Source organism: Chiloscyllium plagiosum, unplaced genomic scaffold, assembly GCF_037043375.1.
Source record: "Chiloscyllium plagiosum isolate Xiang-an unplaced genomic scaffold, Cpla_swu_hap1 HiC_scaffold_30, whole genome shotgun sequence".
Lineage (NCBI taxonomy): Eukaryota > Metazoa > Chordata > Chondrichthyes > Orectolobiformes > Hemiscylliidae > Chiloscyllium > Chiloscyllium plagiosum.
Genome location: NW_028270168.1, coordinates 32,709,019 through 32,769,966, shown reverse-complemented (window position 1 = coordinate 32,769,966; position 60,948 = coordinate 32,709,019). Strand labels below are relative to the sequence as shown.

General features: G+C 39.4%; 1 protein-coding gene across 1 annotated transcript; it reads right to left on the bottom strand.

Annotated features, from left to right (window-relative positions):
* Positions 1-1,025: 1,025 nt before the first annotated feature.
* On the bottom strand, positions 1,026-36,896 carry akirin1 (akirin 1). Its single transcript, XM_043717812.2, has 5 exons — positions 36,422-36,896; positions 15,147-15,290; positions 11,087-11,218; positions 6,319-6,390; positions 1,026-4,557 (listed from the first exon to the last, which is right to left on the bottom strand). The coding sequence occupies exons 1-5, from the start codon at positions 36,615-36,617 to the stop codon at positions 4,547-4,549; spliced, it is 555 nt and encodes a 184-aa protein (XP_043573747.1). The 5' UTR covers positions 36,618-36,896; the 3' UTR covers positions 1,026-4,546.
* Positions 36,897-60,948: the final 24,052 nt, after the last annotated feature.

Here is a 60,948-nt window from a genome sequence, read left to right as displayed (position 1 = left end):
ATCCTTGGAACTTTTCCCTTTATACATATACACAAGCTAAAAAAGGTGCAGAAAGAGCAATTCCAGAGGAAAAAAAACCAAAATCTTCACAACATGCACGATACAGGTTTGAATTTTCACAAACAAGCAAATAATCTTATTCAACCAAAGGAATTGACAAGAATTCATCAATTATATAGTGAGTTAGGGGAGGGAAAGTTACAGTCTTTACAGCAATAATCTGAAGAAAGTAAGTTAGTTTATAAAAGACAAATAGCATGATAGCAAATAGACAGTGGAGGATTAAAGAAAGGAGGTAAAAAGTACAAATGCACATGTGGAAACTGACAAAGTCCTTGGATAACGTCATTAAAAACAACAAAAAGGGAACCAAGTTTGGATCTTCAGGAACTTGAGATAATTGGGCAGAAATAGGAACACTAGCAGTCGCTAGACATTACCCAACTACAAATCATAGGCAAGAATGGAACCAAGCAAGTCCAATTCCACAAGAAACAGTGTGCAGAAAAGGATATGGGGCAATTTCAGGTAATCTGCAAAAGCCATTCTGTACAGGTGTCAATTGTTGACTTGGAGACAAAAGTGGTCAAAGCTTCTGTAAATTTTGGAGGGTGACATTAAATAGATTTTCAAAATGGATTCCACCGAAGGCAGACCCCTTTAAATCAAATATACAAGCAAACATCCTCAGACTCGTTTCAGAATCACTGCCATACACATATTAATGTACACTTGTGGACTATATTAAATTCATGAAAATAAAAAGGTAAAATGCTTAAATCTCATCTGTAAAATAAACACTTGTTTATGGTTCAAGTTTTTTGTAAGGGCCAATAACTTTTGCAAGCTTATCTTGGTTCACTGCAACAAATCTTAGACTGCTTGCAATGTCTCAGCATTTCATCCAAATTTACTTTTGATCAGTTTTGGAAGTCAGGCAGGAAAAAAAAACTTTAAAAAGTAAAATGTTGCACAGTATGAAAGACTAACTTACTGAACTCTTCTAAAATGTACAAAATTAGGAATCAAGTTGATATTTGTATTTATTTAATGAGTTCAATAAAACAAAATGGCATTTAATGAAGTAAAACAAAGGAGATGCAGTATCCACAAACAATACATCTAATACACAGAACACTTCAGCAATTAGCAAATATTACCTCAATGGGCAAGAACATTTGCTTTGCAGAGAGTCAATAGCCTTGTCACTAACTGTCCTGTAATTGTTAGAGAAGCACATGAATATAAAAGGATGATTTCAGAATCTCTCATGAGTGCGTGCAATTAGAACAAGTTGTGTCCTCTGCTCATTTAAAACCTAAATTTCAGGGATTTTCAATTTATGTTGCAATAGACATCATGGCCAAACTAACCTGTTCTAAGCACAGACTAATTTTAAACCTTCTAAAAAATTGAGATTCACACAGGTTTTAATTTTGACCTCTATTCTGTCATTTATATTCAGCAAATTTTCTGGATATTCTAATGTAACAAGAATGAGCTAGTACTATATACTGCCAAAAACCAGCTAGATATTTAATAACTCAACTTCAATTTATAATACTCAGGGAAGATAAGGCAAACAAAAGAATCAGACAGGGAAGACTTTTAAAACAGGATTGACAAGATTGTAGGAAAGCTTTCCTCCCAAAATACACATACACACACGCACAGAGAGAGAAACAAACATGCTTTACTATCACTCAAGATTTGTTCAAACTTAGCCAACTTATGCTTTTCCTCTGCTTTTCTCCTGCCTTCTCCACCCACACCAAGATTAGCTGATATACCACTTTTGGAAAACAGATCACGTTTTGAGTGATCTTTGCTTACAACAAATGTTAGTTAGTACATCACACTCCATTCAATAAATTAATATCTTCCATTTTTGCCTTTTCTATAGTAAAAATTTGAAATCAGTGTCCTTTAGTGCAGTGCGAAGAAATGGGAGATTCCAGAGAAAAGATTTCTCTCGTCTTTGACCAAGTAGTTCAGGCAGAGGACTTTCTTTTACTTTCCATGAAAAGTTGACAAAATATATATAATGTAGAGTTACTGTTGAATGGAAGGCACTGGTAGTGGGAGTTTATTTAAAGCTAGGACTTGAAATCAACCTGATTAAACACTAATGAGTCATGAAAACGAAAGCCACTTTACTCCAATTAAAAAAAGGTGACTTCAGAATCAGTTCTATTTAACGTGATGGGATATTTAAAAAAAAAAGTACTCGAGCTTTAGATGAGAGTTGGAAACATCAAAATGTTGGCAAGTTTTGAAAGGACAAGCATCTCAAACAATTCAGCCTGTCAATGTACAAAATCATTTGAAAATGCACTTTCCTCAATCATCACCCCATCTAAGATGAAACTGAACAGCTCAATTGTGGTCACTAAATTAATTGTCCAGGCCTTGAGCCATTTATTTCTAATGAGCAGAGCCAAAGTTCAATTAGTTACCTTTAGCTGAACCAAGTTATAATCGTTCTATGTACAGATGTAATTATTAAATTTCCAATTTTTAATTAAAGTCTGCAATTCTGTCCAAATTAAATTTATATTGTGAAGTGTAACCAACTAGTGCAACTGTATGCTTTTAAAACTACCTACAACTGGAGGAAAGAACTGACAAAACATTGTCTCTAGACTACAAACTCACTTCCAAGAATTTAACTATACTGATTCCTTGAATAACGATTATCACGTTAGGTGTAGGATCTTAACTAGGAGAGTGCATAACTGTTATAGCAACCTCCATATTCTATGTAGTAGCCAAGTTTTATAAAAGCATCAGTGTGCATCCTTAGTTCTGACAATGCTATAATCTCAAAACATCATTTATGTTAATAAGGCCACTCTAGATTTATTAAATACAAGTCATCTGAAATCATAACTAGGAAACAAAACTCAGGCAAACAAGCAAATGCAAGACTAATATAGGTTACAAAATCAATTTTCAAAGAGAATAAATAGGGAATGTGGAATCCTCAAATGTTCAAATCAAAAGCTGGGTATAAACAGATGCCCAGTTCAGATATTTTTCAAAATTTTCTTTAAAACTAAGCTTGTTAACACCACACAGGGTAAGAAACATACAAAGACAACAGTGAAGTTGCACTTTTTGGTTAGGATGCTTTAAAAACAAACATTCATTGCAATTTGTTCTAACAGCGTAGGTTTAAAAAAAATGCCACTGCTTGTCCTTACAGATTTGCAACTTGTTAAATGAGAGGGAAGATCTATAAAGTTGATGTTGTAGCCAGCAGACAGAATATCAAAAGCATCTAGATTTAAGTTCATTTGATTGAATATGCAAATTAAGAGTCCAGCACAAGCCAATTTATTTCCCAAATAGACCAGTTTCTGAATCTCAGCCCATGATCTAATCCATTTTGTGATCATATGTGCACTTCAAAACAGAATTGTACAAATGTTATATTCGCTGAGCTAAAGGCCAATGCTCTCAATTAGTGAGATTTAGAATCATTTTAAAATTAAAAATTCAATTTATGCAACTCTTTAAAGAGCCAGCTCAAGTAATCTTAGTCCTATTTAATTGCCAAAATGATGAAACAAGATTGAAAGCCAATCTAAACTCTTGGTACAACAGGTAAAAATACTATTGTTCAAACAGACAAATTCTACAAAACTGAGTTTAAACCAAGAACAGGACTATTTAAGAAAAGATGGTTTCACCCATTTTAAACCTTTGTACCATTCATAAATGATTACTGGCTTTTCTACTTTCAGAAGAAAATTTGAAATAAACAGATCCCTGACATATCATGCATTCCTAATATGAGACCATAAAAGGTTTTAGCATTGTTCTCGTGACTTTCACAAGTATACGTTTCATGTGTCTGGACAGTGAGCCATGGATGTTTATATTTCTGCCTCAGTCAATTTTTGCTTCAGACCAGGTTGTGTGCGCGATTTGGAGGTTTCCAGTTGAAACTTTGAATTCAAAGACTAGATTGGATATACACATCCCACTTACTGTGTAGTAACAGTGTTACAGGTATCTGTTGCTGACAGGTAACAATGCTCCACTGAATTAAAAATTCTACAAAAAAAATGGAGATTTCTGCAATATTACTGTAGTGCACTGCATTTTTCAGATCAATACAGAGAAACTGAAATTTATACTTTAATGATGTTCAAAATTCAGATTAATCACTTGTGACAGAACTTTAATCCTTTCAAAAGGTTTGCACGGTAACAATCCCATATTCAGTGCCACTTCTTAAAAGCAGATTAACTGTTGCTTGGTATTCAGCTTCTTGAACTGGAAATAAATGGCAGGTTATTCTCACAGTAGCAGAGTTAGCAGTGGAAAGTAGACAAATCTCTGTACTGATAGCACAATGCCTGGTAAAGTCAGATTTTTTTTGTCTTTTTGTTTCATTTTACAAGAGGTAGGGTGGGCCAGCAGTGAAAAGTTAAAATCCCTCAAGTAGAAGGTGGGTAAAACATGGCACCAAAATTAGTTCTCATTAAGTACAGCAGCTGACTTGAGGTGAAAGCCAACACCCGTTCAATCACAAAATGCTTCAGGACACATCTGTAGGGAAAAAAGAAGTATTGTAAGACAGTATATTAGAAATGAAAAGAACAAGAACACTGCAATTAAAACTAGCCAGTCATCCAGTTAAATTCTTGCAATTCACTATTTACACATTAATAAAAGACTAACAGTTAGGGAAGTGCACTATCTAAAGTTTGCAAAGATAAACTTCATTAGACAAGATTACAACAGTTTATACAGTTGCACACAAACAGGATCATTACAGAAATCAAGCAGTTTTTAAAAAAATATAGTTTAGAGCTTTCAATCTTTACTACGTTAATAATGATTAAAACCAAAATTGTGCCAAATCTATTCATAAATGTATATTGTTTCACTGAAATGTGGAAATTCTGCTGCGTCCACTTCTATTGATAGTAATCTACAATGGGCTAGCTGCCCTCTAGTGTCTCAGAATAGTTATTCACATTGTAGCTGTGGATAGAATGCTACCAGGTTTTCCAAAACAAAAATGGGCCTAGTCAACTCACTGCACCTTCAAAGTACTTTATTCAACAAGAGTCACGGCATATTGGGCAAACAAAATTCAATTTTAAGGATCAAGCCAATGACAATAACCAGGTTGTCAAGCACAGGAAATATCCGTTTATTATTCAGTCTCAGTTTTCCTAAATTGACACAACTCAATTCATTTCACATAAGCTTGTGGGAGCTACCATTTGCTTTTTACATCCACTTCATTTAAAAAGTAACACTAAAGTACTGGATATCAATCATTCACTTAATGTTCTCAAGGTAATCTATTTTCTCTAAACTGCTTACCTGCAGATTTCTGTTCAAATGCTTTTTTGGATAACACTGCCTGTGTGAATGAACATCTCTATCAAGAAACAAAACTGACTAGCTCTCTATAATGTTCAATGAATGACACTTATCTAAACTCAAAAGGGCCACTATTCATCGCAACCCTAATTACAGCTGCTTTTAAAATGCTGTGACAATAGGAGCAGAACAGAGGCTGAACATTTTGTAGTAAAGTGTCTCCAACATTTCAAGGCAAAGTTAACAGCTTGATGAAATATTCCCCATTTGCCTGGTTATGCACAGCTGCAAAACAACCACATCATGCAGGAGAAATTAGTCTGATTGACCAGGGCTTGATTCATCTAAACATTCATTATCAGCAGGTTGTAGCAACAATATACACCATGCAACAGCATGCCAAACCTTCCTCGACTGCTCCCATCATATCACTTATCAACTCAGGTGTAACAGGGATGGATGATAATGAAAGCAGTGACAATGTGACACCCACTTGTTCAGCAAATATTTAAAAAATTCACAAGTTTTCCAATCAACGACTAAGCTGAACAGATTTAAGATTTCAGTTCTAGCTCAATTTAAACCACAACATTAGAGTGAAACACAATGCCCAACCTGAAACACACTAGGATTTTCATAAATTGTACATATTTGATCGAATCAGAAACTTGCTGGTGCATAAATCACTGGCAATATAAAGAAAAGTGTCAATGCTGTACAAGTTTTTTCTAAGAGCTGGTAAACAGTTTATATTTCTAGAATGAATATTAAAAAAAAGTGTTAGATTGCTTTAGTCTCTCAAACAATTACCAAAAGTAAACCGGAATCTAATAGCCAGTGTTACAGAATGCAAACTCTTTATATTCATATTTTAACTGAGTGGTAAGAGGGGTTAGGTACAAGTCCAATGGCTTTCCTGGTCATTAAACTTGTAGAAAAATTAAATTGCAAAGCCTACAAGAAATCTATACTTACAACTAGCAGGTCGTTCTCCATATCGTCTCATAATCTGATCGTGTGTGAATTTCACAAAAGCATCATATTGTTCTGAAAAGTAGAATATTCTATTTAATACAGAATGCAACAGAACTTAGTCTGAAACAGTTGAGTTCAATTTGTTTGACATAATAATTTTGTAATAATAAAATATTTTAATTAAGTTTGAAAGGATCTGTTTTGTCATTTTTAGGACAAGTGTGACACAATGGGTTCAGTATATATCATTTTTGGAATTTTGGATTTCAAATTGGTGGCACAGATAGAGGTCACTTGGTTAAAGTTCTTTTTAAAAAACAAGAAAAAAAAAGTCAGCATTTCCTTCCAGAACAGAACCCCTAATCCAGCATTTCTCAGAAAGCATGTGGGTGGAAATCCCTGTGGTGTCAATGGAAAATTGTTTAAACTGGGGTGGTTTTCAAAAGGTCATTAACTTGTTTTCAGTTCAGAATAACCAAGGGATTAATTTTAGTTTAGAAAATAAAGACTGCAAGTTCAGAGGAGACCTAATTTGGCGCTCTCTTTTTACAGGAGTAGAGAGGATGGCTCAGGGAAAAATGTGGTCACCTCAGCAGAAGGGTAGTTTATGAAGCCTCCAAACTAAGAAAGAAATAGAGCTTAATTAGAAATATACAGGTTATTAAAAACAGAATATTTTAAACTTGTGTCTAATGATGTAAGGATTTACCGCCACAGTTCACAGGAAACAAATGGAGTGAATTAGTAAATTGTACTCAAAAGAGTTGATATACAGGTGCTGGTTCCAAGGATTTGATTTTCTACAAATGGATCGTGGCAGGAAACAAGTGGAGATTTTGATTTGATGGGTGTTTTAAGATCTGTGTTCTATATTTAAAATGTTGGCTTTTACTTATTTCTTGTTAATAAGTCCTGTTAAAATCCACAGCCTTGCAGGATTCTGTCCCAGTGACTAAAAAGCATGTTAATTAAGAAAACAAAAAATCCATCAAGCCAGGTTTCAATCTGGGGTCTGACTTGAACAGCAATACAATTAGCTGGTATCACAAAGCTTATGAAATACACTACTGGAACAATTACGTTTCATACCCACAATCTAAAGACTTGAGATCTTTTAGCACCGTATCAGTGCCATGGTTAACTGTCTCAATCCAGGCTGGATGACCAAGGAATATGCTTTCATAACATTTGCCAAAAAGGCAAAGTATCAACCTGTACATCTTTCCAATGTACCCCAACAGTAGATGTTAATAGCAAGAGATTCCTCGTCAGCCACACAAAGAAAACTGGAGTCTCTGCCATCACTATTCATTGCTTCAGGATTAAAGTAGTATATCTAGTCACATCAGCCAGACTCTTGGGCTCGGGACTGGGTTCCAGCCGGGATCGATTCCAGACATCTTTTTGCCCTACCCCTAGTGGGGCAACTTCCAGAATCAATCGGGATAAGATTAGTCAGCATGTAGTAAAGTATGGGTTAATTCAGAAGAGCCAATATGGACTTGAGAGTAAAAAATGTCTAACTAAGTACTTGGAATTTTTTTTGAAGCAGTAATAGAGAGGGTTGATAAGAGCAATGTTTTTTATGTGCCCTACATAGACTTGCAAAAGAAATTCTACACAAGAGCCACACCACAGAACTAAGAGAAAAACTATAGCTCAAAAGGGACAGTACTAAAGGTATTATAAAATGGGGAGGTGATGGCCTAGTGGTATTATCGCTTGGCTGTTAACCCAGAGACCCAGATAATGTTCAGGGGACCCAGGTTTGAATCCCGCCACGGCTGACTGTGTAATTTGAACTCAGTAAAAAAAATTTGGAAGCAAGAATAATGATAAGTGTGAATCCATTGTCAATTGTCAAGAAACCCATCTAGTTCACTAATACCCTTCAGGGAAAGAAACTGCCATCCTTACCTGATCTGTCCTCCATGCGACTCCAGACCCACAGCAACATGGTTGACTCTCATCTGCTCTCTGGACAATTAGGGATTGGCAAAACATGCTGGCTTGGCCAGTGATTCCCCCATCCCATTAATTAATGTTTTAAAAAGTACAGGAAGTAGCTTAAGTATAGGAATCAAAGCAATAATTAATGTGCATATTTTTCAGGTAGGACAAAAAGGATTATAGTAGAGCTCCTCAGTCGTCAGTATTGAGTCCCTCACCTTTCGTGTGTTAACAACGAAATCTAGATCTTAGTGTGCAGGTGACAATGTCAAAGGATATAAAATTTGGGAGCACAGTACAGAGGACATTAGTATAAAAAGGTCTCCAAAGGAATACTGACAGTTTGGAGTAGACAGATAGCTGATAGTTGGAGTTCAATATGGAGAAGCGTAAAAAGATTTTTTTTGTGTTAAAATGCAAGTATAAACTGAAAGAGTACTATCCATGTTGAAATATTGCAGGAACACAGACTTGGCTCCATATACTCAGGTGGACTGACAGAAGGTTTCAAAATCATGAGGGGGCCTGGACAAGATAGAATAGAAGAAACTGTTCCCATTGGTAAGAGCATCAAACAAAACAGAGGGCACAAATGTAAAGCTTTTTTTAAATAAAAGCAGCAAATGAAAGTGAAAGCAGACTTTAAAGGTGACACAATTTAACTAAAAACACAAACGTATAGGGCTACAAGGGGAAAAAAAAGCAAGTGGCATAAAAAAGCAAGTGGCATTAAGTCAAATGCTCAAAGAGCTGGAGAAGATAATGGGCTGAATTCACCAAAGATCCTTATGCAGCACCTTCCGAAACCAACAACCACTTTCATCTTTTAAAAAAAAACAAGGGTAGCAGCTGCATTTGAATACCACCACATGCAAAAAGTGTGACCTTCTACATCATAACAATTCTGGGATTCTTGATGTTGCAGTTCAGATCTGCCTTCAAGCAAAGTAGTAAAGCTAAATTTAGAGATGAATTCTTCACCACATTGCTTTGACATTTATAATATCCATGTATGTCTGGGTAAAATTATTCACAGAATCATTATAAAGTCTTCAATGTACCAGTGGTCAGTTCACACTTTGCACTTCTTAAAAGAAAAGACACAAGACCTGTTCAAGTGTTGTTGGGAGGATCAGAATTTGCTTGTGCACAAATAATGCTGCAGTACTTCAACCCAATTGTCTAGTATTTCTTAATTCTCCAACTCTCAAAGTTAACAAGTGGGACAGGCAACTGCAAAAATTGCTCTCCAAGTTAAAGAGCAAGTGTAGCTTTACAGTTACTCCTACCTTGTTGCATATTGTATATTTATCATCGTAAGACAATTTCTTCCTTTCAGGCTGCAAGAATCTTGAAACCCACTCTTGACTACCCACAAGACAATATGACAGGTGCCCAGATTGACCATTGCTAACACAAACAGGAAGCAGCAAAAACATAAAATAAAGAAAGACAGAAGGATAAAGGGTAAAGTGAAGTTGGTAGTTTTGTTGTGCCCAGAACCAAAACAGGATGCAGCAATTACTTAAAAAGATAACTTAGGTCAACTTGTAAACAATACCATGTAGATTTGCAAGACTAAGATTTTGTCCAAACTTTAAATATTTCCAAACTTATTGAAAAGAATCACATTGAATATATGGTATTCCAATCATTTTATGCAAAGATCAGAAGAGATTTTCAAGTGTTCAAAGTATTTTCAAAAATCTAAGTGTCAGTGGGAGAAAATAAACAATAGCAGAGACTGTCTCTATCCAGCTGCAATTCACATATTACAACCTTGTTTTTCTAAAGACCACTTTAGCACAGACATCTATATAATATCTAAACCATGTGTACATAGACTGAAGCAAGTCCTCAATAGCTTTTGGCTGCATTCCTGAACAAAGTTCCACCAAATCTTTCATCAGAAAATCACAAACGCTTTATCCTCAATGCTGACATTACATGGGTAAATTTGTACATTGTTTAATTGACCAAATTTAAAAATGCAGGAACGTCACTTCTTACAGCACCTCCTGTGGACTACTAATTGATCTTCACTGCCCGGTCAACTTATGACTTTCCACACACACCCCTCCCAGATATGCCAAAAGGTGGAGCCACAGTCTACACCAGGAAGTGGTTCATCATCAAGATCTAGAACAGTTTGAGTCATTGCTCATTCCTGACCACATCACCACTAACCACTTCCAGGATTCACTCAACATTGTGGACTTGCTCCTCTTAGTTAGCTGTGGAGCCCTGGCCTTTCTCCTCCTCCTGGTCAGTAGGGCCAGTCATGGCTCCGTTCAGTAGATTTTCGAACTCCACTCTGTCGGAGCAGACACTGGAAGGAGGGAGTAGACACCAAAAAGCAGCACAGTCTCAAAGAGATGCCATCAGATAGTCACCATGAATGGCTTGGATCAATCATGGCTCAAATAGACAGACAGTCTGAAGTCTAATGACAAAGGCTCTCTGATACAGGCCTCAGGATCCACTGAGTTCAGACATTTGGAGATACTACATGTCAGAAAGGGAGACCCCCGAAAATACAGTACTGGTAAAACTATACCAGAATGGTGCCAATCGGATCAGGGAAATGATATTAAAATTAACCTTCAAAACACAGATTACAGGTCCAATTAGCTTTCTGATTTAAACACAAAAACAGGGCCATATTACAGGAGGACTTACTGTACTGTTAAAGATGGTTGCTAGAATTCACAACTTGAAATTTTATTCACCATTATAATACTGTCTATTACTCTCACACAATGCTGCTCAATGTTTCCCAGTTCTCCACTGAACTGAACAACTTTTCAAGTTATCTTACCTGCAAGTTTTGTGTTCAGAACTTGTTCATATTCCTCCCGGATCTTGCTTTCATGATCTTTAAGCAGGCGCTCACAGATTATTCCAACCTGTCGTAACGTGAACAAAGGTTGGTCTTTCTTAGATAACGTCCCTACATCAAAACAAAAAGAATTTCAGTTATAGGGACAAATGCAGTTCCGATTGAAGAAACTTTATTTTCTATCACTGGCCTACGGATCTGATGCGATTACTGCAGACCTTTAATGTTGAATGGCTTCTTAAAGCAGATCTTAGATTCAACAGCCAAACTACAGCTGCCAGAAATGATCAGAATTTCCAATAACTGCATAATCCTTCACCTTTGAGCAATTGTGATAAAATCACCTAAAATAAACAAATTTCTAGATAATTACATAGCCTTTTTATGTGACTATACCATCTACTTGAAAGACATTGTTAACTTATAATGATAGAGAAACAAAGTAAGAGGAGAATAAAGATAAGGGAAAGATTAAAAGGATAAGAGGAGGGACCTATGGAATTGGAATTTCTTCCTTTTCATTTCAAATCTTTTTTTGGTTAGTGGTTTCATGATCTTTACTCCTGTTAAGCAAATCAGTTTTGTGCTCGAAAAAATTGAATTACCCAATATTTCAAAGTTGGCAAAATTAATCCTACATTACAGGAGCAATAGAAATGATACAAAAGTCAAAAGTTACCAATGGAACTTGCAATCTCTCCCAAAGCTGCAGTTTACAGCCCATTCTCATGCCACCCTCTGCACAGTGGACCAAAATTTTGAGGTCCCTTCCTCTCATTAGCAGAGCCCATGGCATTCAAATAATTTCTCATTTGTAAGCATTTACAGAGAACTTGCACTCAAAGGAGTTTGGTATGATACGTACCAACTGTCAACTCAAGGTAGATCTTTTGCTTTGTGATCCCAGACTTCAACCTGACACAATTACTCCTAACATCAATCATTCACACTAATTTTAGGAACATTGTTTCAGTAAAAGGGAAATTTCACTTACTATCATAGAAATGTGACTCTCCTCCTTAAGATATCCATGTATTTTTGTGGACACAGGACAAAATGCACAGTCAACTACCAATATGAAGCCAGTTCAAATACAGTGGTTTTTGATAATGCTCAAGTTAAAACAAGTGGCCATTGCTGAAGGCTTCACCAATGACCGCACAACAAAAAAAAAATGACAAACCAATTGTACTTTGTAATATCTGCCTTGAGAGCGCGAGAGTTCTCTTTCCTGTTTCTAAAAGTAGCGTCCTTTGCCATCAGTTTTCTCTTTTACTACAAATTAATTTATCTCTATAGGGAAGCTGTTGCATTTGACAGTCAGCACCACCTTTGGAGATCCAGAGGAGCTAACAGCTTTTTCAAGCTAAGACAAGGCATGGCTTCAATTCTTTTTAATGGAAATTCTCATATAAACTTTCTCACTAACCCGGATTTCATAGACACTTGGAAGTAGATAAGTATGGTTTTAAAAAATTCAAGAGCTTTCACCGGAATTTAAAAAAATCAAATATTAAAGCATTATACTGTACATTAGCGACTTGGTATGTTTTCAATATCGGTTGTAACATTAAATATGCCATATAGACCACACAGAAGTTCTTGCCTTTTGAATCAAATGTAAATTTCTTGATGTTTCTACTTAGCTGTAAATGTTTCTTATGTCTTCCAGAAAAAAGAAAGTTTTGATTTTGTTACTACCGCTCCTACAAAAAGGTCGCGTGAGTCAAATGTTTCATCTCACTTGCTTAACAAATTGAAATAGCTTGTTTTACCCCCCACTGTTGCACCATGTTATTCACGTATTTATTCTACAGCCAATATCATCCAGGCTCACTGATGTTACCTAGAATGGTGATGAAACGTCTGAAAATGAACTTTCCAGCTCAGCGTGCAAACTTACATCCAATGAATATCATATTTTGGATTTAACTATTGGATAAAGGCTTATACATCAAAGTGTCATTGAGACAGACCGAGTCTTACTTTCACCAATGGTTCTTCTTGCATTGCCATTTGCAGTCAAATCTTGCCTTCATGTTGTAGAAGCATCTTCCCTTTCCTAGTTATTTACAGAATTGAGAATTTCATGGTATGGAAAAAAAGCCCTTCAGCCCATCGTGTCCTTGCCACATCTGCCAGTCAAAATATGACTGACTGCATTGATGACATGGCTGACTCGTCAAACGATTAAATCAAAAAGACTGCAGAGTTTCTCTAGACTCAAGTTTTGAAATGTTTTTTACATTTGAAAATGTAAGGCATTGTAAGAGATGATCAAATTGGAAAAAAAGGAGACTAATTTCCTACAGTGTTTTCATTTTTATGAAATGAAAGTGCATTCGCAGACAAAAATCATATTGGCTCTGCTCAGTTACCTTAAAATTAATAGCAGTGCCCTATTCTGAAGGGTCACTGGACCCGAAACATTAAACTTTGCTTTCTCTCCACAGAAGCTGCAAGACCTGCTGAGTTTCAGTAACCTTTGCTTTTGTTTGATTTTCAGCAACCAGAGTTCTTTGGGGATTTTTTTTTGCCTTGTTATTATATCTTCAATAATAGATTCCAACATCTTCCCTTTGACAGACGTTTTCTGTCTCACTTGTTTTTGAATAAAGGAACCGCATTAGTTATTTTTCAATCTAAAAGGAATCTTCCCCGAATACAGAGGAACCTCGATTATCAGAATATCAATTACCCAAAGATGATCTCATGGTCCTGATAGAAATATTACAAAGAGGTGTTTCCAACATTGATTGCATCTTTTGTTTAGTGATTAAAAATGAACTCTGCTTACTGAAATGCTGCAGAGAACAGTTCTGGACAGATGGGAGTCCAGTCTCCAAATGACTGACCACCTGCCCTCTCTCCCCACACTTTCCCTGGAGTTCTATGTAGGGGTGTACCCTAAATCCTCCTTCCCCAGATAATCTCTCCAACACTGTCTTGAGGACAAAGGTAGAACTTGTCAAAAAGTGGTGTTGCTGCATGTGTGTACACTATTTTGAGAGTCACCCCCTAAAGGCAGCAGCAGTCTGCAGGGTTGGACTGGTTGTTGGGGCTCACGCAGTGTGCTGCTGCCTACTCCTGAACAAGGAGCGGTCTGTGCATTTGCGTGTCTGTGTGTCAAGAGGCTTCAGCAATGCTGCAGGTTCTGTACACAGGAGTGTGTGCGCTCAGAAATAAGCCCTGAGAGAGAGAGGGGGGGAAAAAAAAAAAAAGAGGAAACTTCAGAAAACTCTAAGCCCTAGAGGAGAGGCACTAAATCAATTAACCAAACGAAATTATCTGAACAAAATAATCGAGGTTTCTCTGCAAAATGAATTTTGGGGAAATCAGTTGATATGGTAGTCCATCTCATCAGCCACTTTTTTCAAGACCTTAGGATTAAATCCATTAGAACCCAGGGACTTATCAACTCTCAGGAGCAGGAGAGGAGAAAGATGATAATGCGTTGAGGGGACACTGGCAGCATTTCATTGCCACAGACAAGGTTCTATGGAAGGAGATCAGTATTGAAAGACTACTGCATACCAAATACAAGCAGGGAAAATAACAATGCATACACATTCTACTGAACGTTCGCAACACCTTTGCCAAACCTTGTTCAACATCACTAATGTTTTGTTCGCTCTATATGCAAAGGTGCACCCTGTAATGCAGGTTTAGGCTGCTGGAATATCCTGCCTGTAAATAGGAGAAGTGCCAGAATGGTAGTGACTGATTAGCAGATGCCTAATGCTAATACCATAGAGAAGGTACAGTGCCTGATGCCTACTGTTGTAGACATCATAAAGATCATTTGGAGCAATCAGCAAGCTGAATGCACCAAGTACACACTCGTTTCCTTGTTGAATATTTCCCATACCCAGCTTGTTTGCTGAGTTAGGTTAAGATGGGAGACCAAAACTAATGAGGTAAGTTGTGGTATTAACAAAATTAATCTGTCGATTGCTATTATGGCATTCTCTAGCATGATTAAAACGAACAAAAATATTAATGCAAATTTCTGAAATGTAGTTTGAATGTCTTTGCTTACCTGGTGAGCTTGGTGCATTTAGTAACAAAGTATTAGATGATCCTTCAACAGAACTGTTTGCCTCACTTGGATTAAAACTTCCTTCTAACTGTCTCCTCCATTGGAAGCGGCTATATTCTTGCCTGATGTTCTGAAATATCTGTTCTGCAAATTCATTTAAAAGACAAAGTATAACCAAATGAGAAAAGCCAAATAAAAAATTGAGTCAAACTTCACATACAGCAATGCTACAAATTATTCTTAAAGTTCTGCATGGAAATGAAATGTTATGCAAGTTCACTGAAACCTGTAAGTTAGAAACACAAGAAACTTGCATCAAATGGCTCTTTTCAAAATGGTCATTATAGTCTGGAAACCAAATAAGAAAATTAGTTGTATCTCTTGCAGCAATCTTTCTTTCAGCATCCTCATTTAAAAGGCCCAATATTTAAGCACTGCCAGTGGAAATGAAATTTCAGATTTTAATTTGGTGGTTAGATGTCGGAGTCCATTGTACTACCAAGATCTTCAACATGGAGAGCATTGGGAGCATCATGACCCTATAAATTTGCTGTGTTGGCCATTTGCACATAAGGGGCTGCTGTTGGGCCTGGGAGAACCCTGTGACAACGGGATGATTAATACCTACTGATCCCAGCCCTGACTTCATCCTTCCATTTGCTATGGTTGTTAATGTTGTCAGTTTCTGAAGCACTGGTAGATTAAGAGGTTTGTAATTGCCAAACTTTGAAATACTCCTGCATAGCTGATCACATGACCTCACCCCATGACTCATCTTCTCTCTCTCCCTACCCCCCCACTCCAAAATCATCCTATCCACAATACTGGCAGGATTGACAAAACAGTTAAAAGGTAGAGATTGCTATGCTGATTCCTCAATGAGAATGGAGTGTTGTTATAGATAGCCCCTGACACTGAAATCACAGCATGGGTACCTAATTTTATTAAACTTCCTGGATTCCTCTCTCATTTGCCAAATGTGACAGAATCAGTAGGACCTTCTTGGGTGAAAAACTCCTCCATGTAAACTTATACCACCTGTCTTAAAGAACATATTCTCATGATCTTCTGACTATAACCTCTTAATTTTGTACACCTCAAATTAGAGCCCTCCTCAGCTCCATGGAAAACATATCTAGCCAGTCTCCATAACCAAGTCTCTACATTTCATCTCAGGCAACATGTAGGTGAACCTCCTTTGGGGCCATGACGTACTAGCGGTATTATCACTAGACTATTAATACAGACACCCTGGAAATGTCAAAAGACTCAAGAATCCCCTCTGAAGAAGTCCCAAGATATCGGCAGAGTGGGGCTCCCATGACAGAGTTTATCCACTCCAGCTTTTTCTTTTCAATGTCTTCTTTGCTTACTGTCCTGAGCTTGGTGGCAAGCATCAGTAGCAAGTGCCCAGCGTGTGGACCTCAGTCAGAGCTACTGTAGATCACAAGTGAGCGCCTGGTAACTTTTCCAAACCAAGCACAAGACCTGGAATTGGTAGCTGCTACATGTCCATGTGGTAAGCCCAGCAGCAAAAGATGGCACCTGAGGATTGATGACTTTGTTGTTAGTTCAGTCTGGCACTGGGGGTGAAGCAGTGGCAGAAGGACATCACAGCAGCAAATGTGGTGGGCCAAGTGTTGAGAGATGCAACTCTGACATTGGTTGCTCTCGTTGGCAGTGAAAGAATAAAATCGGCCTCGTGGCAAATATGGTGCCTGAGGGTTGGTCACTTTGATGTTAGTTGGGTCTGGTGCAGATGGCGGTGAAGTGGTGGCAGGGAATGGTGGCACAGGAATTAATGGTGATGAGCTGGCTCAGTACAGATGGACTCTAAGCTTTCTCTATTTTTCTTATTCTGAAATTATTCAAAATGGTGCAGTTTTGTGGCAACAAATGAAAGCTTTCCACTGAATTTTATTGTATTCTTACTGTAAAGCACACAAAATTAAAATCAAGTAAAACCTACACTAGCATACATATTGGCTCAATATCCACATCACTAAAAACTGATTTTTGTCACATGGTCACTCAGAAGTAGTGAATAGTGAATTCGCAATGAGTCAAATTTCAGGGGGATCTGCCCACAAGTTTGTGTAAGTGATGCTTCGAGATAATCCCATGTAATCCAATTTGCCTACAACATGCTCTATCAAAAAGTCAAAATAGAAATATTACTTTTGCAATGTTAGTCTACAAATGGCCTGTCATTAAAAGATGTTGAAAAATTCAGCATATTGGACAAAAAAAAATTGCTGTCTCACAAGGCAAGTACAATACACGGATCTGTCATGTTGGTAAAAAAATGACTACAGATGCTGGAAACCAGATTCTGGATTAGAGTGGTGCTGGAAAAGCACAGCAGTTCAGGCAGCATCCGAGGAGCAGGAAAATCGACGTTTCTGGCAAAAGCCCTTCATCAGGAATATTCCTGATGAAGGGCTTTTGCCAGAAACGTCGATTTTTCTGCTCCTCGGATGCTGCCTGAAGATGTGTCATGTTGTCAAAATGTGTTTTCAGTGTTTGTGTTGCAGTGCGAAATCCTCAGTGACCTTGATGACTTCAGTTAGGGAAACAGGTGGGCTAGCATTCACTCATCAGACTCCTTGGATGAAGGACATACTACATCTATCATTGGCATTGTAGATTACATGGTATTGTCCACTTTTAACACCAGTTTCCACTGCTGGAAATTTCTTCACTGGCCTACCACAGGTGAACAAAGTGTCAAGTTGCCATCTCTGGCAGTTTGCAGTCAGAAGTCATTTGGACCCAGCATGGCATTTGTTAGGATTTTCCACAACATTATGTTGCTTGTAGAGTAGAGTTTATTCCTGCTTCCTTAAAAGAAAAATTGATGTCCCCAATAGCTAGAGAGATCAGCTACAGTCAGTAGTGGTTTTCACACTGACTCACTAGCTAGAGATGTTTGGCAGCAGGGAGTATCAACTTGACACTCAAGGTAGCAGCGTCAGGATAAGAAAAGCTTCCTTACAATTAACTGTTCTATCATCTTTTTCCCTTGATACACATTGTTGGAGTTTCTGAGCCAGACTTCAATAGCAAAAACAATGCTGGAGACCATTCAAGTGGTTTTATAACCTCAAACTGTGGGTAAAGCCTAAATTAGCAAAGCAACGTAGCTTACACTTTCCGAACATGAACAGCAGTAGCTTTTCAGGCCACAGAATTTTAAGATGAAAAGCAATGGTGAAAAAGTGATGCGACACACTAAAAAAGTCAAGACATAGCTTTTCAGGATGTGGGCAGAACCATTTTGCAGCAAATCATCTGCCATTACTGCAGCGCAGTCACCATTTACTGCACAGAATTATGCTGTGCCTGGTCCTGAAGCAGTCCAGCCATGTATTACTGCAGGTGAATTCCTTGTGACTCAGCTACTTTGCAAGGGGAACGTCTCTTTCCTGCTGGACTGGACTGGAGCCAAACATTCTCTGCTTAAGTTGCGATGAATAGTATTAATTTTTTTTAAAAAATGGTCAGCATAGGCAGCTATTCTCATCCTCTTCCTTATGGAGAGGAGTGCCCATTTGTCAATCTGGTCCAAACTTTCATTTTTTTGCTTCAGAATGATTGACAAATTTGATGAAATTTCTCTTTTTGGGAGATATCCATTTTTCACTACATGTCATAGTTCCTACTTGCTGGGTCCAGTTATCTTTTAGATTAGATTAGATTAGATTCCCTACAGTGTGGAAACAGACCCTTCAGCCCAAACAGTCCACACCGACCCTCCGAACAGTAATCCCACCCAGACCCATTTCCCTCTGACTTAATGCACCTAACACTATGGGCAATTTAGCATGGCCAATTCACCTGACCTGCACATCTTTGGACTGTGGCAGGAAACCCATGCAGACACAGAAAGTATGTGCAAACTCCACACAGTCTCCCAAGGCTGGAATACAGTTTGGGACCCTAGAGCTGTGAGGCAGCAGTGCTGACCACTGAGCCACCCATGTTGTCTCCAATCAACAATTTTCTCAAAAATGGAAAGAAATGTGGATACTGGAAACCAAAAACAAAAACTGTGGGAAAAACGTCTGTGGAGACAAATCAGAGTTAACATTTCTGGTCCAGTGACTCTTCCTCAAACAATTTTCTCAAGGTTTGGTACCACATGCAAGGTTTGAGCACCCATTGATAAGAAGATCTTTAAGCATAAATAAGTCAGATTAAAAAGGGATACAAACTTAAATTCCAGAATCTGATTAGTTCTACATTTTTAATCACTAGGAAATAGTATTTTTTCCTCTAGTACCAATTGTGCCTTTGGATTAGAAAATAATAGCTTGACCAGAGCTGAGTGTTTTGGCACTCCAATTTGGTCCACCTTCATTCCTGGATTTATTGCAGGATATCAATATGGAATTACCAATCTCAAATTTGCTTGTCACAGGTATCACTCTATTGGGTTTGTTGTTCTGTTTCACAGAACACAGAGTTTCACATTATCCAAAATGAATCATTGCGACTTCATTGGAGAAGAGACTAGATGTGACAGGGCCACATGGCTGTGGAGGCTGTAATATTGGTATTCTTTTACTAGAATTAACTATCGTTTGATGTCAGTTACCAGAACAAATCAGTAACAAAAGAGACACAGAAGTTAAAACGTCTTATCATAAAACCTAGATACTAATAAGGTACTACACAAATTAGTTCTGAAGAAGGGTAATTGAAACCAAAATGTTAAGGATTTCACTCCATAGATGCTGCCAGACCTGCTGAACTTTTCCAGCAAATTCTGTTTTTATTTCGGAATTCCACATCTGCAATTCGTTTGGTTTTATTCACTACACAAATTTGGCCTGTTTCTCTAGAGTTTAAAAAAGTAAAGGGGTGATCAGATTGAAGTCTTCTAGATAACAAGAAAAAGGACAAAATACACCCTTAAAGCCATAGTATTGTCACAATAGTGACCAGTGCAATTTTCTAATCCAAAGGCACAATTGGTACTAGAGGAAAAAATACTATTTCCTAGTGATTAAAAATGTAGAACTAAACAGATTCTGGAATTTAAGTTTGTATCCCTTTTTAATCTGACTTATTTATGCTTAGAACCTCTTTGTGACCTTCCTTTTCCCTTTCAAACCTAATAATGAATCATATTATGCACAATATTTGCAAGATGCTCATTCACTAATCTGTTACTAAATTCTGGTTCCATTATTTCAATAGATTCTGTATATGGCCTTCCCCAGTCTAGTTTAACCATATGATTCTGTTAAACCATTCCAAATCTCTTGATAGTCACATTGTATGTTTATCTAACCAAACTCCCATTGGTTGGGGATTATAGAACTAGGAGCATAGTCTGAGAATTAGGACCAGACCATTCAGGAGAGATAATTCTACACTCAAAAGAGTGGGAGATGTTCGGGACTCTCTTCTACAAAATGGCAGTGGATGCTGGATCAGTTGTTAATTTTAAACAAAAGTATTATACATCTCTGGTTAACAAAAACTTAAGGCACCTGGGCCAAAGGCAGTTAAATGGAGTTAGGCCACATATTAGCACTGATCTCATTGAATAGGCAGAATGGCCTACTGCTGTTCCCTTGTTCCTAAGCAAGCTGATTATGGGGTTTACCATTCTTGGTAAGCCTATTTTGCCCTTTGTATTGGTGATTAAAAAAGAAAAATCAGATTCACAATTGTAAATCAATTTTAAGCAAATATGCAGTGTGGGAGCTAAAAATCTCGCTTTACGCAATTTTTTTCCTGCTTTAAAATCAAAATTTTAATTTCGCAAACCTATTTGGTTCGTGTGTATAAAAATTGCTTTGTTGTGGGTTTTTACTGCAAAAAGGAATGAAAAAAGTTGAGACAGTAGTCCTGAGCAGTCTGCTCCAAAGCCCATAAAGTATACAGCTTGATGGACATTGATTCTTTTTATTAAAGAGAAGTTGGAACAATAGAAGTAGCCTGAATGGGTGGAGCCAAGCTCCCACAGAACCAGGATTTCAGTTTTAGCTTTCAGAAGCAGTTGCTGCTGGGGTCTGGAAGTTGAAGTGGTTTTTCCTCGGTTACAGCTAAAAGCTGGGGGTTGTCTTCCTGCTGCTTGAATCACACGAGACAATTTATTTTTACTTTTCACTGGATTTCCCTTTGCCAAGGTGTGTTTGTGGGGCGTTACGGTATTGGAACAGTTACTGTTTTAATTGTTAAATAATCTATTATTTTGTAAAGTTTTCCAACAGAGTTGTTATTCCAATTTCTTCTTTATTTTGTTGTCTTTTCACTATAGTATATTAATAAAGTAGGTTTTGCTTCAAGACTGGTAGTGTGACCAGTTGAGTTATATCTGGAATGCAATGCCTGGCACCCTTTAAAATAGGAACAGTTAGAGTCTAGGTTATCTTAATAGGTTTTAAGGAGGTTGGGACTGGCCGATAACAAATTTGGGCTCTTTTTCAGGATCAAAATTTCTAATTCCAGGTTGTGAGAGAATTATTCGACTCAAAAGGCAGTCAGCAAGGCTTCTTGATGTTCTCCTTTCAGGTGCTGAACTCAGTTGGTTTAAACAGGGTGTGTCTTGTGTATTAAAGGTTCTTTCAGTCAAGAGTTTTCTGGGGGTGGGAGAAGTCACTTGGGAGATTTACAGAAAGTGAACAAGACAAAGCTTTTGGAATTGGCAAACAAGCTGAAGTTAGGATTGCCAGTGTCTAAGGAAAGGGGAAATAATTGTGGCAATCGCGCAGCATTTACAACGTCCAGGAATGCCATTTGAATCTTTAGACATGGCTAAAATTCAATGTGTTAGATGCAAAAGAAAAGGAAACACAGTTTCAATTAAAAGCAGAGGAAAAAGAAAAAAGGAAAAGAATGGCCCCAGGGAGAAAGAGTGCTTTTGAACATCAGGAGGTTGAAACTGAAACTCAAAATTGGCTTAAAATGGCACAAGTAGAGGTGAAAGTTAGGAGTAGTGATAAGGACAGTGGACAGCAATTTCATCACAGCAAAAGATCTGGTGGGGATCTGTTTAAATATGTCCAGGCATTGCCTAAGTTGGACAAGGTGACTGTAGAAGCCTTTTTCATTTAATTTGAGGAAGTGGCTAAACAGTGGCCGGTGACAATGTGGGTATTGTTGATCCATACAAAGTTGGTTGGGAGAGTTGTGGGGTATTTGCAGCACTAGAGGAGGTATCTAAGTAGTATAATGAAGTGAAAAATGCCACCTTAAGTGCTTATGAGCCAGTAGCAGAAGCCTACAGACATTTTAGAAATCTAAAGGAGGGAACCTAGTCAAATGTACAAACAAAGCAATTTTGATAAGTAGAGAAGGCCACTGAAAATAGACCAAATATATGACACTTTTAGAGAGACAATTATTCTGGCGTAGTTCAAAATTCACTTCCTGAGGTAGTGAGACCTTGTGGGAGTTAACACTGCAAAAGGATTAGCAACCAAAATGGCAGATGATAAGTTGGTTCACAAATCAAAGTTTGGCTTCCAACATCAATTTCAATCTGTGAGGAATAGAAATTTCCATGTGGTAAAGGAAAAGGAGATCACATTGAAGACAGTAAAAGATAGCTTACCACAAAGTTTAAAAAAAAAAGAAAACTCTTGAGGTGGAAAGAGAAGTAAAAAAGCCCAGGCCGTTTCACTGCAATAAAACAGGCCACATGAAGTCACCATGTTAGTGATTTGGGAAAAAACACTTGGAAGATGGGATGTGGGAGAGCAGGAGAAGCCAGTGAGTTTTAAGTGGTAAAGGAAAGCACAGTGGAAGGTAAAAAGCTGCAAAAGGAAAGCACAACCTGATCGGGGGTTGATTAAGAAAAAAAAAAGCCAGATTTTCAAAGTTTGAGAGAAGATTTGTAGCTCGGGTGCTCGTTGTGGTTCTGTTCGCCGAGCTGGAAATTTGTGTTGCAGACGTTTCGTCCCCTGTCTAGGTGATATCCTCAGTGCTTGGGAGCCTCCTGTGAAGCGCTTCTGTGATGTTCCCTCCGGCATTCATAGTGATTTGTATCTGCCTCTTCCAGTTGTCAGTTCCAGCTGTCCGCTGCATTGGCCAGTATATTGGGTCCAGGTCGATGTGCTTATTGATTGAATCAGACAATCTTTGGTGAGAGATGAGCAGATATGTAATTCAGAATAAGTAATGCCAGAAAGAGTGTAATATGTTAAACTTGTACTGAGATGAGCAGTGTACCATTATATAAAAGGAGGTTGGAGAATCCGGTGACAGGTGGTGAAGCGATTGGAGTGCTAAAGAAATTCAATTCCAGAAATACATTTTATCCTTGATAATGATTTAGCTGGATCACAGATGGCAGTGATGCCTATTGTGGTTGAAACTGGCAACTAAAAAAGGTGTTAAAGAAAGTATACAGAGTCAGATGGACAGCATGGAAATAGACCCTTCGGTCCAACTCGTCCAGGCCGACTAGATATTCTACCTAATCCAGTCCCATTTGCCAGCACCTTGCCCTTATCCCTCTAAACCCTTCCTATTCATATACCCATTCAGATGCTTTTTAAATGCTGTAATTGTACCAGCCTCCACCACTTGCTCTGACAGCTCATTCCATACACACACCACCCTTATCTTGGAGAGTTTTCCTGACCGTGGGTCAACAGAGTCACAAAGTCACAGGTTGAATCAGGGAGGAAATATCAAGGAGTAATGGTAAGGAAGGTGAAGTTCAATTTACCAGAAATGATGTTTGCTCAAATAGTTGAGAAAAAAAAGAGTTAGTGGACAAATAATATATTTTCAGTTCAAAGTTGAAACTAGTTGAATCACAACAAAAAGAACTAAAGCAATTGCACCAAAAAGCATACATAGAAGAATCTGAGTGTATCACAGAAGGTTACTATCTTAAAAATGAAGTCTTGTTGAGGATACAGTGATCACCACATATTCAGGCAAATGAAAAATGGGCAGAAGTTCATTAAATTGTATAACCAGTCGGTTATAGAAAGGAGATGAAACAGGTAGAATCATAGAATCCACACAGTGCCTGAGGTTTTCCAATTACCTGACATGAAATGAAGTGAAATGATATGTCTGGCAAAATTCAACTACATCCCTATGCAATCCAGGCCAGTAAAATTGTTTTTGTATTTTGGCTCAAGTTTTCCTTACACCCAAATGACCACCTACTGGTAATTCATGGGCAGCATGGTGGCACAGTGGTTAGCACTGCTGCTTCATAGTGCCAGGGCCCCAGGTTTGATTCCAGATTCAGGTGCCTATGTGTGTAGAGTTTGCACATTCTCTCCCCATTTGCATGAGTTTCCTCTGGGTGTTCTGGTTTCCTCCTAAAATCCAGAAATGTGCAGGTTAGGTGGATTGGCAATGCTAACTTGCCCATAGTGTCCACGGATGCATAGGTTAGGTGAATTGGCCACAGGAAAATGGGTTACAGGTATAGGGTATGGGGAAGAGTCTGGCTGGGATGCTATTCGGTGAGTCAGCACGGAATGATGGGCCGAATGGCCTCTTTTGTGTGATGAAACAGGAAGCAGACAAGACAGCAAATATTCGTAAATTTGCTAGTGGAGATAAAGTGTTAGCGTTACTCCCAGGAGTAGGTGAACCTTTAAAGACAAGGTTTAGTGGGCCTTATCAAATTGATAGGAAATGGAGCGAGGTGAGTTTTTCCTGATAATAACATCAGATAGGAAGAAATCTCAGTGCGTAATGTGAATATGTTCAAATGTATTTTGATAGGGAAGAAAAGCAAAAGGAGTGTGTGTTACTGGTTACAAAACATAGTAAACAATTACATTCAAATGATCCCAATATGGACATTCCTCAAAATAAGTTGGACAAATTAGTAAGTTCTCAAAAATTGAGGTAAATTGAGTTACCTTCCAGAGGAAAAAATTGAAATAACCTGAAAAAGAATTATTACAAACACATGGGGAGATATATGGGAATAAGCTGGGAAGTGCTAATCTGAGTATGCATGTAGATAGGGGAAATGCTGTTCCAATTAAGCAATAGCTTTATAAACTTAACTCTCTAAAGGTTGGCACAGGTTTAAAAAAAAAAAATTGAACGCACGCTCAAAGACAATGTAATCAAAGCGAGTTGCAACAAATCGCGCCAAAATCGGATGGTATCCAACAATTGTGTGAACTATCACAAGGTCAATGCCGTTACAAAACCTGATTCATATCCTTTTCCACATTTGGAAGACTGTCTTGAGAAGATGGAACAAGTAACTTACACTTCTAAGGTGGAGTTAGGAGATACTGGGAGGTACTTTCATCCGAAAGAAAAAAAGAAAAATTTTTGCTTTCGTGACTACCAGTTTAAAATCATGCCATTTAGTATGAAAATTGGACCAGACATTTCAAAGACTAACCAATAAAGCCATTTCAGAATTACCCACGTGTGGTGTACACTGATGAGCTGGTGAATTTTAGTCATACGTGGAAGTAATACTTGGAGCATCTATCAGAATTACTCAATCGACTTCAGGAGGAAGGCAAATCTGGCCGAGTGAGTTCACAAAAGCCCAAGTCACGCTCCTGGGATGGAATGATGGCCCTACGTGTTGTGAAAACAAGGGATCTGGCAAGTTTCCTATGCCATCAATGAAGAGGAAAAGTACTATGATTCCTATGAGTAAGTGTTTTTTTAATCAGAAGTTCATACTGAATTATAGTAGTGTGGTTGCTGTTTTGATTGTTGAAATGCAGAAAATTTCAATGGATAGAGGAATGTCAAAGCAATTTGAAACACAAAGCTGTGTTAACCACTGCTCCAGTGTTAGCCACACCTCATTACACAAAGTCATTCAAGGTGACTATTGATGTGAATGATGTGGGTGTTGGTGTTGTACTCTTGTAAGACTATGCCAAGATAGAAAGTATGGGATATTTTTCCAGAAAACTTAATCAAATAAATATTTCACAATTAAGAAGGAGACTTGAGTTTGGTACTGGCGTTGCAACATTTCAGATTGCCTGTAAGGTGTCTAAGACAAATGTACACACTGATCATAACCCCTTAATATTTTTGGAAAAATAAGGTAAAAATAGCACACTCTTTAGATGCACTCTTATTAGTGCAGCCATTCGGTTTTGAGAATGTGCAAATGATATAAGCAGACAGGGAAAGAGATAAGCTCTGAGTTTTGTGAAACAAGATGTTCAGCTGAGCATAATTCAGATCAGATAAGAACTTGCAATTAACAATGGGGTGCTGGAGGCAAAGGTGATGGGTTAACAAGGTGCAAAAGCAGTCATTATTGGAAACATTCAGTATGCGGGGGGGGGAGAGGAGGGGGGGGGGGGAGGGGGGGGGAGGGGGAGGGGGAGGGGGGAGGGGGGAGGGGGGAGGGGGGAAGGAGACGACAGTTTGAAAATTATACATGTGCCAGGATAATAAACGAAGTTGCTGATGTGCAACTGTGACTTTGATGATGATGGAGGCATTCGGTGGCGGGAAAAACAGACTGAAAGGACTCAAACGAACTTGCACCTAATGCAATGAATAATAATGTACTTATAGCAGAAGATTAAAGGTTTCATTTTTAAAAACCATCTTTGTATATTTATGGCTCTTTTTTTGAAAAGGTGGTGTGACAAGGGTGCTTTTGTGGAATTTCTATGGAACAGTGACTGGTTAGTAGTTAAATAATCTTTTATTCTGTAAAGATTTCCAAGAGAATTAAGTTATTCCAATTTCATTATTCATATACTATAGTTAATGCAAACGAAATAAGTGTGTTTTGCTTCCAAGATTGGTAGCTTGACCAAGCAAATTGCATCTGGAATGTAACCCCTGGCAGTTGCCTTTAAAAATCAGGAAAAAAAAGTCTACGTTATCTTCTAAATATATTTTTAGGAGGTTTAGTCTGATCCATAACACTATAAATTTGAAAAGTGACTGAAAAAAGTTAGGCAACTACAGGACCACAAGTGTAACAAATTGTGTAAAAGACACTAAGCAGAGATAGAATAACCAAGGATCTGGATAAGTAGATAATCAAATAGCTACCATTAAGTTCTGAAAAGCAAATCATGTATTAGTAACGAAGTAATATTGAGATTGCTTATTGATGTTGTCAATACAGAATACATGATAATATTTCACAAATTAGATTTAAGAAAATAATGCACGTAAGACTGCAGGCAACCTTGCAAATTGGATCAGTAACTGATGAGGAGTGAGTCGAAAGTGTAAGAGTGCATTCTCCAATTGGCAGCATGTATCATGTGACATTCATTCATCAGAATCTAGACTGGGTCTTTCACTTTAAGTTTTTAGATCAGGTTTTTACTTTCATTGAAGAAAGTGTTTAATTGCACATTTGGAAATTCAAATAAATTAGAAACAAAGTTATTGAAGAGCCATAGACAAACTAACAGCACTTGGCCCATAAGCCTCTAAAAAAAAACTTTCCTTACAACCAGATGTCATTTAAAAATGTTATAATTGTACCAGCTTCCATCACTTCCTCTAGCAGCTCAATCCATACACACACCATCCTCTGCATGAAAAGTTGCCCGAGGTCCCTTTTATATCTATCCCTTCTCACCTTAAATCTCTGCCTTCTAACTGTGAACTTGCCCATCCAAGGGAAAGATGTTGTCTACTTACTCCATCCATACCCAGCCTCCAACGCTCTAGGAAAAACAGCCGCAGCCTATCCCAATAGCTCAAATCTTCCAAGCATGACACCATCCTTGAAAGGGTTCAGAAAAGATTTACAAGTTCCACAACATCCTTCCTATAAGAGGATTCTAGGACTAGGAATTGAATGAAGTTAGTATTAGTAAGGAGGTTGTACTGAAATATTTAAGAAACTGAAAGTTGCCAAGTCCACAGGACCAGAGCCTTAAAAAGATGGTGACTATACAGTCAGTGCAATTTTGGAAGGTGATTAATTTCTGGAATGATTCTTTCCAGTTGAATGCTTGCAAATGTCACCCCACTATTTACAAAATGATTAATGATATGTAAAATACAGACATAACTATCGACCCATCAGCCTTAAATCAGATTATGGCATTTTCCCTATTATAATCATAAGGACATGACAAATGGATACTTAGACAGCATGGATTTGCCAATGGAAAAACGTTTCATAAAGTTGTTTGAGGAGATTTGTAACAAAAATGACAAAAGGAAAGTCTAAGAAAGTATTAAATTTTAATTTTCAGAAGGCTTTAATAAGAACACCCCTCCCCTCTCCTCCCCTCCCCCCACAAGAAGTAATTAGCAAGATTAAAGCACATGGGATAGGAGACAACCAAAGATTGACTAAAAGACAAAAAAAAAAGTAAGGAATAAATGGGTCATTCTCACATTGGCACACAATTACTAATGGGGTACTGCAAGGATTAGTACTTGGTTGCTACTGTTTACAATATATAATCAATGATTTGGACATGGGACCAAATGTAATATTTCAAAGTTTGATTGAAAGATAGAAAATGGCTTCACGAGGATTTGCTCAGGCTTAGTAATTAGGCAAAAACATGGCAGGTGAAATATAATGTAGAAAAGTTAAGGTTACACACTTTGGTAGGCAGAACAGATCTTAATTGGAGAGAGATTGGAAAGTGTAGATGTGCAATGGGACTTGGGTGCCCTTAATTATGCACTGAAGGCTAAAACACAGGTGCAGCAACAATAATAAAGGCTAATGGAATGCTAACCTTTAATCAAGTGAGGATTTGAGTACAGGAGTAGAAAAGTCTTGTTTCAATTATATAGGAGTTTGATTAGATTGCACCTGGAGATAGCGAAGACAGCAGATGCTGCAAAGTCAGAGTCAATAGAACGTGGAGCTGAAAAAATAAAGCACAGCAGATCAAACAGCATCAGAATAGCAAGACAGTTGACATTTCAGGCAGGACCCTTCAGTCCTGATGAAGGGTCCTGCCAGAAACATTGGCTCTCCTGATGCTGCTTGACCTCCTAGTCTGCATCTGGACTACTATATACAATTTTGGCCTGATCTCGGTCAGGATATTATTGCCACAGAGGCAGCACAATGAAAATCAGTGAGTTGTTTCTGGAATGGCAAAATTATCCAATGAATAAAGACTGGGTAAACGGAGTCTATATTCTCTGGAGTTGACAGATGATCTCATTAAAGCTTACATAATATGTAAAGAAGAAAAAAAAGAGATGACAGGGTAAATGAAAGCAAAATGTTGCTTTTGGCCTGACCTTGAGGAGAATTGGCCACTTAGGACTGAGGTGACATGTTTCTTTACTCAGAGGGTGGTGAATCTTTTGAAACTCCAGGGAGTTGTGAAAATTTAGTATTTAAGTATATTCAAAGTGGAAATTGAAACCTTGTGGGTTACCAGTGGGGTAAGGGGTTATGGGGATATGTGGATAAGATACTGTAGTGCTTAAACAGCTATGATCATGTTCAATGAACCAATTGGCTTTTCTGGCTCAATAGCCTACTCTTGTTCGGTGTTTCTAGGTAAGTGTTCAAAACTACAATAGATAGTTCACCACATGGGCTCCACGACTGACTAAAATTCTGAAGGCAAAAGATTAGGAGCAGAGTAACAAAAGTATTCAGGTGTGCAAGCAAACAAAAACCAAAGCTCAACTATGGCAACAGAAATCAGAACAGGCCAAAAGGGATCTTGGTCATCAATGAGAAAATTGAAATTCAAAAATAAATGGAAGTTATCCTTTGTCCTAACAGAGCCACATCTGGAATATAGTTTGGGATCTGGTGCCCAAAACTGCAAAGGCTATTAATTTTGGGAGGAGTGTCTTATTAGAGATGGTCAATGCCTAGCATTTGTGTGGCATAAATGTCCAAGCCTGTATATTATCCAGATCTTTGAGGAGAAAGTGAGGTCTGCAGATGCTGGAGATCAGAGCTGGAAATGTGTTGCTGGAAAAGCGCAGCAGGTCAGGCAGCATCCAGGGAACAGGAGAATCGACGTTTCGGGCATAAGCCCTTCTTCAGGCCCTTCTTCAGGCCTTATGCCCTTTCCTGAAGAAGGGCTTATGCCCGAAACGTCGATTCTCCTGTTCCTTGGATGCTGCCTGACCTGCTGCGCTTTTCCAGCAACACATTTCCAGCTATTATCCAGATCTTATTCAATTTGAATATGGACTGCTTCAGCATTTTAAGAGTTACAAATGATGCTGAACGTTAAATGCACAATCATCCCAACTTCTGACCTTACAATGGAGGGAAGATCATTTACGAAGCAGCTAAAGTTGGTTGGATCCAAGACACACTCCTAAGAAACTCGCACAGAGTGGGACTTGTTTAGTTTGAGAGAAACTTGGACCAAAGCATCTGTTTCCATGCTGTATAACTAGGAATACAGTGTAAATTCAACAAAATTACACTAGGGTTGAAAGTGTTGTATTAAGAGAGGACAGTTCACAATGAGTTGTATTCTCTATTTTAGAATACCAAGAATTGATCCAAACCAAAATGATGTAAAAGCGTTTTGATACTGTAGATAAATAAATTTTATCTACAAACTTTAAAAAAAAACTTACCATTGAAATTACAAAAATCTGAAATTTGGATATGATGGTAATTTAAATATCGGACTTCAGACCATTAAATTTCTTGTGAAGAGAGCAAAAACAAATGGAGACAGGAGAACCTGGTCACAACCTAATTAAATGGCGGAACAAACTCAAAAAGTTGATTGGTCTATCCTTGTTCCAAAATTATTTGAATATATAATACTAAGAACTAATGGGCTGTAGCTGTGGGCCAAATGGTTAAAACAATAGACTCAAAATTTGTAACGGCGCTTGAGGTGCATTGGTAGTGTCCCTAACTCTGGACGAGAAGGTCCAGGTTTAAGGCCCAGGCTCCAGATGTATGATAACATTTCTGAACAAGTGGAGTAGAAAATAAAAAGTACTAAGAACCAAAAGAGAAAAACCTGAAGGAGTGCACAATAAACTTCAAATTAATCAAAATCATTCATTCTAAAATTTTGAAATGAAACTGGTTGCAATCTTTTAGTTCTTTTTTAAAGAAGGTTCAGATCTACATTTACCTACTATGCGCAAACATTACATTATTTTTTAAAATGGAAATAGGCAAGTTCCACATTTATCTCTACCACACAGTATATATCCTCTAAACAAATACTTAGTTCACAGAGAGAGGTGGCCAGACTAAGCCTTCCGCCATACTGATATTAAAAAGGTGCAAACTTTCATTGAAACAGAGTCAGAGATGTACAACATCAGTCCAACCCAACCAGATATCCCAACCCAATCTAGTCCCATCTATCAGCACCCGGCCCATATCCCTCCAAATCCTTCCTATTCATATACCCATCCAAATGCCTCATAAATGTTGCTGAGCAACATGGCTTCACCTGATCAGAGCACACAAGGCAATTTGTATCACAACGGAGAGCATCCCCAGAAGTTAGACAAAAATTTCACAAATTGAACCAACCACTCAGGACAAATACCTAGTAACAATGTTTAAGCAGGAAAGTCATCAGCATCCTGCAAGCTGAAGGGAGCTTAAGGGACCTCAAAAAGACCACCATAATATATCCTTTCCAAATTAATTTACTCATCCAAAATGGCTAATACAAGATGGAGAGAAGAAACACTCCCAAATAATTAGCATAAGGATATTTTCCCAATATAACATTTAATTTACAAAGAGTAGTTTTTTTATGCAAAGAAAATCTAGGATCTTTTACTCCCCAATTTCTATCCATTTAAATCTTTTTGAACCATTAGCAGATTTTCTTCAAAACAATATAAAGTTTCAGAGAGATTATCTCAGCACTCTTCTTTAGGGGCAACACATGGAAATGGAGATATTTTCTCAACCTGTTCAGAGATGAAATGCTGCCTCTGGAGTAGGAGAGATATGAACCCAGGACTCTTGGTTCAGAGTTAAGAACACCACCACTTTGCACAGGAGCCCTATAGCTGGCATTATTATTCATGCTGGTGTTTCAAATGAATTAAACTCCTGTTAGAATTGTTCCATATTGGTTTGTTCAAGAATTTCAAATGAGTTTTCAACCCAGTAATACAAATGCATGAATTAGAAGTTGAAATTCAGCACATTGAATGGCAGAGCAGTGTCAATAAGATCATGACTAATTGATGAGAATTTAGAACAATCTACCAATAAACGTTGAATATTTAAGGCAGACGTAGACAAGGAAATCAAAATGCCATTTCCAGCACCTTGTAAAGTGGAGAGATCCTCTTAAGAATTTCTCATCATCTGGAATCTTAAAAATGCAACTTTTTTAAAACATGATTCCCTCCTAGTTCTGGACCTATTCACAACAGGAATAGCCTCGTCAAAGCTATTTTTGATTTTACAGTTATTTTAATAAAGCTGCTTAGACATGTTTTCATGCATCTCCAATGCAGGTGGGACTTTAACTCTTTAGCTCAGAGGTAGGGACACTACCACTGTGCTACGAGAAGATTATTAATATTATACTTCAAATCAAGTCATCTCTTATTCTTCTTCGTGCCAGTGGAAGAAATCAGTCTGCCCACACATTCGAGCTACCAATCCAGTAAACCTCCTCTGAATTGACACCAATGCATTTGCATCCTTCTGTAAATAAGGAGACCAAAACTACAGAGACAACTTGAGATCCGATCTCAATGCCCAGTGCAAACAAAACAAAGCATCCTTACTTTTATTCAATTCTAAGGAATACATCCCATTAGCCTTCTTGATTGTGTGATATACATGCATACCAATTTTGAGAATGATGCACCCTGAACTGAATCCTTTTGCAACTCAATTCTGCAATCAATCATTCTCCTTTTAAGTAATACTGGACTTTTTAATTTTTGTTGCCAAAATTTCACATTTTCCTTTCATTATACTCTGCCAGGTTTATGGTACTCATTCAACTTATATCATTCTATCTTCTCCACAACATATTTTCCTTTGTCATCTTCAAAGATTTACACTCACTTCCCTCATCTAAGTCATTGAAGACAACTGTAAAAGGCCAGTGCTCACAATGACAGACAGACAGACAGACAAAGGACCTGTTTATGCATAATACATTACTGTCCACGCTGCTGTTACCATGAACTTTAATTTTCCATATTCTCTTCTTGAAGATTTTTATAATAGCAACACAGTGGAGATATAAATCACCTCAATTGAAAATGCTTGTACATACACGTGAAGTACCATATCATACAAATTAAGTGCTGAAATAGGATTAAATTAGATGGCTCTTTCCTGCAGTACACATGATGCACCAAACGGCCTCTTGCTGTGCTACTGAATTTCTGAATGGATGAAAACTGAAAGCCAGTACAGCATGGTGCTTCATAAGCCTATAATGATCATGTCTAATAATTAGAAGAAAATAATTTTAGTCAGTTTGATACTGCAAGTCACTGATATAGCATTTTACCCCACTGCCCCCGGACATCACTGGCAACGTCAGCATTTATTTGCCAGAGGGCAGTAACAGTCATCCACATTGCTGGAGGTTTGGGTTCACATATTGGTAAGACCAAGTAAAAATAGCAGACTTCCTTCCCTAAAAAGATTAAAAATCCATCTCATTCATGATTTATGACAATTAAGCAGTCACGCCATTAGGCAATTTAATTCCACCTCATTATCGAATTCAAATTTCATCTGTCATAGCAGAATTCAAACCGAAGTCTCAATAAATTTAGCCTAAGGGTCTGGATTTACTGGTCCAGTGATATTACCACTACATCACCATCTTCGCCTATCTTTATAAGATCTGATTTTTCCACCAGCATGGGGATTTTAATTTTGAAAGATGAAACTATGAAGTTACTAGGTAGGCATTGTGATCTTGAAAACTGTATATATACACACACTTCTCAAACCAGGTACTTGACCCTCTGAAGTCAAAAAATGTAACTGTGCCAAAAGGAAACAAATGGAGCAAAAGTTTCCATGATAAGTAACACTGAAACAATGGAATTTTAAAAGCTGTTTCTTCAAATGAATATTTGAAACCCAAAATAATCTTCACATACAAATCCATCACCAATAATACTTCATGACATAAATCTGCATTAAAGCATAGAAAACATCTTAACCTGCGAGATGGAATAAAGTGCGATAGGACAGGTTTATGGGATTGTTGAAGCTTCTGTTCCACCCCTCTGCCAAATCAGAACCACCAATGCTTCTTCCAATCTCAACTGCAAGCAATAGCAATTACATTTTTTAAAAATTCACTATTAGGCAATAAATGCTGTCCCAGCCAAAGACACCCAGCTCTAGTTGCTCAAGGTAATGGTATGTTGCCTTCTTGAACCACTGTAGTCTGTGCACTGTAGGTCCACCCAAAATGCCATTAGAGAGAGTTCCAGAATTTTGACCCAACACTGAAGAAATGGTGATAGATTTCCAACTCAGGATGGGGAGTGGCTTGGAGGGGAACACGTAGATGACGTCCCCAACTATCTGCTACTCCTGTTTTATATGATAGCGCTCACAGGTTTGTAAAGTTTTACCGAAGGAGCTTTGGTGAATTTCTACAGAGCATCTGTTGATTGTAAGCATTGGAAGAGGTGCCAGACAGGCTGCTGTGTCCTGGATGGTGTCAAGCTTTAAGCACTGTTGAAGCTGTAGGCTTTACAGGCCTCAAAACTTCATATGTTTAAAAACTTGGTTTATTTGACTCTGGTAAAATTAGATTGTAAAGAGAATGACCTCTGATTCAAAAATATCTAAATGCCAATTGATATATGAATGTGATGCAATTAACATTTAATGCACTGGCATGCACGGATTCTCAAGTGATATTTGCAAAATATCCAAATTACGTTCTTTCCAGAACAGATCACAAAAACAATGTTTATGAAGGGTTACCAGTTCTAAGAAACATTAATTTTGTTGTAGATAACTCGTATCAGCATCAAGCAGAGTCAATTCAGTCAGAGTAAACGTTCAGCTCCATTAAAGCTAAATCCTCACATACTCCTCTCCACCCCAACTATAAAGATCACTCTGAACTGACTGACCACCTATTTGAGGTGTGGGAAGATGACAGCTATGCCTACTAAAAAAATGATGCGATCAGCTAAATGGCCTATTAGTGGTTCACATTCACTTCTCTCAATTTTGCAGCATGAGACAGTCACAGATTTCAGTACATATTAGATCAGGAGAGCTTGTTGCAGATTTAAACTAAAGGCAAAATGCCCTGCAGCACAGCATCTTGCAGCTAATCAATATAAGCACAACCACTAAGCTTGGCACTGTCACTTTAGATTCTGTGTTCATAAAAAGTAAATTGCCTTTAGTTTACTTTGCAAACATGTGAAACACATTTAACAGTACAGAAATCTAACATTAGTCAGTGAGTGTATTGTCCAGCCCACTGCAGATTTTAGCTTATAAAACATCCACTTCTCAAAATATAAAATATCATTTTCAAAACAATAAACCAAACGTACCAGTGATTAAAATGTTTAATTCCATTAATGCAATAGAAATTTTGATTTCAAAATCTTTGTTCAAAAACCAATGTATCTAAAGATAGCTCACCAAAAATAAATGCTACCAGTCTACCCTCCCACACATTTTATAAATTAATTTAAATAGATTGCATTTAAGTCTCCATTACATTAGATATGTAACTAACACTGAGCATAATTTGTTTAGTAAAAACAGCAGATTGCCAGGAAACGATTTCAATTTCAATTCTGAACGATCGTCTTGATTTGAGACGGCTAATACTTGAAAACGCTGGACAAATGCACTCTAATACAGAAGAAGATAAAGACTTGATTGGAAATGCAAAAATAATCGAAGTAGCAATTAAGAGTAGGATTAGAATTGCGTTTACACATTATGCGAAGTTACATCCGAAAGTCGAGCCTTAATACAAGGAATAAGACTTCCGCCAATTAATCCTTCATGGTTTTCGGGAGACCTCGGTGAGATTTTCCCTCTCCCAAACAAAATAACTGGCAGGTTGTAGAGTATTAAAATATTAATATTAGAAGATAATATTCACCGAAGTAGATTTAACAGCAGCCGAGTACCCCTCCTCCTGCTTCAAAAAAAATGGCAGCCGTTTTGAGCGGATGGCTGTTGAAAAAAAACGACTTCCAGCTTTACAGTGTGCAAAATTGGGCCTGTTTGACGGTGGTAACCTATCAAGCTTCTAGTTGTGGAGCTGCCAAAGGTCCAACAGCAATAAAGCAGATTGCGAAACAAAGACTAAGCGAATTCCCCAGGAAGCTGCACCTTTAACACCAAAAATAATCGTCACTTTCATTGCTATTGTCTGGCTTTGCCATTGCTCCGCCGCTGGTTATTTTACCTGGTGTGAGTCGATGGGCTGAGGAACTCTCTCCGCCGAAGGCCGCCGGCTCGGTCTTCAGGTACTTCTGGGGCGATGGTGTCCCAGTGCCGGGGCCTGTTAAAGGCATACACCGCCTCCGCTTCGGGGACTGAGACTGAGGGCTGAGCAGCGCGTCAAACTCGACGCTTCGTTTCAGTGTGGCCCCACACGCCATGATCCGCCAACACACGCTCACTGCAACCGAACTCAAACCAAAACCGGAGGAGAGGGCAGGGCAGGGCAGGAAGGCAACGACCGAGCGCTCTGGGGAAACCCACCGACCTCCGCGCTTCCCCTCCCCCTCCTCCTCTAGTCTGAGTGAAATTAACCCTATTCAATCCTGTCAGGAAAGGTAAAAAAAAAACTCCAGAACGGCGGAGTGAAGCCGCCCTGTTTGAGGATGGCACTTCTCCTTCAGCCTTTCGCAGCTTTCGCTTTTCAAACAGCAATGGCGTCTCCGGCCAGGCAACCAGCAACAGCCTGACTATCAGCAGCGTCATAATGTAGACAGCTCCACTCAGTGCCACTGCTGAGGGAGGACCACTCACACAACATACAACATTGCCTCACTAAAACCACTCACTCACTAACATACCCTCATCAAAACTATTCTACTGTAGTAACAAATTTAGAATTCATTATTTAATACTTTACTAACATGGAAGTAGATATACTAAATAAACCTAATTCATATGAGGTCACCTACCATTATTTCTTCATACGTGCATTTCTCTATTAAAGAGACACTATCTTTATTTTGCAGGTCTGCATTGGTTGACGTTCAAAATTAAAAGTCCTTAATTCCACCAGTTTTTAAAGCACGGTTTCCACCCATCCGACGGAGGTGGAATTCAATTAATTTCAAAAATAATAATTGGAGGAAGTTGTAAAATATGTTACAGATTTTTGGTCATAAAATTAAGCTTAACAAATAGTATTGCTGATTTTGGGGACTTGTGACCAAATTTGACTAAAATAGGCAGTCGACAATGGGTAACAATTTTCTGACAGTTGAGTTTTTCTAAGACAAACTAGGGCAGGACTTACACAGTTAATGGTAGAGCCCCGGATAGTTGTCGAACAGAAAGACATAGCAGTGCAGGTATACAGTTCCTTGAAAGTGGTGTCACAGGTAGACACAGTGGTGAAGCTGGCATTTGACACGCTTGCCTTCATTGGTCAGAGCATTGGGTATAGGAGTTGGATGTCATGTTGTTGGACCATTCCGTATCACCTGTCCTTCGTGGAGAAGTTTATGAAGAAAAACACCTTTGTCCATCAGGAAGTGGTTAGCACGTAGTGTCCTTGAGACCCTTCGGGAAAAGGAGAGGGCGGATCTTATCGAGCGGTTCCCTGAGCAGACTGTCAAAGCCATTTGGCAGAATGCCTCATTGCCAGAACTTTCCAACAAGCACCAAGACATGGCTTGGCTGGTGGTGTGAAGGGCTCTGCCTGTGAGATCCTTTATGCACGCCCGAACTCTCAGCCGCACCGCACGCTGCCCTCGAAGCGGCTGCGGGGGGGGGGGAAACGAGACTGTCACACACATCCTTCTGGAATGTGCCTGCGCAGAAGAAGTCTGGAGAGGAATGCAGTGGTGTTTGTCGAGGTTCGTCCGGAGCAGCACCATGACGTGGGACTCCGTGCTCTACGGCCTGTTCCCCGGGACGCACACCGAGACGTACATCAACTGTGCCTGGAGGATCATCAACTCGGTGAAGGATGCTCTCTGGGCGGTCCGAAACTTGTTGATCTTCCAGCTGAAGGAGTTGACCCCGACTGAGTGTTGCAGACTGGCACATTCCAAGGTCTAGGACTACGTGTTGAGGGACGCGCTGAAGCTTGGGGCAACTGCCGCTAAGGCGCGGTGGGGAAAGACCACCGTGTAGCATCTGCCTGCCTATAGAAGAACAGGGGGCCCACGCAGTCATTTGGGCTCTGCTGACTCCTCAGCTAAAAATGTAATCATACAGACCTGTAAATAGGAATGATTACTCTGTTTCGGTATGCAAAGAAATGGAATGTTTACATATGTATGGCATGAAATCCAACTGTACAGACCATCAAATTATTTTATGAATAAAGTATATTTTTGAAATTAAAAAAAAAGTCATGTTGCAGCTATACAAGACATTGTAAGGCCACTTTTGGAGTACTGTATGCAATTCTGGTCACCCTGCTGTAGGAAATATGTTATTAAACTGGAAAGGGTACAGAGAGGACTTCCAAGGATGTTGCCAGGACTGGTTAGAGTTATAGAGAGAGGCTGGATAGGATGGGACTTTGGACCCAGAGCATAGGAGGCTGGATGACCTTATAAAGGTTTATGAAATCATGACAAGTATAAATAAGGTGAATTGTGTCTCACACCTGCACACACACATCATGGGAGAAAAAGAAAAAAAAACCAGGAGTTGTTTTGTGAAGGGCACTGCTAAAAAAACAAAACAAAATAAACAGGAGTGTCAACATAAAAAAAAGGTGAATAGTCAAGGTCTTTTCCCCCAGGGGAGGGGAGTCGAAAACTGGAGGGCATAGGTTTAAGGTGAGGGAGGAAAGAATTAAAAGGGACCTGAACAGCAACTTTTTTACACAAAGCATGGTGCATAAATGGAACAAAATGCCAGAGGAGGTGGTGGAGGAGAGTACAATTACATAATTTAGAAGACATTTGGACAGGCATGTGGACAGGAAATGTTTAGAGGGATATGGGACACATGCAGGCAAATGGAATGAGTTCAGTTTAGGAAACCTGGTTAGGATGGAAGAATTGGACCAAAGAGTCTGTTTTCGTGTTATATGACTCTATAAGCAACAGTCCAGATATGAAACTTTAGTTAATTAAACAACAAACAGTCTACAATTGACAATTGAGGGATGATTCACCAATACCAGAGAACAAACAGGCTGATTCTGCAGAGTATGTCAGTCTTATTGAAGTTATGGAGGCAGCATTCTGCTCCCTAGTTGAAGTGTTAGAGAAGTTTTCTCTGGGTTTTCCTTCTCCTGATCTGGTCCATCTCCCATCTGGAGAAGACAGGTCTCTGAGGACTGCCCGATAAAGAGCCTCTTCACTCCCTCCACCCCCATGAGTACCAATTTATGCACCTGAGAACTTGAATATCCTATTTCTGGAAACTGAAAAATATGTCAATCAATTGTTGAATCCTTTTGGTCAATGACAGCAACCCATAATGTCAGATGACCATTGGCCCCTTGCCCACTTTCATTTGAAGGACAATTTTCATTCATCCTAAGAACAAATCCTTCTTATTTTGGAGAAGACTGCACTCATATTAGGAATGTGCAGCACCCGGTACTTCTTTTGTTTACACTGGTAAAAGGTATGTTACTGCTTTAATTCAGTTAAATGAAGTCTCATGGCACACAGGCAATACCAAAATAGAATACTAAGATAACAAGATTTAAAGGGCACCCCAATTTCCAACTGTCCCACCCCAACTTTGAAAAAGAAATCTCCTTTTGACTTCTCACAATTAATTTTTCAATAAACTATTTATTTCTCAGGTACTAGTTTGGTTCCCAAATTTCTTGATTATATATTGCAGATAACTTAATGTAAAGCTAATAGATCTATCTAGGATTGATCTGGTTTAGAGACAAAAGGGAGATGGTGTGTTGAAAGATAGCCTAAGGGTGTGGAGATATTTACACAAAATACAGTGGAATTATTAACTTGCTATCATGCTTGTCTTGTGGGTTGGAAGCAGAGGGTAGGATTCCAAATAGGCCAAACATCTTCCTATTGGTTTCCCCCTTTTTATTGATTCCCTCTTTCGTTGTATCAAGTTATTAGTCTTCCCCTTCAGTTCTCCCACATTCTATGAAACTGTACCATCACCCTTTGAAGACGTTGGTTCATCTTTAGCTGGTTACGGATCATTCAAGTACAGCAACAAATTCTCCAGCTTTTCCTTCACCTCTACCCACCTTGTGAATTCTTATGTATTCCTCTCCTAGCCCTAAAATGTCCCAACCCAAAATTCATTTTTTTTAATCCTCATTCGTAAATATAATTTTGATTGTTTTAAAGTTACTTGATGGATCATGTATCAGTGTCTTATCATTTAAAATGTGTTTCCTTACTCTTCAGGACAATGATATATATATAAGACCCATTCTTTAGTGCATATTCACCATGTATTCCCTCATGTCAGTTAATTCAGATGTATCAATCACTTCTGAATGCTTACCCCAGTATCCCAATACATATTCGTGACTTTCAGGTGAGCTTATTAAAAGATCAAAGGTTAGAGGGAGGGGGGTATGTGTGTATCTTCTCTACTTTGTTCCGATATTTCAGATGGCCGCCAAACCATACAATTCAGTTCTACAGTCATAGAGTCAGAGAGATGTACAACACGGAACCAGATCCTTCGGTCCAACTTGTCCATGCCAACCAGATATCCCAACCCAATTTAGTCCCACCTGCCAGCAACGGGCCCATATCCCTCCAAACCCTTCCTATTCATATACCCATCCAGATGCCTTTTAAATATTGCAATTGTACCAGCCTCAACCACTTCTTCTGGCAGCTCATTCTATGTACGTACCACGCTCTGTGTGAAAAAGTTTCCCCTTAGGTCTCTTTTATATCTTTCCCCTCTCACCCGAATCCTATGCCCTCTAGTGCTGGACCCCCCCCACCCCAGGGAAGAGACTTTGTCGATTTATCCTATTCATGCCCTTCATGATTTTATAAACCTCTATAAGGTCATCCATCAGCCTCCGACCCTCCAGGGAAAACAGCCCCAGCCTATTTAACCTTTCCCTAGAGCTCAAATCCTCCAATCCTGGCAATATCCTTGTAAATTTTTTCTGAACTCTTTCAGGTTTCACAACATCTTTCAGATAGGATGGGGACCAGGACTGCATGCAATATTCTGAAAGTGGCCTAACCAATGTCCTGTACAGCCGCAATATCCCAACTCCTGTACTCAATACTCTGACAAATAAAGGAAGGCATACCAAATGCCTTCTTCACTATCCTATTTGCTTGTGACTCTACTTTCAAGGAGCTATGAACCCGCACTCCAAGATGTCTTTGTTCAGCAACACTCCCTCGGACCTTACCATTAAATGTATAGCTCCTGCTAAGATTTGCTTTCCCAAAATGCAGCACCTCGCATTTATTTAAATTAAACTCCATCTGCCACTTCTCAGGCCATTGGCACATCTGATAAAGATCCCGTTGTAATCTGAGGTAACCTTCTTTGATGTCCACGGAACCTCCAATTTTGGTGTCATCTGCAAACTTACTAATGATAACTCTTATGCTCACATCCAAATCATTTATATAACTGATGAAAAGTAGTGGACCCAGCACCAATCCTTGTGGCACTCCACTGGTCACAGGCCTCCAGTCTGAAAAACTACGCTCCACCACCACCCTCTGTCTCCTATCTTTGAGCCAGTTCTGTATCCAAATAGCTAGTTCTCCCTGTATTCCATGAGATCTAACCTTGCAAACCAGTCTCCCATGAGGAACCTAGGTGATTGCCTTACTGAAGTCATATAAATCACGTCCACCACTCTGCCCTCATCAATCCTCTTTGTTACTTCAAAAAAACTCAATCAAGTTTGTGAGACATGATTTCCCATGCATAAAGCCATGTTGACTATCCCTAATCAGTCCTTACCTTTCCAAATACATGTACTGAAAATATGTTGCTGGAAAAGCGCAGCAGGTCAGGCAGCATCCAAGGAGCAGGAGAATCGACGTTTCGGGCATGAGCTCTTCTTCAGGAATGAGGAGAGTGTGCCAAGCAGGCTAAGATAAAAGGTAGGGAGGAGCAACTTGGGGGAGGGGCATTGGAAATGCACCTATCGCATTTCCAACGCCCCTCCCCCAAGTCCCTCCTCCCTACCTTTTATCTTAGCCTGCTTGGCACACTCTCCTCATTCCTGAAGAAGAGCTCATGCCCGAAACGTCGATTCTCCTGCTCCTTGGATGCTGCCTGACCAGCTGCGCTTTTCCAGCAACACATTTTCAGCTCTGATCTCCAGCATCTGCAGCCCTCACTTTCTCCAAATACATGTACATCCTATCCCTCAGGATTCCCTCCAACAACTTGCCCCACACTGTCGTCAGGCTTACTGGTCTATAGTTCCCTGGCTTGTCCTTCCCACCCTTCTTAAACAGTAGCACCATGTTAGCCAACCTCCAGTCATCTGACTCTTCACCTGTGACTATCGATGATACAAATATCTCAGCAAGGGGCCCAGCAATCACTTCCCTAGCTTCTCACAGAGTTCTAGGTACACCTGATCAGGTCCTGAAGATTTATCCACTTTTATATGTTTCAAGACATCCAGCACTTCCTCCTCTGTAATATAGACATTTTTCAAGATGTCACCATCTATTTCCTTACATTCTATATCTTCCATGTCCTTCTCCACAGTAAACACTGATGCAAAATGCTTGTTTAGTATCTCCACCATCTCCGGCAGTTCCACACAAAGGCCGCCTTGCTGATCTTTGAGGGGCCCTGTTCTCTCCCTGGTTACCATTTTGTCCTTAATTTATTTGTAAAAACCCTTTGGATTCTCCTTAATTCTATTTGCCAAAGCTCATGTCTCCTTTTTGCCCTCCTGATTTCCCTCTTAAGTATATTCCTACAGCCTTTATACTCTTCTAAGGATTCACTTGATCTATCTTGTCTATACCTGACATATGCTTTCTTCTTTTTCTTAATAAAACCCTCAATATCTTTATGTCCAGCATTCCCTACACATACCAGCCTTTCCTTTCACACTAACTGGAATATACTGTCTTTGGACTCTCATTATCTCATTTCTGAAGGCTTCCCATTTTCCAGCTGTCCCTTTACCTGTGAACATCTGCCCCCAAACAGCTTTTGAAAGTTCTTTTAAAAGAAAGCTTAATGGGTAAGGGCACAAACATCTCCAAGAGAAAGAGGTTAATTAATTAATTAATTTCATACACACTTTCACTTGATATATTCCATCAAACTATGCCTCAGATGAGTTATTCAAATTCCTGTTTGATGCTGTGTCATATTTTCCCTATCATTTCTCTTTTACTCTAAGTGGGCATTCATTAATTACCATTCTGTCTGACATAGAAGGCCTGGAGAAATTTTACAGTCCAGTTTTATTTTACAAAGTGTTTCGTTTTTATTATTCATTGACAGGATGAGTGTGTCACTAGCTAGACGAGTATTCATTGCCCATCCCTAATTGAGTCTCAACCATATTGCTGTGGATCAGGAGTCACATGTAGGCTAGACCAGTTGAGGATAGCAGATCTCCTTCCCTGAAGGACAGTGGTGAGCCAGATGGGGTTTTCCCGACAATTGACAATGGGTCACAGTAGATTCTTAATTCCAGATTTTTTAAACTGAATTCAAATTCTACCATGCGTTGTGACAGGATTTGAAATCAGGTCTCCAGAATATTAAATAAAAACTGAAAGAACTGCAGATGCTGTCAGTCAGAAACAAAAAGAGAAATTGCTCTTCCTCAGGAGTTCTGAGGAAGAGTCACTTGATCCGAAATGTTAATTCTGATTTCTCTCCATAGATACAACCAGATCTGCTGAGCTTTCCAGCAATTTCTGTTTTTGCGCCAGAACATTAGCTGAGCTTCTGAATTAACAATCTAGTGATAATACCTCAAGGATAAGGTCTCCCATTTACATTATATCTTTTTTAAAATTTGTTTTAAACTAATCTTTATTTAATATTAATAAATTTTCAGGAGGTGTGGCAGTGAAACCCATAAGAGGTTTAACACTGTAACGAGGTAATGGGCCTCGCCACCTCCAGACCAAAAATTGCTAAGTTTCTCCAAGCACTTTCTGCATTATATCTTTAAAACAGGAATCAAACTTTACTGTATGCTTCCAAGCATTACCAAATTCAGCTTCTTTGTTTTGTCTTAAAGAAAATACGTACAATTTTCTCAAAGGTAACTGGCTAGATTATGCTTGACTTTTTATTTTTTTAAAATTATCTAAAATTCAAATTTGGAAACACCAGACTTGAGAGTTTCTCTTGTGTACAACCTCAGCAGTGTTGTTGGGCTGATAAATTTTGTTAGTGGTCAGTTAAATGTTTCCCAAACAATCTTTCCCATTCTCTCTGATACAAATCAAAACACATTATTTTACCAATCCTGAGTCCTATGTTTCTGTACATTCAGAAACAACTTGTTTATTTTTGTCAAATACAAATTATATCTCCAATTAGGGAATTATCAATTTAAAAAATAATATCAAAGAAGAACAGTATTACATTTTTCACCTTACAGCCAAACTGTAATCCAGGGTGTGATAATAAATGTACATTTCTTGCTTTCTACGTTAGTGATTGTATGTCTATGAAATGAGATCAGACTGTTAGTAAACAGATAATGAGCCTGTTCAGTAACTCCTGCAGAGTTCCAAGGGTGCTACATACTGAATTTTTAACGAAATTACTAACAGGTAGCTTATCACAATGGTGTATTAGGATTCTATTACCTAGCAAAATATTAAACTCCTTTGGAACTTTCTAAATCTTATTTTTGGTGTTCTTTTTTAAACAAAAAATGTACTACAGGCAAGGATTTATTTTATTCATTTGTGACATATGGGTATTCCTAGCTAGCTGGCATTTATTGCCCATTCTTAGTTGCCTTTGAGAAGGTTGTAGTGAGTTGCCTTCATGAACTGCTGCAGTCCATTTGCTGTAGCTTGACCCACAATGCTGTTCGGGAGGGAATTTCAGGACTTTGAACCAGCAAGTGAAGGAAAGGCAATTTATTTCCTAGTCAGATTGATGAGAGGTTGGAGGGGAGCTTAAAGGTAATGGTGTTCCCATATATGTGCTGTCTTCGTCTTCCTAGATAGAAGTGGTCATGGGTTTGGAAGATGCTGACAATGGATCTTTACTGAATGTAAGCAGTGCCTCTTATAAATAATATATATGGCTAGTACTGAGAGTCAGGTGGTGAAGGGAGTGATGTTTGTGGATTCGGTGCCAATCAGTGAGCTGCTTTGTCCTAGACAGTGACAAGATTCTTGAGTGTCATTGGAATTGCGCCCATCCAGGCAAGTGGGAGTATTCCATCACACTCCTGACTTGTGCCTTGCTTTGGGGAGTCAAAACATGAGTTACTCATTGCAGTATTCCTAGCCTTTGACTTTTTTTAGCCACTGTGTTTATACAGCAAGTTCAGTTTCTGGTCAATAGTAACTCCAGAATGTTTATAATGGGGGATTAAGTGATGATAATACCATTGAATGTCAGGGGGTTAGATTGTCTCTTATTGGAAATAATTATTGCCTGGCATTTATGTGGCATGATGTTACTTGCCACTTGTCAGCCCAAGTCTGGATATTGTCCAGATTTTGTTGTATTTGAACATGAACTGTATCTGAGGAGTCATAAATGGTGCTGAACATTGTGTAATCATAGGCAAACATTTCTGACCTTTTGATGGAGAGAAGGTAATTGATGAAGTAGCTGAAGATGGTTGGGCTTCAGACACTATCCTGAAGAACCCCTGCAAAGATGTCTCGGAACTGAGATGACTGACCTCCAATAACCATAACCATCTTCCTATTTACCAAATATGACTCCAACCAGCAGACAGTTTGTCCCCTGATTCCCATGGATTCCAGTTTTGCTAGGGTTCCTTGATGCCACATGTGGTCAAATACAGCCTTGCTGTCACTATCACCTCACCTCTGGATCTGAGTGCTTTTGTACACATTTGAACCAAGGCTGTACTGCGGTCAGGAGCTGAATGACCCTGACAAAATCCAAACTCTGTGTCATTGAGCAGTTTATTGCTGAGGAGGTGCTGCTTAATAGCCCTGTTGATAACATCTTCCATCAATTTACTGTTGATTGACAGTGGACTTGATGGGGTGATAATAGGCCAGGTTGAATTTGTCCTGCTTTTTGTGTTTAGGACGTTTCTGGACAATTTTCCACATTATCAGGTAGATACCCACTGTTGTAACTATTTAGAACATCTTGACTAGGGGTGTGGCACATTCTATTATCATTATTGTATTGTATTATATTATACTATACTATTGACAGAATGTTGTCAGATCCATAGCCTTCACAGTATCCAGTGCGTCCAACTGTTTCTTGATATCTTGAATTGGCTGAAGGTAGCTGTGATGCCAAGGACCACTGGAGGAGGCCGCGATGGATCATCCACTTGGCACATCTGGCTGCAGATTGTTGCAAATACTTCAGCTTTACCTTTTACAATTTTCAAAACGGTATTTATTCAATAGAGGGTCAAATTGATTTTGAAGAAGAATCAGACTATAATGTGATTCTGTTTGAATCTCAGAAAAAGACAAGGATGCCCTTGATGAGTTCCTATTTGGTACTATTCAGTGAAGTGTATAGTTTTAGCGACCGTATATCAGGAGCAAGGCCGTGTCTTGCTTGAAATAACAGTTCCTCTATTACACATTTGTATATGAAGTTTTAGATATGCTATGTATTCAGAAGTTAGTAAAACTTATCGGTTGAGTTAATAAAAGATTGTTTTTGCTGGGTATGGAAGATAAAATGATACATGAGACTGTCTGGAGATCCAGTTAGTAATTTTAATCAATGTGGAATGATTTAGAGCCTTCCTACTCTTTCATGGATAAGAGAATGTAATGGTTGGCTTGTGTGATCTCCAGTGCAAAATTCTGCAATAAAAAGATGAAAGGCTTGTCCAATGGCACACCTATCATGTAATGTTGCAAATGTCAGATCATAAGAGGTGTGTATGCATTTATGAAAATAGTCTTTATACGTTTAATAAGAATGAAGAGAATTTTGATAGGTCTCGAATTGTTGCAATCCATAATATCCATTTAAATTGTTGTCATGATCAAACACTAATTAATGAATCATTGATTTACGCCAAGAGTTTAGTTACAGTTGACATGTTAATATTCTAAGTTTTCCAATTGATTTGCAAAACTGTGATCTTGTAAATGCACTAACATAACATTTTTACTGCAACACAATTTATCTTACAGGGTTGGAGTCACAGTATGAATAGTTCATAAGTCAGTGTCATTTTTGAAGTTTTTTTTGCCATTGATAATTCTGTAAATGTGCTATTTATTTACTTAAAAACTTTGAGTCACAAGCATAAATGACAAAAAACTTATCAAGCTAAAATACTAAGTCTACCTTTCTGTACAGATGCGGTATGATCTGTTGGGTATTTCCAGCTTTTTCTGTATTTGTTTATCTATATTACTTCATATTTCAAACATTAAGTAAGTTTTGTTGTGACCTTACCACTTTCAAAGGCTGAGATGGGATCTTATAAAAACATAAAGGTAGTTCTGTAATGGTGGTATGTTACAGTTCACTCAGGAATTCTGAATTTCTGTGGCAACATGAACTTTCACATGTATGTCATATTGTAGAACTATGGATAATAATGGTTGAAATTCCAACATTTTTCCATCCCATTACAGTACAGTAATCTCTCCTATTCTTAGCAACTGCTGTTAATAAGAGTTAGAAGGATTTTTCTGGTTGGGTAATCAAACTGTTTGGCTGCGATATGAATGAATTTTCCTTGGCGATTGTGTCCTGAGATGGGAGTCAAGCCCAGACCATCTGGCAGGGACATTACTCACTGCACCCAAAAGAGTCCTAAAATATTCAACAACTGTAACTACAAACCTGCTTAAGTTATCCTGAATTCTAAGTGATACTGTATGTAGCAGAAATTGATAGTGGTACAATGATAATGTCATTGTACTAGTAATTCAGAAGGTCTGGCAGTTGGTGGAATTTAAATTCAATTTATAAAATCTTGAGTGTAAAGCTAGTCTCAATAATAGTGAATCAATTGTGATTAAAACCCATATGGTTCATTAGTGTCCTCTAGGGAAGTAAATTTGTTATCCTTAGCTGGTCTGGTCTCCATGATTCCAGGATCTCAGAAATATGGTTGATTCTTAACTGCCCCAGAAAACATCCAGCAAGCCACTCAGTGGAAGGGCAATTCAGAACAGGCAACCAATATGACAGTGACACTGTGCCCCATGAAAGAGAGTTTTTTTAAAAAATGAATGTTCATGAGATGTAAAGCAAATAGTTTGAATGCTTATTTTTACAACAAAACTTAAATTTTTCTTAAGTTAAAGTGTGATGTTTATTAGTTGCTAAATAAAGGAAAAACTAATCTTTATGTTATATTCACCAGGAACACGTGAAGGCCACTGCTTGCAATACTAAATTGTTACGTGGAATTTATTATTCATTAAGTCAAAGAAGTACCTTTTTCTTCTACTACTTTCAGCCGACAGTTGTTGTCTTTTATTTTGGTAGTGTAAAGAAGCTGTTTGGTGAGTACTAGTTTGCTTTCTGTTATTTTAATGTAATAAGTAGTTTGGATGTCCTACCGGTGTCTGCAGGATTGAAAAAAAAGCGAATTTCACAACCAAGAGCTAAAAGTTATGGCATGTTAACATTAAATGTACACTGCGGATAATTGGAGTGTAGCACAACAACGAACATTGCTTCTTACTTGGTAGCCAAGACATAGAAGTTTTCACAGAGTCAGTTTTTGCCAGTCAGTACCAAGATCTTCTTCTGATAGGGATGAAGAAGTGAATATCTGGCACCTGACCACCCATCTTGCCTCTTTTTTGACCCTGTTATGGGCTGTTTTCTCGTGGAATCAGAGAAAGGGAGGGATTAAATGAAGTGAAAATGGGTTGCACGGCTGTTAGTGCTGGTACAGGTAAGGAAGAAAGTGGTGAGATAACCCAAGTGAGAGAATAGGCAGCACAGAGGGCATTCAATACTGGAAGGTTTGGTGGATTGGGTGGGTGAGAGTGAATGAGGGAAACTGTTGCATGCAATAGTGATAATAGTAGAGCATTAACCTTTGTGGGAGGTGGGCAACTTCACAGAGATAGATAGTGAGTAACAGTGAGAAGATGGTGGCATTTACCTTAGTTGAGCAGAGATTATTCACCTTCTGCCTGCACTGTTAGGTGTTTCTCCTAACCATGGAGAACACAATGACAGTAGTAGCAACCTCAGACCAGGCTGGCAGGGTCTGATGTTGTGTCCTCCTCAGATCCTTTGTACCACCCAGATCGTCAGGTCCTTGTCAGCAAAGTGAATGTCAATTTATCTTTCTCCCCTGTGCCCGGGCCGAGTGAACTGCAGAGAGCAGCTCTGGACTGCTTGAGCAAATATACCATATCCTATTAGATATTGTGCTGGCGCAAGGGGTGCTGGTATATCCTGGAATACTATTGAGAATTGGAGTCGCTTTAAAGTCAAATTTTCCCACTATTTGCTGTGGAGCATGAGATTTCATTTATTGCTATGACAGCGCTAACTAGTTTTTCAAATTTCTAGCATATGAAAAGAAAGGATCCCAAGGATCACCAAAGTCATAACGCTCCATTGAACTGATGTCAAATATTTACCTAGCACCATAAGTTCCCCATTAGAAACGTACTGTTTGGGAAAATAAGAAGTTTTTGTTGGTAAAACAACCTGTAGATGAAAGCAGGAAAGGAGAAAATGGTTATCTTAGCATCTTGAGTAGCTACGTGTGATCATTGCCAAAAGATCAGACAGATGTTTAGACATAGGTTGCCAGCCCTTCAATAAGGTAAATTAACAGGGATAGGTGGGAAGTTAGTGGATGAGTGTCCAGAAATCACATTCAATCAGCAACATGAGAGAAGACCAGGAGTTCAAGGAAAGAACAAAGATTGTTACCACCAAAAACTGTGAATTATTAAGGATGATCACTTGAACACTCCAAACCAGAGGGGTCCACTGTCTCTGCTTCTCCATTCTGCAGAACAGCTTTATGATTGGTAAAATATTCACATCTATTAATGGACATATATTTAATCTCTTTGTTTAATTAAACAATGCATCGTCCCTAAATTGTTTTTTTTAAACAAATTTAATAAATTACCTGAAAATATATTACAGGTGGACGGCACGGTGGCACAGTGGTTAGCACTGCTGCCTCACAGCGCCAGAGACCCGGGTTCAAATCCTGACTCAGGCGACTGACTGTGTGGAGTTTGCACATTCTCCCCGTGTTTGCGTGGGTTTCCTCCGGGTGCTCCGGTTTCCTCCCACAGTCCAAAGATGTGCACGTCAGGTGAATTGGCCATGCTAAATTGCCCGTAGAGTTAGGTAAAGGGGTAAATGTAGGGGAATGGATGGGTTACGCTTCGGCGGGTTGGTGTGGACTTGTTGGGCAGAAGGGCCTGTTTCCACACTGTAAGTAATCTAAAAAAAAAGGTGATTGACTGCTTATATTTTGGAAGTTGTGGTCATGAACCTGCTGAACCTAACACCAGGTAGTGGTAAGTGCTTCTGGTTGCAATGAATAGGAGATTCAGGCAAGCATCAGATGAGAGGGGTGCTAAAGGGGATGGTAGGTTGTTCCCTAAGAGCCTTGCACTCCTCAGGGATACGATCAACTATGTGCAGGATAGTGTGGTGGACACCTGCCTCATCAGCCCAGACCGGAGAAGGCCTTTGATGGAGTATTGTATTCATACACATGTGGGCCATGTGCTCCAAAATGGGCTTTGGGGAGGGAATCTGCAATTGGATCCAACTGCTCTACACTAACACCAGAAGAACAGCATCAATCAATGGGTGGGAATCAGAAAGTTTGCCGAATAGATGCCAAGTCGAGCAGGGCTGCCCACTCTCTCCTGCCGTGTTTAGGATTTGTATAGTACCTTTGCTGAGTTTATCAGGAAGGATCTGAGCCTGAGAGGGGTGACTATTCCAGGTAGCAGAGGCCTGCAGGTCAAAGTCTCCCTTTACATGGATGATGTTGCTGTTGATTGCTCGGATCCACTGTCAGTACACAGTGGATCCGAGCAATCTGCGGGGTCTGTGCATTGAGTATAGGAGTTGGGAGGTCATATGTGTAGCTGTACAGAACATTGGTTAGGCCACTTTTGGAATACTGTGTGCAATTCTCATCTCCCAGCTATAGGAAGGATGTTATGAAACTTGCAAGGGTTCAGAAAAGATTTACAACAATGTTGGCAGGGTTGGAGGGTTTGAACTATAAGGAGAGGCTTAATAGGCTGGGGGTATTTCTCTGGACTGTTGGATCCTTTATTCCCTTCGCCATCAGGACAGATTACCTGAAAGTGCTGGGAATATTGTTTGGAGAAGCTGGGTCGTGCGCAGAAACTTAGAAGGAATGTATGCCAAGGTGAGGCAGAAACTGGGCTTTTCGGAGCATTGCTCCCTCACCATTGAGGTTAAAAACTTGATCATCAGATGTATGGTACTCTGTTGTTGTACATGTTGCAATATGGCCCATTCACCAAATCTGTGCTATTGCAATTACCTGAGCCTCTTCCACTTCATACAGAGGTTTCAGATGGACCGTGTCCAGAGGGAGATCATGTACAAAGGTCTGGATAAGGGAGGGAAGAATGTACCTAGTCTCATCCTGATGGCCACTTTGTGTACGGTTGCATCAAGTTGAACATAGACCCTTGGTATGCAAACACTAAATGTCACAATATACTGAAGTTCTACTTATCCCTGGTGTTACGAAGGATGAAGCTGGCCACACTGCCAGGCAAGGCTCTCAATAGTTGGATCGATCCATATTATTCTCCCTCGTGGAGAAATTTGGAAGGAAAAACACCTATGACCACAAGTCTATCAAGAAATGGTTAGCATGTAACGTCCTCAAGATCCTGTGGGAAAAGGAGAGGGTGGATTCTGTTGGGTTGTTCCTTTAGCAGACTATCAAAGCCATTTGGCAGAATGCCTCATCACCAGAACTTGCCAAAAAACATCAAGACATCACTTAGTTGGTAGTGAGAAGGACACTACCTATGAGATCCTTCATGTATACTCGGAATCTCTGTGCTAACGCATGCTGCCCTTGAAGCAGCTGCAGAGGGGGTAGAGATTATCACACATATTCTGGAATGTGCCTTTGCAAAGGAAGTCCAAAGAGAGATGCAATGACTTTTGACAAGTTTCATCTTGATCAGCTCCATGACACAGGACTCTGTGCTTTATGGTCTCTTCCCCACGATGCCCACCGAGACAAACATTGACTGCATCTGGAAGATCATCAACTCGGTAAAAGATACTCTTTGGTCTGCTCAAAACTTGTTGATCTTCCAGAGCAAGGCGTTGACCTCAACCAAGTGTTGCACATGGGAACATTCCAGGATCCAGGACTATGTGCTGAGGGATGTACTAAAGCTTGGAGCAGCTGTCACCAAGGAACAGTGGGGAAAGACCATCATCTAAGGACTTCCTACTGAAGTAGAATTGGGGTCTGTCCAGTTGTTGGGCTCTCTTGGTGCCTCAAGTGTATGTACATATAGTCTTGTCTAAGTAAGAAATGTCTTGGGTTTGTTTGTTCTCCATGTGTAAAGATTGTACAGAATTGAAGTGCTTGAGTGACTATGTATGTTCATGATGACATTTTATGAAGAAAGCATATTTTTGAAATTTTAAAAAATTGCCAAGTTTGGGATTATAGTGTGAGAAAACTGTCAGACAGAAATCCTTCATGAAACCCAATAAAAGTTATACTTTGCCAAAATATGTTACAATTCAGCCATGTCTCCTTAATAAATGCAGAATTCTAACACACCATTCCTCACTGAATTTAGGTAGATGAATTGCTCCACAACCACCTTGGTGAATATGGCCTGCTAAGAGCCCATTCCCCTCTTGCTGCCACCCCAAGAAATCTGTCCTGCTCTACACGGTCTCAGCCCATTTTATTATTTGTGTTCATTCTGAAGCGAATGCACTCATATCTAAGAATCATTGATTTATATATTGACGTAAGCAAGTACTTCAGCACATGCCACATAACTTTATAGGATGTTTTTATGACAATTTCCTTAAATAAATTTTTGGGATTGACTAAGAACAAAGATATTCTAGATAAGACCATAAGACATAGGAGTGGAAGCAAAGCCATTCAGCCCATCGAGTCCACTCTGCCATTTAAACATGGCTAATGGGCGTTTCAATGCCACTTACCCACACTGTCCCCATATCCCTTAATTCATTGTGAGATTAAGAATTTATCAATCTCTATCTTGATAAATTCATCTCAGCCTCCACTGCACTCCATGGCAATGAATTCCACAGGCCCACCACTCTCTGGCTGAAGAAATGTCTCCTTATTTCTGTTCTAAATTAACCCCCTCTAATTCTAAGGCTCTGTCCATGGGTCCTGGTCTCCCCGCCTAACAGAAACAACTTCCCAGCGTCCACCCTTTCTAAGCCATGCATTATTTTGTAAGTTTCTATTAGATCTCCCCTGAACCTTCTAAACTCTCGTGAATACAGTCCCAGGATCCTCAGCTGATCATCGTATGTTAGGCTTACCATTCCAGGGATCATCCATGTGAATCTCCGCTGGACATGCTCCAGTGCCAATATGTCCTTCCTGAGATGTGGGGCCCAAAACTGGACACAGTATTCTAAATGGGGCCTAACTAGAGCTTTATAAAGTCTCAGAAGCACGTCGCTGCTTTTATATTCCAACCCTCTTGAGGTAAATGACAACATTACATTTGCTTTCTTAATCATGGACTCAACCTGCAAATCAAACTTTCAAGAGTCTTGGACGAGCACTCCCAGATCCCTTTGTACTTTGGCTTTATGAATTTTCTCACCTTTTAAAAAATAGTCAATGCTTGTATTCTTTTTTCCAAAGTGCAAGACCTCGCACTTGCTCACATTGAATTTCATCACCCATTTCTTGGACCACTCTCCTAAACTGCCTAAATCTTTCTGCAGCCTCCCCACCTCCTCAGAACTACCTGCCTGTCAGTCTAACTTTGTATCATTGGCGAACTTCGCCAGAATGCCCTCAGTCCCTTCATCCAGATCATTAATATATAAAGTGAACAGCTGCGGCCCCAACACTGAAACCTGCGGGACCCCACTTGTCATCAGCTGCCATTCCGAAAAAGAACCTTTTATCCCAACTCTCTGCCTCTGTCATTCAGCCAATTCCCAATCCATGCCAGTAGCTCACCTTGAACACCATGGGCCCTCACCTTACTCAGTAAAAACTATTGGGCATTGATGCAAGGTTGATTAGTAATCTCATATCAAAAGATTCTCTGGGAAAAAGTTATCATAATACAATTGAATTCACATAGGTTTTACAGCAACATACTTGAATTCAAAGCAATTACACTTAAGCCAATTAGACATTGGGAAAAGCTGAGTAAAGATGATTGGGTAGATGAACGAAAATGTGCAGTGGTAAGTAAATAGCAGGATAAACTTAAAGAAATGATCCAAAGTTTTTGAGAAAATACATTTAGTTAATCAACAAAATGAGAGAATTCAGTCTAGGAAAGGCAGCATTAGATTAGAAAAAAGATGTTTAGAATATTTGAAAAACTCTAGTAAACCTAAGAATTAGGAGCAATTTAAAAAACCAGCAAAGGGAGACTAAAAATGTTGTTGTAAGGGAGAACATAGAATATGGGAGCAAAATAAACAGGAATATAAAAGCAAATTAAAAGAACAGGCTGAGGGGGTGACGTTTTGGAGGTTTATAAAATCATGAGGGGCATGAATAGGATAAATAGACAAAGTCTTTTCCCCGGGGTGGGGGAGTCCAGAACTCGAGGGTATAGATATAGGGTGAGAGGGGGAAGATATAAAAGAGACCTAAGGGGCAGAGGGTGGTTCGTATATGGAATGAGCTACCAGAGGAAGTGGCGGAGGCTAGTACAATTGCAACATTTAAAAGGCATCTGAATGGATATATGAATAGGAGAGTTTGGAGGGATATGGGCCAGGTGCTGCCAGGTGGGACTAGATTGGGTTGAGATATCTAGTCAGCATGGACGAGTTGGACCGAAGGGTCTGTTTCCATGTTGTACATCTTTATGACTCTATGACTTCTCCAAATAGATAAGAAGAGGCAGAGTGAAAGTAAACATTAACTAAAGTAAAAGCAAAGTAAAATAAATGGTCCCTTTGAGGCAGAAGAAAGGGAAATTGCCAGGGGAAGAAATTGAAGATTTATGGAATGGGAGGACACTGAGTAAATATTTTGTTATTGATATTGTATGTGTATATTAATATGTTACAAATATTTCATTGTCTGCATTAATTGAATAACCTGAAATAATGAATGTCTAAAGGTCTTTAAGATTGAGGAAATTAGAGAAAATTAAGATACGAAAAGCTCACTAATCTGATGGCCTACATCTTAGAAAATAGCTGCAGAGATCATTTCCCATGATTTTTCAAAATTCCCTATATTCCAGAATCTCCCATCAGATTGGAAGTTAGCAAATATAACACTCCAACACAGTAAAGGAAGGAGAGTGTAAATGCAGGATTTTTTAATTCATTCAGGGGATGAGGACATCGCTGGCTATGCCCAAATCTATTGCCCATTTCTAATTATCCAGAGGGCACATTAAGAGTTTACCACATTACTGGGTTATGGCAATGTTCCCTTACTGTCCTCACCTTGTCCAAAAACAGCAAACTGGTAAGGGGGCACCTTGCCTGGGAGGCTTCGATATCTCGCCATATTGAAAGAGGGTCCCCACAAACCCAATCACTCACTAGGTCAAAAGCGAGCTTAACTGGTAATTTTTAATGTCCCGAAGGTCTACTCCCCCCAATCTGTGAGGCAACTGCAGTTTGGCTAATTAAATGAAGGGCCGTTTACGGGGCCAGAGAAAGGAGCTGAACCAACCGTTCAGTCTCCTGAGTGTTTGTTTATTGAAAATCAGGGGGAGCATCCATATAGGGTATACCAAATGAGGGAGAATATTCATCTTAAGAAGCGCTATCCGACCCAACCATGAGACTGGAAGTGCCTCTCATCTTTGGAGATCTTGTTTAATTTTTTCAAATAATTGAGTAAAATTGGCTTTGAACAGTCAATCCAGAACTGGAGAAATGAATATGCCCAAATACACAAAACCCCCCTGTGACCATCTAAATGGGAATCTATAGTCACTCTCAAGAGTCACTCTCTTTCATAAGACCACCCATAGGCATAGCCTCTGATTTAGCAAAATTAATCTTATACCCTGAAAAAGCGCCAAATGCATGAATGCATTGTATCAAGCAAGGCACTGAAACTGCTGGATTTGTCAAGAAAATTAGAACATTGTCTGCATACAGCGAGATCTTATGTAATTTTGACTCCACTTCTGGAGCAGATATATTGAGATCCCCACGAATGGCCTCTGCCAACGGTTCAATCACCAACGTAATAAGTAATGGTGAAAGGGGACAGCCCTGCCGGCTGCCCCTAGAAATATTAAAATTGCTTGATTGTACCCCGTTGGTAATGACCGCAGCGAGAGGTACACTGTAGAGAATCTTTACCCATCTTATGAAAACTTCGCCCAGACCAAACCGGTCTAGAGTATACGGCCACTCAACTCTGTCAGATGCCTTCTCTGCATCTAAAGAAATCACCAATCCCTGTATTGACTGCTGTTGGCATGCTTGAATTACGTTAAGCAGCCTCCTAACATTATTATGAAGCCCGTCTGATCCTTTAATAATAGAGGGTAATACAGTCTCCAGCCTTAACGCGAGAGCCTTAGAGAGGATCTTAAAGTCTGCATTTAAGAGCGAGATGGGCCTTTTTAGAAGCACAGTCTTCCAGATCTTTCCCTTTTTTAAGGATAAGTGAAATATTGGCCTCTCTCAGAGATGGTGGGAGACAATCATGACTGTATGAATCATTAAACATATTCAGCATCAGGCCTGACAGTATATTTACAAATTCCTTATGGAATTCACTGGGAAGTCCGTCAGGACCGGGCGCCTTTCCACTCTGAAGCTGCCTCACAGCTTCCTGCATTTCTTGCTCTGATAATGGGGCATTGAGAAAGGATTGTTGTTCGGGAGTCACACCCGGGAGCTTCAGATCTCTAAAAAAGGATTCCATTTTGGCCTGCCCCTCCTCACAATTCTCAGACTGATATAACTTAGAGTAGAATCTCTGGAACACCACATTAATCCTTTTAGAATCACATGTTAGATTCCCCCATGGTAGACTACTGCAAAAAATACAGAGGTATGGCATTGAGGGTGAGTTGGAGGTTTGGATTAGGAGTTGGCTGGCTGGAAGAAGACAGAGGGTAGTAGTTGATGGCAAAGGTTCATCTTGGAGTGCCGTCACTAGTGGTGTTCCGCAAGGATCTGTTTTGGGACCATTGCTGTTTGTCATTTTTATAAATGACCTGGAGGAGGGGTTAGAAGGTTGGGTGAGTAAGTTTGCGGATGATACGAAAGTCGGAGGAGTTGTAGACAGTGAGGAAGGATGTGGCAGGTTACAGCGGGATATAGATAAGCTGCAGAACTGGGCAGAAAGGTGGCAAATGGAGTTCAATGTAGCTAAGTGTGAGGTGATTCACTTTGGTAAGTGTAATAAAAAGATGGGGTACTGGGCTAACGGTCGGATACTTGGTAGTGTGGATGAGCAGAGGGATCTTGGTGTCCATGTACACAAATCTTTGAAAGTTGCCACCCAGGTAAATAGTGCGGTGAAGAAGGCATATGGCGTACTGGCTTTTATTGGTAGGGGAATTGAGTTCCGGAGTACTGAGGTCATGTTGCAGTTGTATAAGACTCTGGTGCGGCCACATCTGGAGTATTGTGTGCAGTTTTGGTCGCCATACTATAGGAAGGATGTGGAGGCACTGGAACGGGTGCAGAGGAGGTTTACCAGGATGTTGCCTGGTATGGTAGAAAGATCGTATGAGGAAAGGCTGAGGCACTTGGGGTTGTTTTCATTGGAGAAAAGAAGGTTTAGGGGTGACTTGATAGAGGTGTATAAGATGATTAGGGGTTTAGATAGGGTCGACAGTGAGAATATTTTTCCACGTATGGAGTCAGCTATTACAAGGGGGCATAGCTTTAAATTAAGGGGGGGTAGGTACAGGACAGATGTTAGGGGTAGGTTCTTTACTCAGCGAGTCGTGAGTTCATGGAATGCCCTGCCAGTAGCAGTGGTGGACTCTCCCTCATTATGGGCATTTAAGCGGGCATTGGATAGGCATATGGAGGATAGTGTGCTAGTGTAAGTTAGGTGGGCTTGGATCGGCGCAACTTCGAGGGCCGAAAGGCCTGTACTGCGCTGTATTCTTCTATGTTCTATGTTCTATGTTCTATGTTCTATCCTTCCCTAATCGCTGTAATGGTTTGTGGGGCACTTCTCTTTCTGGCAAGGTATGCTAAGTATTTGCCTGGCTTGTCACCCATGCTTGTATTCCTGCTGAAGGGCTTTTGCCCAAAACGTCGATTTTACTGCTTCTTGGATGCTGCCTAAACTGCTGTGCTCTTCCAGCACCACTAATCCAGAACCATGCTCGTATAACCTTTCCTTTGCAAAAGCCAGGCTCCTTCTTTGCCGTCTGCGTGAGAACAGAATTTAGTGCAGACCACAGTGCCATAATCCTCTGTAGTTTGACCAACGAGGGTCTGTCAAAATAGGCCTTCTCGGCTGCCTTCAACCATGCTTCAAGGAGACGTTGCTGCTCACCCTTCTGCCGCTTCCTACTGGTGGAATATGAAATAACTAACCCCCGGCATAAGCTTTGGCAGTTTCCCAGAGAACAGATGAGCTATCAACCGAGCCTATGTTGATGTCTAGGAATGCCAGAAATTCCCGAGAGAAATACTCCACAAACTTACTGTTCATGAGAAGAAAGAAGTCAATTCGCCAGTACCTTGAATCCATTGTAATATCCTTAATCTTAACCATGAGGTACACTGGAGCATGATCAGAGATGGCAATATTACCAATCATACAGGATGCCACCAGATCCAGGGTTACCGCAGGGGTCAGAAAAAAATCAATCCTTGTGTGACATCTATGTGGATTGGAGAAAAACGTGAAATCCCTACCTTAGGGTGGAGGCACCTCCAGACATCCACCAACCCTAATTCCCCACAAAAACCCAATAACTGTTTAGTTTGAGCAGAGGGTATTGAGGGACCTTTAGGCAAACTGTCTACTGTGGGGTCCATGAGGCAGTTAAAATCTCCCCCTATGATGATGTGCCGAGACTGAGACTTATCAGTTTAGAAAAAGTATCTATCAAAAATTTAAGAGGATGAGCTGGGGGACAATAAACATTTAAAATACCATATTCTTCCCCATTTATCAAGGTTTTAAGAATTACAAACCTCCCGTATGTGGTCTTTAACACATTCCAACAATTTAAATGAGAGATTTTCCTAACCAATACAGCCAATCCCCTACTTTTGGTATTAAATGATGAAAAATAAACTCAGTCAAAGCCAGTCTGCTGTAACTTCAGATGCTCCTTGTCATCCAACTGTGTCTCCTGTAACAAAGCAATATCCACCTTCTCCTTTCTAAGACTCAAGAGTACCTTCTTCCTCTTAATTGGTGAATGACTTCCTTTGATATTCCAGGTGCGCCATTTAATCAAATCATTAGTCATAATCTTCTGCAATTACATTTAAATTCCAGAGAGGAGGAACCCGAACCACAAATTGCTGAGTCTTAGTGTCGCATGGTCCACCAATGTAAAAACTACATAAATTAAAACCACTACATTTAAACAAACATACAAAATTATTAAGAATAAAAAACAACAAAAACCAGAAAACAAACCAAAATATAAAGCGCCAATAGCACTGAGTAGGGGAACTCACCCCCTGCCCGGAGGGGGCAACTACACGTCCAGAACTGCCCATAAATAGGCATCTAACCATCTCAACCACCCTCATTTCTCCCACCTACAGCGCATCGCAAGCACAAGCTAAAAAGAATAAACACCACATAGAATATCAAAATGAATAAAAAAACATTCTTTTATCAGAAAAGGGGGAATAAATACCCCACCCATACTTTAGTATGTCCTAACTTAGAAATTTAAAATGTACATCTTAACCACCGCCAGACATAGTTTGAACCAAATTATTGTCAATAGAGGCAAAAAACGGGGGAAAAAAGAAAGCTCCAACTGGATTTCCTCCATTTCTTTTACAGAATGATAAACACATACCCAAGCAACAATATTTATACATACTACAATTGTTTAAATTAGGTTAGTTTGTCCACAAAGTCTCTTGCCTTCTCCGATGTGTCAAAGAGATGCATGGATCCATCTAAGGTGATCCGAAGCACTGCCGGATATCTCAGGGAGTACTGAATCCCAAGCTCCTTCAATCTTCTCTTGACATCATCATATGATTTTCATTTCTGGATCACCGCTGCTGAAAAGTCCTGAAAAAACATTATCTTAGACCCCTGGTAAATTAGGGCTTTTGGATTCTTCCCTTGTAGTCTGGAAGCCTCCATGACTCTCTTCTTATCCCGGTAATGATGGAACCGCACCAGGAAAGAACAAGGGCGTTGACCCAGACCTGACCTCCGCGTTGCGACCCAGTGAGCCCTCTCTATCTTCAATCCTCTTATACCAGCCTCCAAGTCAAGGAATTTCGGAAGCCAATCTTCAACAAATTCCATAGGCC

Bases quoted from the DNA above. Each gene is read 5' to 3' on its own strand.
- akirin1 (XM_043717812.2), bottom strand. From the start codon at position 36,617: ATGGCGTGTGGGGCCACACTGAAACGAAGCGTCGAGTTTGACGCGCTG. The intron at 15,291-36,421 runs GTAAAATAACCA...ATGAATTTGCAG, and splicing joins AGCCCATCGACTCACACCAG to AACAGATATTTCAGAACATC. The intron at 11,219-15,146 runs GTAAGCAAAGAC...GTTTTGATGTAG, and splicing joins AAATGCACCAAGCTCACCAG to GGACGTTATCTAAGAAAGAC.